General features: G+C 47.5%; 1 protein-coding gene across 2 annotated transcripts; it reads left to right on the forward strand.

Annotated features, from left to right (window-relative positions):
• The first annotated feature begins 52,979 nt into the window (after window positions 1–52,979).
• Window positions 52,980–60,100, forward strand: LOC120678470 (uncharacterized WD repeat-containing protein C2A9.03-like). 2 transcript variants are annotated; one of them, XM_039959667.1, is made up of 10 exons: window positions 52,980–53,159; window positions 53,236–53,489; window positions 53,628–53,795; window positions 56,961–57,047; window positions 58,387–58,521; window positions 58,619–58,723; window positions 58,819–58,910; window positions 58,992–59,097; window positions 59,178–59,264; window positions 59,350–60,070. In XM_039959667.1, the coding sequence occupies exons 2-10, from the start codon at window positions 53,349–53,351 to the stop codon at window positions 59,761–59,763; spliced, it is 1,335 nt and encodes a 444-aa protein (XP_039815601.1). In that variant the 5' UTR covers window positions 52,980–53,159; window positions 53,236–53,348; the 3' UTR covers window positions 59,764–60,070. The 2 variants fall into 2 exon arrangements, with proteins under 2 accessions (XP_039815601.1, XP_039815600.1); XM_039959666.1 differs by having other exon boundaries at window positions 52,992–53,159; window positions 53,302–53,489; window positions 59,350–60,100.
• The last annotated feature ends 4,687 nt before the right edge of the window (window positions 60,101–64,787 follow it).

Raw genomic sequence — 64,787 nt, forward strand, 5'->3', positions numbered from 1 at the left:
TGACGCTTCGAGATAGACGGTGGCGGTGACCTCGTCTTTGTGACTTGGTGTCACTTAGCCTTTGCTTGTCGGGAGCCTTGGAGGCGTGGCAAGACGGTGATCAAGCGAAGAGACTCGGTATCACACTTGTTCTTTGTGAGCAAGTGGCCGTGGACGTAGGGAGGGACTTTGGTGTCCCAACCGAACCACGTTAAATCGTGTGTCTTGGTGTCTTCACAGGAGTTTGCATATCCTCTCCCTTACCGCTTTACTTACCGCATTACGTTTCCGCATTTACTCTTTCTTGCTTACCTTTACTTTCCTAGTTAGTTTGATTAGGATTGACTATAGGTTGCAAGTCTTTTGGGGTAAGTAGAGGGTAGCATAGATAAACCTTAGTCTTAACTAGCATGTGTAGGACGTGTTAGGTTTATCTTATGCAATTAGATTGAGCCCTAGGATAGAAAAGCGATTAGCGACCCTATTCACCCCCTCCCCCTCTAGGGTCGGACACCCCGGTGATCCTTACAGATGTGCATGAATGGGCCTCTAATCATCATGGCCGTCGATCCTTTGTTCGGGCTTTGGCCTTTGTCTTTCTTCGTGTAATCGCGTGATCGTGGGCCTCGCCATTTCATGCTCCAAAATTGGTCAAAAACCTGCAAAAACGAAGTACCTCCAAAATATATGTGCAAACGCGAAAACGACCAATAATTGGGCCGAGGTTAGGATGGTTAGTGATTTTGATATTAAATTCATGCCATTATCAAAGTTAAATAGGGGATAAAATGGATACTTAAGGAGCACCAACATTCCCCCATGCTTAAACCTTGCTCGTCCTTGAGTAAGTCTTTGATAAAAATCAGCGCTGCCTTTCAGTATCCAATCCCTGCACTTGATCATACACGAGAAAACACAATGCTCCCAAAAATATTTAATAGTTCAAGTTGTAACCAGCTTTTTCAATGTGGAAGGTAGATACAAGTTAAATGCTTCCCCACAATTATTAAGCACATGCTCTCAAAATTAAACAAGTCTCAGAATTAAGAAAGTAAGTTCCATAAGTAATGCTAAACCAAGATCAATAATTCAAACCTCATTGCAATTTGCTCATGGAAACTCTCAGCTCATCTTGTCTCTCAATCTTTCTAGAACTCTCTCCTTTCTTTCTCTCATATGTATGTGTGAGGCTTTATCTGGAGCTCTGGAAAGGTTAGTCCTAACAAAATATATTATAATCAAGATATTATCAAAACAATAAATACTTCTTATGGATTTACCGAGACTCGTCAAAAAGACCATTGGAAAATAATTTCTTTGTGGAGAGGGAGAGAATGGAACACACACTTTAGATGGTGGACATGTGCAAATGACAACGGTTGATCCCAAGGCACGACTGAAGTCCTTGTTATCGGATTGCACATGGTTGGAATAATTGAGTATAGAATAATCTTCAAAGTATCTGGAGTTTAATGAAGCAAACGGGACCGAGGAGCTTTTCATCATCATTCATTTTTTTTTCTTTTCTCTATTCCTCTTTTTTTTCTTTCTTTCTCTTCTTTTTTTTTCTTTCTTTTTGCTCCTCAGAACCATTGGCAACACAATGCACTTACTCCACCTCCCCCCATGCTTGAACTTTTGCTTGTCCTCAAGCAATGAAGTGATGATAACTTGATGGAGTGAGTGCACAAAACCTTTATCAATTCTCTGGACTCAACATTGGAATTCAATGGAGCATCTCCTCGTGAAAGATTGAAGCCAACAGAGGAGGAAAAGGGGTAGGCCGGCCGGCCTAGGGGTGTTGAGCCGGCCAGCCTACTGCCTGTAGGCCTCCACTTCTTCGGATTTTTCTTCTGCGAACTCTTTGATGGTTCCCAAGCTTATGTTTTACTGAATTTTGCTCTTGATTCCACTATTTTGCCGTCGAAATAAATATATATACTCAATATATAGGTTGTGGTCAAGGAGGTGTTTCACAAAAAGTTGTTCTTGGTTAGGGGTGGATATCCAGCGAGGTTTGCGATGTTCCCGGTATAGAAACTCACAATGCAAGGATAGAATGGCTAGCAAAAGAGAGGTACGCAAAAATACAGAATGGTCAGCTTCTTAGTCTCGTACCAAAGAAGATAAATCCTAAATTAATTCACCTGAAAATATTTTTTGCTCTATGGGTTGTTATGATATATCATTTAGGCTTGTAGAAGGTTAGAGCAATGGCAAAAGGTATCATTGACAAGGTTATCTCAGAATTAAATCCAAATTAAATTTTCCTTGACAAGCTTAAGTAAAAGAGCAAGAATAAAAGATATGGGTCTTAATTTATCATAACCTCCACAATTGAATTAGCATAAACCAAGCATAAGAAAGTAGACAAAGCGGCAACGATCATCATATTTTAACATGGCACAAACTTTCTATCATCATTACTAACCATAACATTAAAGCGTAGGTGATACATTTATTTATCATGGTGATGAAGACAAAAGAAAACAAATTGCACACATGCTGAAATAAATAAAACAGAAAATTGCTACACACACAAGCTTGCACACATGCTGAAAATAAATGAAAAGAAATAGAAAATCCAAACCACACGTGCGAGCATTTTATTCATGGTCATGCCGTCGATCAATCTCCTTGATTGGCTCTTGCATTGTATCCTTGGTCATAATACTGCTGAAATGCTCCTCCATTAAATTGTTCCGGTGGCGCCAGGCCTAGAAGTCCCATTTGATATGCGATTCCCGCGGTTCCATCTTCTAGTTGGGTTGTGTGCCTCCGGATGACGTCTATATCTTACATGTTTCTTCTTGCATAAGCACCCATAATTCTCATTCCTTGTTCTAGTTGAGGGAGGTCAAAATATTGTGCTCCAAATGACGAGTCAGGCATCTCTCCCTGATATGACGAGGGTGGGTAGCCGTAGTTGCTAAATGGTGGGGGCGCCGCCGCAGCATGCCCCCATGCTTGTTCTTGGCTTCCTTCCCATTGACTCGTCCATCCTTGCGGGTATCCTTGTCCACTTGATGCACCTTGAAATTCATTCCTCCAATAAGCAGAACTTGGCGGTGGAAGGTTTACTTCCAAGTCTTATTGTTATACCGATGCCGATGTTCCTTCAATTAACCTTCCTCTTTTTGATTTCTTCACCTTTTTTCCAATATTTTCAACTCGCCAATCAGTCCTCCCTCTTGCAAATAATTTCAGCTTTCGATCGGGGAGGGAAATATCCATCTCAGAAATAGTGAATCCCTTCTTTTCATCCCCTCCGATATAATGACCTTGCCTCAAATGATCAATCCCAATATCTCTTCCCGGGACATAAAATTTTTGGATCACTCGTAACCTTGGATTCATGGCTCGGGCTATCATTGTAAGATAACACCCTGAACCAACTTCTCCCGTACCGGATGATGCTTCACAAATCCACCTTTCAACCATGATGTAGATGGGATCAATTACTTGCTTCTTCACCAATGCAGCATACATCCAATTTAATTCTTGGTCGGTGACCTTCGATTCTCTCATCCTCCCGAGAATTCTCTTGCTCAACCAAGAGTGGAATATTTGGAGGGTCACATTACTTATATTTTTCCTTTGGCGGTTGACATCTTTTGCTATTTTTGTCCAAAATTCATCAAGCTCTCTATCCTCAACTTGCACCATTTCATATGCATTACTTTTGAATCCGAGCAAGCTTCCTATTTCTCCATAGGTGATTACTTTCTCTTCATTCTTGAGCCGAAATTTCAGACATGGAACTTCTTCATCAGTCCACCACTTCCGTTGATTTTTCTAATGTCATGAACATCTCAAGAGCCACTTCTTCTTGCATATCAACCGTGACACCGTCGGAAAATAACTTCCAACCGATGTTCTCCAAGAGCTCATAGATGTCATGATGAAATCTCAGCTTCACCAATGCTTCATCATCAAAATCATAATTTGCTCGTAGTCTTCCCTTCATGAACTTGAGCCTTTCTTCTTCTTCATTCGACAAGATAATAAACCCATATTCTGAATTCTTGGGCTTGTATGGTGGTGGTGCGGATGACCTTGTCGAACGCCGTGGAGGAGGTGGCATCCCTTCGGTGAATCGCATGGAGGAGCTTCTCGGGTCTCTCATCCCACCAAGGAGCAGCATGTCGCTCCTTGGTGCGGGGTTGTCTTCCTCTATGCTCCACGGAGACTCGTAGACCGAGTGCCTCCGCGAACAACTTGCCGATGCGTCGGATGTTGATGAACGCGTCCTTCTCCTCCCGACGATGAACTTCATGAGGCCACTCAAGGTGACTCCTTGCTGCACACACTCAAAAACAAACACACCGGGGGTTTCTTGCCGGCGGGAGAACAATATATCGAAGAGTGGAATAAACTAGGAATTGTGGTGAATTTTCTGAGATTTTAGGAGTAGTTTTTGGTGGACGAATTTTTTCAGGGCTCTAACTGATGTTTCTGGGCGAAGAACTTGAAGAACATAAGCAAGGAAATGAGTGAGGAGTATACCTGCCAAAGGAGAGCACCAGAGGGCTTAAATAGGCGCCAGGCCGGCCGGCCTAGGGCCTTGGGGCTGGCCGGCCTAGGGGATTTCTGGCTCCTCTCCACTTCAATTTTCTCAGGTGGCTTCCTGGTGCAATTATTTGCTTCTGTCCAGTACATCTTGCATGCTTTGCACCGTCCAAATCCCGTGAACCACTCATTCTTTGCCTTTGATGTCCACTTGCAACATTATTTCTCCACTTTGTGTCATTCACCTTGTCCCATGCTTAATCATTCATCACATGGTGCCATCTTTGCTGAAAATCACATGTCCATCCCATGCATGGCTGCTCCCTCCTTTGAATTATTTGCATGTGGTGGTAGGTAGAGACCACTACTCTTTCCCGTGAACTCACTTTGATCAATGGGTGTTAATCAAGCACATAAACCCTTTCCAAATCACGCTTAGATATTTAATCCTCCTCTAACTTCCAAATTCCAGAATTAACTCAAAGCATGCAATGAGTTTAAATGAATAATTAGAGGGGAATTGAAACATCTTTACATTTGTAAGTTAAAAAATATTTCCCGACTACATTAATTTTGGTTGCACCGGAACCGTTCACTTTCATGAATTGATAGCGAACAATCTCGAATTCAACCGTGGGTCTTGGGTTTAGGTTCTAATTTTTGCCAAAATGAGAGAGAGAATTTTGAAAAAGAGAATAATTAAAGTTAGAAAAATTCTAATCCTATGGTGATGAAACTGAAAATTCTCTCTATGTTTGCACGAACCTACGCATCAAGAATTTAAGTAATATAAACATAGCGCGGCTCTACTCGTGTGTTTTATCTCAACTTGGTCCGGCCGTCATGGACAGGACGGTCGCCAAAAATAGGTATGGAATTTTGTATGTGGCTTTCTCAAGAGGAGGCAAATAAATCATAGGATGGCTCATGTCATTGGTTTAGAATAAGAGATAACATCGGAATGACTGAGCGAATAAAATCCAAATCGAATTGTTTGACCGAACTACCAATTGTTCAAAAGTATATCATGTTCTTGCGTAGCAAAATTCTTGACTCACTTACCTAAACCTTTCGCGGGTTGTCCTCCCGGCAGCTTATTCTTGACTCGATGAATGGGTTGAACTCCCGGCAGCTTTATTCTTGACTCGACGAACGGGTTGCCTCCCGCAAAGCTGCTTCGTTTATAGTCTATAGCTAGACTTTCTTCTTCTTCACTTCGGACCAACGCTCGGTGATGGCGCTGCAGTCTTGGGTACCCACTTCCGCACAATCCTTGGTGTGGGTTTGTCTTCTACGTTAGTCTTCTTTTTGGTCTTCACAGGCGGGCTTTTAGCTTTCTTCTTGACGGGTGCAATGATCTTCTTTGTCACGATAGACGCGACGACTTCTATCTCCTTCTTCGCTTCCTTCTTGTTCGGCTCCTCTTCTTTCTTTGGCTTCTCCTCTGTGACATGGCGGTGAGGCGGAACATATTTGACATTGATCATGTTGCATACCTCGAGGCGTGGACGAAACTTGAATTCGCTTGTGGTGCCATTGATGTCGAACTTTATCTCCCCCTTGCCAACGTCGATGTTCGCCCTTGCGGTCTTGAAGAAAGGCCTCCCAAGTATGAGAGGCGCCTTGCTCCCTTCCCCCATATCGAGAATCACAAAGTCAACGGGGACTAAGTATTCTCCAATCTTCACGGGCACGTCTTCGGCGATTCCCAAAGGATAGCGAACAGAATTGTCAGCTAACTCTAGGCACATGGCGGTGGGCTCCGGCTCCGGTAAACGTAGTTTCTCGAACACATTCTTTGGCATGACACTCACACTTGCACCGAGATCACAAAGTGCTCTTTCGAACATAAGAGATCCAATGGAACACGGGATGGTAGGACATCCGGGGTCCCTCTTCTTTTCAGGAGCTTCATTAGCGATTGCCGCGCTACATTCCTCGGTTAGCTTGACAGTGCTTGGCGGTATCTCGCGCTTGTTTCCCATGATGTCTTTGAAGTAGCGAGAATACGTCGGAACTTGTAGAGCGTCCAAGAGCGGCATATTGATGCTCAACCTGCATACCATGTCAACAAATTTGTTGAATTGCTCATCTTCATGTTTACCTTTGCGGTATCGTGGCCTTGGCGGTAGAATCTTGGTGTCTATATCATCTAGCTCAAACTCCAGACTCTTCGGTGACTATCTCTGGCATAGGAGTAGGTGCCTTCTCCTTGATGATGGTCTCCACTTCAACTCTTGGCTTAGGTTTCCTTGCTCCCGCTGCATGTTCGGGTTCTTCGGTCTCCTTTCCCGAGTGAGTTTGAATTGCCTTAGCCGTCTCCGGACTTTGAGGTTGCCCAGGCAATTTTCCTTCGTTGCTAGATAGGCATCCGGCGAGCTGGGTTACTTGTGTTTCTAGCATCTTCATCATGTTGAGTACTTGAAGGTTAGAGCTCCCGACCTCTGTCACCTTGCCATCAATGTTCTCCAAGATCTTGTCCATAGCCTTGAACTTGGTGACGGTGTCCTTGTTGATCTTGCCTTGCTCCTCCATGAACTCCTTCAATTGTATACGAAGAGGCACCGAGTTTTGAATGGAAGAGCTTGCATTAAATTGGGGTCTACCTTGCCCGTAGCGGAAGTTGGTTGGCGGAATCCATTCTCCCTTCTTCATGTAGTCGAGCATCTTGGCTTCCTCCGGGCAATTCTTTTGCACATGGCCGTACTCTCCACATTCTTCACATGTAGACCTTGCTTCGGCCGCCTTCAAATCAATAGTTTGGGCTTCTCTCTTTTCCACTTCCATCTTCTCCAACATTCTCATGAGCGAGTCGATGTTCCCTTCTAGCACTTCTTCATGTTCCACTTGTAATACACTCTTCGCGGCGCCCATGGCTTGGAGTGGTTGTAGGCGCCCCGATGATGCCCATGCGTCATTGTCCGCCACCTTCTTGAATAGCTTGAAAACTTGAGTAGGCGTGAGCTCAATGATAGATCCTCCGGCCAATGCGTCAATAATCCCCCTTGATGCAGTAGTGAGGCCTTGATAGAACTTCTGGACCACATCTTTCCTCGAGAACTTGTGATGAGGTACGGCGCGGATGTAGTCGTTGAAGCGCTCATAGGCTTCCGCAATAGTCTCTGTCGGGGCTTGCGCGAATGTTGCAATCTTGTTGCGCAGAATCTGGGTCTTGCCCGGCGAGTAGAACTCCGTCATGAATTCTTTCATCAAGGACTCCCAATTTTGCACGGTGTGCGGTGGTAGAGAATGAAACCATTGCAGCGCTCTCCGAGTAGAGAGAACGGAAAGAGCCTCGCTCTTATTTGATCTTGAGTCATCCCTTGCATGTCGAAGGTGCGGCATACTTGGAGGAACGCTTGAAGATGTAGATTAGCGTCTTCTTTTCCAGTGAATGGTGAGCTTTGCACCATCCTTATGATTGAAGTCTTGATCTCGAACGGAACTCCGATGTTGTTGAGATTTTGGATCGGCAAGTCCCGAACGTCCGGAGTGCATAGCTCTCCGATCGTACGCTCCGGCTCAGGTAGCGCCATCCCTTGGTGAAGTGGCGCCTCCTTTGGACTTGTTGGTGGAGTTGCTTGAGGTGAAGACGATGAATTGTCGACTTCAACTTTTGGACCTACTAGTTCCGGCTTCCTTGATCGTGCTTCTCGTCTCCTTTGCCTATAAATTTTTTCTGGATCATCCACAAAATTTTCGGGTTTGTTGGAGAGGCTCCCGTCCATCTCCTGTTAGGGGTTAGTGAAATAGAAAAATATATATGAGATCTAAAAGATGAATATACAAGATCTAAAATATAAAAGAAAAATAAAGCAAAAATAAAGAAAATCTAGATTAGATTGATTTTCGTGGAATAGATCTGTTTTTTTAGTTAGCTTAGAAAAATAAGAGATCTAAAAAAAGGGGTCAAAAAGAAAAATCAAGAAATATTTATGAATGCAAGTAAGATTGGATCTTAAATCGATGGTTCCCCGGCAACGGCGCCAGAAAAGCTTGTTGACGCTCCTTAGCACCCCCGATTTATATACCGCAAGCGCATGGTTTCGTGTAGCTTTTCCCTTAGAGTATTCCCCTAAGGTTTATCAATCCACGGAACTAAAGAGACAAGAAACAATCTACTAGCATAGAGATTCCTTTGTGTTGAGTTGGTGAAAATGAATCTAATCTACTAAAAACACGACAAACACTGAAGGTAGCAAGAGAAAGTTAGAGATAACCAATCTAGATCACCTAGATCATGCATATGTTGTAGTTCCAGCTAGATAAAGTGAAGTAAGGTAGATGTGAATCTCAATGAAAAGCATCTTTAAACTCAAAATCTCCAATCCGATCCCTCGATACCCCACCTACTTAGTGGCAACGGCCTGTCACGACGCCACCCCTTTCAAAAAAGATACCCTGAAGCAAGTCGAACCCCCTTGGTAGTTCCGCCATGAACCTCTAGCCACCATGACTACAAGATCATGCTAAGCGATCTATCTCGATAATAGATCTAGGATGAAGCAAACCCAAAGAAAAGAACGAAATCGAAAGAGAACATGGTCGCTAAACAGTCGGAATCACAAATAACTTCACCATGAATGATAGTACATGACAAGATCACAACCGGGGCCCTACCTTGATCTTGATGATCCTAGCTCCAGAACTCCGACGTGGTCTTCCTTGCAAGGATTCCCACGTAGGCTAGGGCAAACCCTAGACAACTAGCACGACCCTCGGCTCTCCGAGAGGTGTCCCTCTATCTTCTTTGCTCCTTGGCGTCGTCTCCCTGAATTGCTCTCTGTGTGAACCTTGGGGAGGGGTCTTTAAATAGCCTCAGGGAACCCTCGGTCAAAGGGGAGGTCGAACCGACCTAAAAAAAGGCTGGGCCGGACGACCCAATGAGCCTAGGCCGGTCGGCCTGGGTCTTTCCTTCGCCGTCTCGAGTTCATCTTTCTCCCCAAGTCTCCTGGAATCTTCTAGAGTTTATGTCTTTCACGATTGCACCCCTTTAGACGTCGTTATCTTCGAGATTTCATCGAGGAGAAGGATAGGATGGAAAATCTTTCCTTAAATATCTCTTTTCTTTGCTTAGCCCCGAAGTATCTTGATCTTATCTTGTGGGCTTTGTCTTTTGGGCTTCATTGGAGGGTGGATGTGCATGAATGGGCCTCTAATCATCATGGCCTTCGATCCTTTGTTCGGGATTTGGCCTTTGTCTTTCTTCGTGTAATCGCGTGATCGTGGGCCTCGCCATTTCATGCTCCAAAATTGGTCAAAAACCTACAAAAACGAAGTACCTCCAAAATATATGTGCAAACGCGAAAACGACAAATAATTGGGCCGAGGTTAGGATGGTTAGTGATTTTGTATTAAATTCATGCCATTATCAAAGTTAAACCGGGGATAAAATGAATACTTAAGGAGCGCCAACACTCCACAGCCTAGTGTCTGGACTGCCGAGTAGTGTGCAGAGTTCCTCAGGCAGCAGCAGGTTCTGCATCAAATACACCACCCATCAGCTCAGTCCCTCACGTTCGAGTCACCCTCACAGCCTGAGGTGCTCCGTCCGTCCGTTGTTCGCCCCACTCAGCCAGACCTGACTCCTGTCATGCCTGCTCCTCCGATGGACTCCACGGTCATCACCGAGCCTATTGCTACCGCTACTCCAGCTACTTCTGCTGCTCCGACGACTCCGGTCGAGCAGACTACTCGGCAGCTTGGTGGTTTGTGGCGTGATTGGATCTTCTTGGATTTTGTGTATGGACATGTTATTTGAATATTGTGTTTGCTCTGTGTTGACATGTCCCTACATGTGCTTTATTTCTAATAATACATGCTTGCTGATCGTGTTTGAATTTCATATCTTTGTATCTCTATATTGTGTTGTCATCAATCACCAAAAAGGGGGGATTGAAGCGCATCTAGGCCGATAGATGCTAATGGTAAGTTTCAGTGATTAATGACAACCGTATGTGACTAACGTGTGTTTTGAAGAAAAAATTAGTGATTAGTCTAGTCTCATATGAAATGTGAAAGGAGACCCCTCAATTCGGAACAACCATGCGTGCCAAGGACTCAATTTTAAAGATTAAGGACCTTTCTAGTCTCAAGTGTCACAAGGAGATGAAGGACACTTGATTTAGCTAGGGTTTATAGTTTTTAGTTCTTGACCGTTGTAAGGATCACCGGGGTGTCCGACCCTAGAGTGGGAGGGGGTGAATAGGGTCGCTAATCGCTTTCTATCCTAGCTCTCAAACTATTTGCATAAGATAAACCTAACACGTCCTACACATGCTAGTTATGACTAAGGTTTATTTATGCTACTCTCTACTTACCCCTAAAAGACTTGCAACCTAGCCAATCCTAATCAAACCAACTAGGAAAGTAAAGGTACGCAAGATAGAGTAAATGCGGAAACGTAATATGGTAAGTAAAGAGGTAAGTGCAAGAGGGATGCAAACTCCCGAGTAGACACGGTCATGTAACGTGGTTCGGCACAAACACCTACGTCCACGGGACACTGAGGCTCTTCCGATCACCGTCTTGCACTACACCACCAAGGCGTTGCCGGCAAGTAAAGGCGAGTGCCCACAAGACACCAAGTCTTGTGCACCGCCACTGTCTCTCTCGGTCACCCGGCCGAAATCTACTATGGAGCTTCTCCACCAAGGAGGGGGTCTCCTTTTCCCCCGCACAAAGTCTCATTGCCTCTCCACACCAAGTCGGAGGGTCACACGACAGATCACAAGATGCTCGCCGCAGCAAGGCTTTCACTCAAGCTAGTTTTCTCAAGAACTAAGCCTAAACAAGCACTAAGCACTCTCACAAGTGTGCTTAAGCCTATATGATGTACAATGAAGCTCTATGGTGGTTGGAGATGATCTTGAACTCTTGTATGCTTCCTTGGTCTCCAGCAACCTCAAATGAGCCGTGGGGTGGCATATATATAGCCCAACCCTCCAAACTAGCCATTGGGAAAAAGGCTGACGAAATCTCTTAATGCCGGTTGATCCGACACTCAACTTTTTGTTATCACCGGTTTAACCGGAGAGTGTATTTTCCCAGCAACTAGCCGTAACTGCTCCAACGGCTCTTTTGATCAATCGACCGACGCCCTCAAAAATAACATCGGTTTAACCGGTGTGTGTAAGTTCAGAACCCCCCGAAAAATGGAGTCTCTGGACAACTGCACTGACGCTCACATTTTATTTATCGTCAGTTTAACCGGTGTCTCTGGGTCTGGCTTCACTTCAAGTTATTGCACCGACGAGTTGTCTTCAGGCATCGTCGGTTCATCCGGCGCGAAACCCTAGTCTCAGCTTTCTGGATCCATTGCACCGATGAGTACAATTTGCCTAACGTGGGTTTAACCGGTGCCTAACGTCGGTTTAACCGGTGATAGCAAATTGTCTCTGTCTTGTTCGTTTTGACTTGAATTTCTTCACGGTCTCTTCAATTCTTGTCCCTTGGACCGAAGAGGTTTCAGGGCGCTGCCCTGAGACCAGCAAGGGGCGGAACCCCCGTAGGGGCGGCCCTTCGGGCCTAGCTACGCCTATTTTCTCTTTGTCATCACTTGAATCTAAAAGCCTGAGAATGGTCATCTTAACAATCATATTAGTCCAAGTGTTGTGTTGTCTATATCAATCACCAAAACATTATATTGAAATATGGCATGAGAGGCCATTTTCGCTACAACCGTACTATTAAGAGGGGTTCATGAGTTAGTAGCTTTACCAAAATTGAGTTGGCCTTAGAAATCTTGCACACTCGCTCGAAAACAGCCCAGGATGGTCAATAGAAGTTAACACAACGCTTGGAAGAAGAAACAATCAAAGTTACATTCAAATCCAAGTCAATTCAGTTGAAAACGAAGAAAACAGCAGCACCGGTTTAACCGATGCCTTAGCATCGGTGCATCCGAAGCTTGGCGGAAGTTCCGACACCCCTGTCGGTCTATCTCTCTGGATGCAAGGGGAAATCAAGTCAACAATCCCTATAGCACCGGTTGAATCGATGGTCCCAAGAAAAGCACCGGTGCATTAGATGTACTTTTTTCCAGAGAGCATGTTTTGGTGGACCTCAACTCGTCTTCAGCACCGGTTGAACCGACGCTTCAAAATCAACCACCGGTGCATCGGATGTACTATGTTCTAGAGAGCTTGTTTGAATTGAGCAGTGAACCTCTTCAGCACCGGTTGAACCGATGCCTCTACGGAGTATGCACCGGTGCAATGACGCAAGACTGGATACTGTGTCAGAAACCCCAATGGCTACTAATTGGACACAGAGAGACCGGTTGAACTGATGCCTCAAATTTGTCACCCATCGGTTCTTCTGATGGTCACGGTTTTTCTGCAGTGGACTTCCAACGGCTATGTGACCCTCTCCACTCTATATAAGGGCACCCCCTGTCTCATTTGAAGTGCCTTTGACACCTTGAATACCTGAGGCCACCCTTGAGAAGAAGTGTTTTGAGCAAAAGAGTGAAGATCTAGTACATTGATTGTGCATCAACCTTGAAGAATTCAACCTTTGCAAGTGTAGCAAGTGTGCTTGAGCTAGGGCCAACTGAGTGTAGGTCAAGTGAAGGCTTAGGAGCTTGTTACTCTTGGTGTTTGACGGCACCTAGCCGGTCTCGGTGATCGGGACGTTCTTGGTGAGCTCTTGGAGTTTGTGGGAGCCCCAAGACAAGAAGATTGTACACGGTGTGAAGCTCGCCATTTCGGAGACGGAGAAGGAGCATTCTTAGTGATCACTTGCTCCTTGGTGAAGCAAGGGAGCTATACCCTTGTGTGGGTGCTCCAACGTGGATTAGGGGGAGCGTCAACTCCTCGATACCACGGGAAAAAATCCGGTTGTCTCGTGTCTCTTACTTTTATTTCAAGTAATTAAATCCATTTGTTGTTATTCTTGCTTTTGATTGCTTATAGATTGACTAGGACAACTTGCATGGTAGTGTGAACTCTTGCTTAGGTTTTGATCTTGCTAGTGTGCAACCATCTTGACAAAATGATCATGATAGTGTGTTTACCTACCTAAGGATCTTTTGCTAGCGTGCTCTAGTGACTAAGTTTCAAATTTGTAGATTGGGCAATACTAGTCTAGGTTAAGGACTAGGTAGAAATTTGAAAAAGTCCCAATTCAACCCCCCCTCTTGGGCCACGATCCTTACAACATACCCATCGGCCAATGAAGCACCAATTGTTGTTTTATCCACAATTTCTGGAGGGTCTATGCTACCAACACCGGCTGGTGCTTTGGAAGATCCCGCTTTGAACTCAAAGACGTGAATCAGAGGATGGGTGGCGACAAATTTGTTGTGAACCGAGGTGGCTCTAATACCCACTATGCAGAGATCTGCACCTAAGACGCCAACTCACTCTAGAGTTGGTTAGCCTTTTCAATTTCTAGCTACGTAGTGTATAAGGTCAGTTCGACGGCAGAGCCGCCTTCTCGCTTCCGAGTGGCAGAGCCTACTAACATATGAAGCTGGCTTTTGGGAGGCAGAGCCATCTTACGATGAAGCCCAGACCCTTTGTGATCTTAGTTAGCAGAGCCAGGCTACGATAGATCATAACTTATACACTAAGTACTTAGAAACTGGGAGACTAACACTTACAAGAGAACTCAAACATTTATTCATAACTCAACTTGATACAACATGAGATGACACTTATACTCTTTATGTGGCTACCTTACCATGACACCACTACACTACATGGCAACCTTGCCATCTTCTAGTTGAGACCTCTTATGCCATGGTATGGCAAGGGAGGAGGGGGACACCCCTATTTATAGGACTCCATGGTTCATATGGTGTTGTCATGTGTCCTCCTTCTACGCTCTTCTATATTTCAAGAGTTCTCTTCATCTTTATCCTATCATACAAATATATTTCCTCTAGAGAGTTCTATACTTAACCATGAAGCATGATAACTATTACTCATACTTTTTTTTCTCGAACTACACAGGAGAGCTATGTGTCATTTCATTAAGGTAGAAAAAAGGCAAGAGTGCCCACACACACACACACACACACACACTAACTCACAAAGAACACTAACACAAAGCAGAGACTTCACCCAAAAGGAAACAGGAAAAAACGACCAGAGAAGAAGGTCCAATCATCAGACCCTCAATCTTCCCAAATAGGCACCGTGACCAGAAGCTCTTGAAGCTTTTTTGCTCCAGCGCTGCACCAAAGACTACCTTCGTCCCTGACAGCCCTAAGAACATACTGAACGTTGGGCCTGTTATTCTCAAATATGCAAGAATTGCGATGTTTCCAAATCTCCCAGGCAACGAGGATGATCAAGGAATTTAGGCCCTTACACATGTCTTTGGGTACTGCTGAGATTGATGACCACCACCATTTCGAGAAGCGAGCAGCTGCAATGTCTGGTGCCAAGGAAAGGAGGCCCAACTGCTGAAAGATCCGAGCCCAAATTTGTCGGATAAAAACACAGCCAACCAAAATGTGATGGATATTTTCCTCAGCTTGATCACAGAAAGGACACGCCTTAGGATGGGGCAAGCCTCTCCTCGCAAAGCGATCAGCCGTCCAACACCGATTATGAAACACAAGCCAAATGAAGAACTTGCAGCGAGGAGGGGCCCAACTTTTCCATATTCTCCTCCAAGGACCAAATTTCATGGTGCCAATGAAAAATGCATTATATGCTGACTTACTTGTGTAAGTGCCTGATTGTGTAAATTTCCACACAAATTGGTCTTGCACTTCCTGCTGCAGAACCAAACCATCCACTATACGCCATATGTGTAAATATTCATAGAGAACCTAGACAGTAAGAGCTCCCTTGATGTCATCCACCCATCTTCGGTTTTGGAGTGCTTGGGCTATGGTCCGTCTCTTGGCAACGCATGGGGACAGCTCCAAACAAGTTGGGTGCCACTTCGGACAGGGTATGCTCTCCACTCTTCTAGATCCTTCTTATTTTAGCATGATCTTATTTTTATGCATTGCAAAGTTAGTTTCTTGTGATTTTCATAATCTTCTAAAATGTTCTAAGTATGCATTGCATATTTTAACAAAATTCAAGCATAGGAATGAACTTGATGCTCTTGGACACCTTTGCCCTTTTAGATGGCACAACTTCAGTACCTTGAAAGGGTCGCTTCTGGCTTGATGATGGCAACAATAGGTCAGGCTATGGTTGCCGCTGCATTGATGACCCCTGCTGTAGTTGTTGCACTGGGGAAGCGAAAATGCAGCAGCTGCTGGTTTTGATGGGGCGGCGGTTGCTGGTTGTTGTGATCCTCGACACGCAGAGATGGCAAGGTGGGTGCCCATGCCCTGAAATGCGGCGGCTGCAGGTGATGAGGGGGCAGCCCAAAATGTGGCGGCTTAGGCTGTAGTTGCTGTTAACTGATGACCCCTTGTTGACACTCAAAATTGGCATGATGAAGGTTTTCTGGACAATCTGGGCAGGACCGGCCAGACCTCTCCCTTGAACCGGTCAGACCGGTCTAGACAAGTTTGTCAAATTGCAAATTGAACTGACCATTGCGTAGATCTCGTCGAGACGATCGAAATGCATATATAGAACGTCTAATTCGGAGTCCGGATGAGGGAGTTATGCCTCCCGGAAGACCTGCACCCCGGTCAGACCGGTCCAGAGCAGTCAGCCCGGTCCAGAGACCGGTCAGACCAGTTCGAAACGCCCAGTCCGAGTTAGGAGTTGTATTTTGACACGTGATTTGATAGGGTTCCGACTCATAACTGGTACAGACCCCTATATATATGAAGGGCCACGGCCGATTGAGGGTAATCCCAATCGATTCACACATTTATCATTTACTTTTTCCTCCTAACCCTAACTTTTCCAATCTCATCTTCCCTCTCTCCTTCCCCGAGCGCGGCTCAGCCCGGCCTGCCCTGCTCCGCACGCCCGGCCCGACCCGATCCCCTTCGCCTCCCGCGAGCAAGCTGCCCCGCTGCCCCTGTGCTCGCACACCGCCCCCTGGTCCGCACCCCACCACGCCTCGGCCGCCTGCCCCGCTCGCACACCGCCTCCCCTGGCCCGCGCATTCGCCGCACCGCCGAGCGGTGCTGCGCGCGCACAAGCACACGCGTGCTCCACGTGCACGGGCCGCTCGCCGCGCCACCCGCCACGACGCCCGCTGCAACACCGCTCGCCAACGCCGCTGCCCGAGCCGCACGAACCGCCGCGGCACACGCACACGCTCGCCGAGCCGCGCCGCCGCCACGCGCCCGCCGCGCGCACTCCCGAGCTCTCCACGCCGCGACACCAGCCGCTGCACGCCGCGCCGCTGGCGCCCTGCCCCTTCGCTGATCCCACGTGCGGCACCAAAATGCTCGCGCCGCCGCAGAGCCGCCGTCTCGCCGCTCGCGCCAAGCACAGCGCCTGGCTTTCCCCCCCACGTGCCACAGTGCTCGGCCCAGCCGAGCGGTCTTGTCGTCCTCGCCGCCGCACGCCGCTCCACGACAAGCAAACGCGGCGGACGCCATTAAAGCACCCCGCGCCACTCGCCGGCCTCCCCACCGGCCACCACCGCTCCACCGCCTCCCTTGCCCTATAAAGGGACCCCCTCCCGCGCTGTCCTCCGCTCCATAAGCCACCACGGCCACCCCAGCCCCTTGCCGCCTCTTTCCTAGCCCTGCAGCGCCGCCACGCCAAGCTCCAGAGACCGCCGCCGCCCTCTCCCGTCGCCCCGCCTCTGCACGTCACCCCTGCCCAAGGTGAGCGGGGTAATCGACTCCACGGAGTCCCCCGGTGCTTTCCCCCACCTCCATGACCACCACCACGCCTCTGAGCCGCCGACCCAGCGCCACAGCCGCCCGCTGCTGCTGGCCATCGTGGCTAGGCCACCTCGGGCCGCCTCCAGCCGAGCCGCGGCCGGGGACCGGACCCTCTCTCCTCCCTCTCTTTTTCCCCTCACTCCAGAGCCGCTCCCGAGCCCCAGGCCGCCGGCCCTGGCCGCCGCCGACGAGCGCCATCCCCTCCCCTATTTCCCAGCACGAGGGGGAGGAAGAAGAGAGGGCTTTTTGCCCAAAAGCCCCTCCCCTTCTCCTTATTCCTTAAAGAGACCCACCACCTTTTGCCCTTTTGCAAAAGAAACCTTGTCTAAGTTAATATTCCCAAATAAACCATTTTCCCATATAAACATAATTCTAATTTAGTCCTTGACCTTTTATAACCCAAATAGTTTCTAAAATACAAACCAAGCCCCTGCCTTCTCAAATATAATTACAAACAGGTCCTTGGACCCTTGTTTAGACCCTAAACACCCCCATTGACCTATCATTTTATGCGCCAAACAACCTCCGATCAACCTGAAACTTTAACACGCCTATCATAACATAGTTTTGGCTGTGCCATTAAGAAATCACCCAAAAATATCACTCCTATCTCCATATCTTAATTATTTCCGAATCGAGCTAAATGATAAAGCTTTTATTTCTTTTTCTTGATTGTGTGTTTGTTTGTATGCGTCATAGACCACGGTGTGAATGAAGGAGAGCTCGTCGACAAGCAGTACTGCGAGCAAGCGAACGAGGATCAGTTCCGCGACCCCGAGGCCGAAGGACAGGACCTCCCCGAAGGCTTCGAAGATGGCAAGTTCAATCCCACCCTTTGATGCATGTTTTGTCCTAGTTTTTATAAACGCAACCTATTGACCTGTTTTACAAAATTGCATATGTTTTGCTTGTTGAAAATACGATTGGATAGCCACCCCTTGATTTGTTATAACCATTCTTTGACCACCTAGATTAATGTCTGATTTTGTTTGGACGTTAATCGCTGCTAGAACGTTTAGGATCTTATACTCAATACAACATGTTTTATAAAGAAAAGTGTGTGTGTGTGTGTGTGTGTGTGTGTGGGATGGGATAAAAGTGAAATTTTCAAAAGATAAGTCTAGACGGGATGGATGGCATTTCTATGTGAGTTGCCGTTTGGTGTGCTTGTGCCTATGTGGCAGAGCAAGGAAGAGAGATATCCATCTTGTCACCCCTAAGGACCGAGTTGGTGTGTCATCTCACCTAACTCCACTATCGTGCAAACCACTCGACCGTTGTATAGGCAACGACTTAGCATAAACCCCACTAGTTAGTCTGATAGCCATCAGGAGAGCTGAGAGCAACGGGTGATCAAAGAGAAGGGATTAGCTCTGTGTGACTTATGCCCCGGTTAGAACCTCTGTGATAGGTCGATAGCCCCTTGGTGCATCCCGTGATGGCTAGTTAAGTCTAGCTAAGGTGGGTAATGGCTTTGTTGGGATCTGCACCGACACTAAGGTGATTGAGTTACGGTACCCCGCTTGTGGGTAAAGTTGCACACCTCTGCAGAGCTAAAACCTATTCGAATAGCCGTGCCCACGGTATTGGGCGAGTTATGGTGTGGTCACATAACTAGTGTTTCTTCTGGGAATGGATGGGTTGGCGTGAGTTGTTTTGGAAATGTGTCCGGCAGTTGTGCCGTGTGCTACGGCGGATGAGGAGTCCGGTAGCATCTTAAAACTTGGGTCCTGTGCAGGCCAACACCATGTGTTAGTCGGTACAAAGGAAAGATCGCTATGAAAATTCTTTCTTTCAAATGAACCCCTGCATAAAATATTGTTTTTCTGCAAATTAAACCCTAGCCTTATCCTTGTTTTACCCTATGTATTATATACTGCTTATACCCCCTCCGTGGGTGTGGTTGGACTTGCTGAGTACGTTTGTACTCACCCCATTCTTTATTTTTACAGAAGAAGATCCAGACTTTGTACCTGACGACGTTGAGTAGGGGTACCGTCCTGCACCCAGTCTTGCCTGTGGATTAGGGTCACCCGCAGGAGATACCGCATGGCGCAAGACTCTGATGACCTTCTTTTTATATTTAATATCGTTGCGTGTGTGTGGATTGTAATCCTCGCGATAGTGGCGCTTCTCTGCTCACTACCGCGTATAGTTGTACGGTAATGAACCATCTGATGTAATAAATGTGTCATCAGCCTCCTGGGAGTGATGTTTGTAACACATTTAAGTCTTCTCTTATGAGGGGATGCTTCAGGTGGTATCAGAGCCGTAGGTTGGCCGTAGGACGTGACCCTAGGAGCGAAACCCTTTTTCTGGCCCTTTCACATTAGGACTTTTCTTTCCTTAATCCTTCTTTCACACAAACACTCACCACTGGTTCTTGCCCTATTTCAGAAGGCGGACAATGGATGGATTGGCGGAATCTGTCACGCAGAGCCCGGCCTTCTTAAGTTGTTGATACTCAGCCTGGAATGCATCGGAGTTGTGGACCCGCCAGAGTTTGTCTATCGGGAGTATGACTCCAAGGGCACTCTTCGGTGCGACCTGATGATCTTCGTGGGAAAGAACACCCGCTACCCTGATGTGGATCCCTGGTTCATCTCCACCACTGGATTTCGCTTTCCGGACACCTATCAAAAAGCCGCCCGCAAAGCCCTGCGACGTCTACACGTGATCTACAAGCACCACCTTCAGCGGACTGCTATGGGATTTTTCCCGCCGGCTGAAGGAAGAGGACGCACATGGATTGCCCGGATGAGAGGACTTGGAAGGGAAGAAGAAGACCTAGAAGATACGGTCTCCCACCTATCCATCTATTTCACCGGCCTGGATGAGCTCTACCGCGAACAAGCGGTACAACTGAAGCAACAGGTCCATAGAGCAGAAAAGGCAACCCAGGAGTTGGATGAACAACGAACAAGAGCCGCAGGTGCCGAGTATTCCCTAGCCACTCTCCAAGCCCAAATGCAAGAGTGTGAGGCAGAACTGGAAGAACTACAAACAAGAGCCACACACGCCGAGAATTCCCTAGCCGCTCTCCAAGCCCGAATGCAAGAGTACGAGGCTCGCAGAGGAATAGGTGGGTGGATAGAAGAAGAAGAAGAAGAAGAAGAACCCGAAGAAGCCCAATGGGATGTAGGCACTCAGACCGAAGAAGAAGAAACCCACTGGGATAAAGGTACTCAGACCGAAGATGACGCAATGGATTAGTATCTTCCACTGAAGAAGCGCCCTCTTAGGATCAAGGAGGAATCCCCATAGGAGTTGCACCCCAAGCTAGAACCTTTGCCCAAATAATCGTGTATCCATGAAGTCTGTATCCCACCATGTTGCAACAATAAATATCATCTACTCCCTTTGTGTACCCCAAATAATTATGCAAGTTTATTCACCCTATCTTTGTTTTCAGATGGCTGAGGAAGGATGGACCCAGGGCAATTGCCAAGCTGCACCTGGCTTCCCCAGCCTATTGATCAACGCCCTGGAAAGCCTTGGCGTTACGGAATGCCCAAGGTACTATAGCAGAGAGTACGAGCACCATGGTACCCTCCGCTGCAGGGTGATCCTGGTCATCACCAGGACTGATCGCTACCCCGACATCCAGTCTTGGCGAGTGACCGCTACGGGATGTAGGCACCAAGACACCTATCCCTTGGCCATCAGAAAGGCACTCCGCCACCTGTGCCGGATTTTCGAAGAACACCTAGCCCCCACGCCAATGAGGTTCTTTTCGTCGGCCATCAGAACCCCAATTTGGGAAGCACGCATGAGAAGTCTGGAACGGTGCCGACATGAAGAGGACCCTCTGTACCAAGTGGCTACCTACCTAGCCGCCTTGGATTAGCTCTTTGACGAGCAAGCCAACATTCTGAGGGAACAGATCCATCGAGCCGAGCAAGCAGAGCTCACAGTGAGACTGCAACAGGTACGAGCAGCCCAAGCCGAGGCAAGAGCCGCAGCCGTGGTCAGCAGTGAAACAGTCGCGCAGGAGAGCCTCAGGCAAGCCCGAGACCAGCGTATGCTAGAATGGACCAGAAGTGGAACCCCAGTCCCGGCAATTGGGGAAGACCAAGTTCTACTCGGGACACCCGTCATAGGGTGGGGACCACTCGTGATAACCCCACAAGCCCCACCCGAGAACCCTGGAAGGTCTACTGCCGCCAATGAAGGAGAAACTACTACGCAACTCTTGGCAAATGGAAACCTAGAGGACGGTGAACAAGGACTACTCGCACACTCCGCCCCAGAAGAAGGCTCGCCCCGCGAGTAGAATGCCCGATGCCATCCTAGTGTTGTACCCTCCCAGCTTCCCTGGCTTAAGTTGTACCCTGAAGTGTGAACCTGTACCCGGTCGTGTAGTATGCGTTTTATTCTTGCCCTGTGTTGTACCCTCCCTTGCAGTAATAAAGTTGCTTGTGCTTGTTGTTTGTTATGTGTGTGCTTGTTGTTTGTGTGCTTATCGGCAGAAGGTAGATTCTGCCTTTTCAAAAATACGATTTAAACAACTTAAACATCACTTAATCCCAAATCTCACAAAAACCCTACTCAATTTACAGATGGCTTCCCGAAGTGTTACGAGGGCCTCCCGCATTCGGAACCCTGCAGTCGATGGCACGGGAGTGTAGCCGAATGGACAGAACCCTCCCTAGGATGAATAGGAAGTGAGTCAGAACCGAGGAGAAAATCAAGGAGAAGTTCCACTGCCACCACCTCCACCCCTCGGAGATCTGGCCCAGATAATTCACAACCAGACCCTCATCTTGGAAACACTGGCCAATGCTCTCGTAAACAAGCGGCCCCGAGATCAAACCATGAATGACAATCTGACGGCTTTTCTGAGGACCAAGCCGCCCACCTTTGCTGGATCTAGCAACTCCTTGGATGTAGACGATTGGCTGCGTGTGATTCAGAGGAAGCTTGAGCCGTTCGAGTGTCAGGACCGAGACAAAGTCCTGCCGGCAGCACACTAACTCACCGGGACTGCCTTAGCCTGGTGGGAGAATTACTGTGCCGCCGCCGAAGATGCCTCTACCATCACCTGGAAGGAATTTGTGAAGGAATTCCGCCGATACCATATCCCCTCGGCCACCATGAAGCGCAAGGCGGATGAGTTCCGCGGTCTGCAGTAGGGAAGCATGTCGGTGGAAGAGTACACCCATCAGTTCATGGATTTGGCCCGATATGCCCTAGAAGAGGTGAATGACAATGAGAAGAAGCAGGATATGTTCAAGAAATGATTAAACCCAGAACTCCAGACCTTGCTTACTCCACAGATCTACCCGGATTTCAGCACCCTGATGAACAAGGCTATTCTTACAGAGAGGGCCAAAATTGATGAAAGGAAAGATAACAAGCGCAAGTTTCTGGAAAGCAAGTCCCGCCAGCAGGATCGCTTCCAGAAACCAAGAAGTTTCAACTATACTGCACCAAGGTATCAGGCTCCAATGCAGTATAGGACTCAATCTCAAGTGACGGGCCCACAAGCCTCTAACACGCAGTTCCGGAGCCAGAAGACCATGAAGGCCCCGCAGAGCAATGTAAGTCAGGTCACCACCAACAACAGCAATGCTAGGGTCTGTTTCAACTGCCGAGAGACAGGGCATTTCATTGCCAACTGCCCATATGCCAAGAACAAGCCGGCTACTTCAGCCTTCTCCAATACAGTAAATGGACCAAGGCCGGTTTTGTCAGGTGCCAACCGAGTGCCCATCCGCAACAACAGCAATGCCAACAACAACAGTCAGCAGATGAGGCAGCCCCAGCAGTCATTTGGATGAGCCCGCGTCAACCATATCAACGCACAGGAGGCTCAAGGAGCTCAGGGCGTAGTGCTCGGTGAGTACCTAGTTAGCTCAGCTCTTGCAACAGTGTTATTTGATTCTGGAGCATCACACTCATTCATATCCTCGAGTTTTATGGAAAAGCACAAAATACCTACAGTACTACTAAAAACACCCCTAATAACCCGCACGCCTGGAGGCGACATCAAGTGTCAACTAGGTTGTCTATGGGTAAGGATCAATTTAAGTGGGGTAGAATTTTTAGCAGACTTAGTAGTACTAAAGTCCAAGGGAATAGACGTGATCCTTAGAATGGACTGGTTAAGCCGACACAATGGCCTCATAGGTTGTACGGACAAGGTGGTACACCTAACAAACTCGGAAGGAGTACGAGTGACCTGCCATACCCGGATGAGAGGATCAGACCCGATGGTGTTTAACAAGGAAGCCAAGTCCTTAGAAGAAGTTCCAGTGGTAAATGAGTACCCAGATGTTTTCCCGAAAGAACTCCCTGGGATGCCACCAGATAGGGATATAGAGTTTGTCATCGACCTTGTCCCTGGAACCGCCCCTATAGCCAAGAGACCCTACAGGATGGCAGCCTCCGAATTAGCAGAATTAAAGAAGCAGCTAGAAGAATTGCAACGAATTGGCTTCATCAGACCAAGCTAGTCGCCTTGGTGAAGCGTCCCGTCATAAGAGAAGACTTTAATGTGTTACAAACATCAGTCCCAGGAGGCTGATGACACATTTATTACATCAGATGGTTCATTACCGTACAACTCTACGCAGTAGTGAGCAGAGAAGCGCCACTATCGCGAGGATTACAATCCACGCACACATAACGATATTAAAAACAAAGAGAAAATCATCAGAGTCTGGCGCCATGCGGTATCTCCTGCGGGTGACCCTAATTCACAGGCAAGGCTGGGTGCAGGACGGTACCCCTACTAAACGTCGTCGGGTACAAAGTCTGGATCTTCTTCTGTAAGAACAAAGAATGGGGTGAGTACAAACGTACTCAGCAAGTCCAACCACACCCACGGAGGGGTATAAGCAGAATATAATGCACTGGTTAAATCAAGGATAAGGCTAATGGTTTGATTTGCGGAAAGCAATATTTTACGCAGGGGTTCAATTGAAAGAAATCATCTTTAAAACCAGTTTTCTTATACCGAATAACACAAAGAGTTGATCCACGCAGGATCCAAGTATTAGACTGCTACCGGACTCCTCGTCCGCAGTAGCACACGGCACAACTGCCGGACACATTTCTAAAACAACTCACGCTATCCCATCCCAAAGTAAACACTAGTTGTGAGACCACACTGTAACTCGCCCAGTTCCGTGGGCACGGACTATTCAAATAGATTTCAACTCTGTAGAGGTGTGCAACTTTACCCACAAGTGGGGTACCACAACTCGATCACCTTAGTGTCGGTGCAGCTCCCAACAAAGTCATTACCCACCTTAGCTAGACCTGACTAGCCATCATGGGATACACAAAGGGGTCATCGACTGTTCACCTAGGTTTAACAGGGGCATAAGTCACTCGGGCTTATCCCTTCTCCTTAGTCACCCGTTGCTCTCAGCTCTCCTGATGGCTATCAGACTGACTAGTGGGATTTATGCTGAGCCGTTGCCCATACAACGGTCGAGTGGTTTGCACGATAGAGGAGTTAGGTGAGATGTAACACCAACTCGGTCCTTAGGGGTGACAAGGTGGATACCTCCCTTCCTTGCCCTGCCATACCGGCACGAGCACACCAAACGGCAAATCACACTGAAATGCCATCCATCCCGTCTAGACTCATCTTTCAAAAATTCATTTTTATCCCTTCCCACACACACACCTTTTCTTTATAAAACAAGTTGTGTAAAGTAGTAGGTCATAAGCGTTCTAGTATCGATTAACGTCCAAGCAAAATCAGACATTAATCTAGGTGGTCAAAGAATGGTCATAACAAATCAAGGGGTGGCTATCCAACCGTGTTTTCAGAAAGCAAACATATGCATGTTTATAAAACAGGCCAATAGGTTGTGTTTATAAAACTAGGACGAAAACATGCATCAAAGGGCGGGATTGAACTTGCCGTCTTCGAAGCCTTCGGGGAGATCCTGATCGAAGCACTGTCCTTTGGGCTCGGGGTTGCGGAACTGGTCCTCGTTCACCTGCTCACAGTACTGCTCGTTGGCGGGCTCTCCTTTGTTCACACCGCGATCTACGACGCAAGCAAACAAGCACACAATCAAGACACCGAAAATAAAAGATTTATCGTTGAGCTCGAATCGGAAACACCTAAGATATGGAGTACGGGGTAATATTTTTAAGTGGTTTCCTAATGGTATGGCCGAAATTGGGTTAAAAGGGGCGTGGTAAAGTTTCGGGCCGATCAAAGTTCGTCTGGTGCATGAAATAATAAGTTGTGTGAAGGTCTAGGGGTCAAATGATGGTCTAAGGACCTGTTTGTAAATATTTTGGGGAGGACAGGGGCTTGTTTATAAATTTTGGAATCTCTGGACTATCCTGGAAAGATCAAGGGTTTAATTAGAATTATATTTATAGGGGTAAGGGTTTATTTTGGGATTACATCATAAAAAGGGGCATGGTTTGCAAAATGGCCAAAAAGGGGAAGAGCTTTTTCTGGAATAGAAGAACAAAGGGGGTTGTTCGGCAAAATTGCCATCCCCTTCCTCTCCCCACGCAGAACAGGGGAGAGAGGAGGGCGGCGCTCAGCGCCGGCGATTCGGGCGGCTTGGTGGTCCGGCGGCGGCTCGTGGTAGGGGAAAAGGGGCAGCGGGGTGTGGGGGTTCAATCCCCCCGCTCACCTTGCCCTGAGGCGCGGTGAGGAGGCGGGGCAACGGGAGCAAGCGGCGGCGGCACTAGCGGCGTGCGGCGGTGGCTGGAAGCCTTCGGGAGGAGCAGGCTGTGGCGGTCGGGGATGAGGAGCTTGAGGGCGACGCTGTTGGCGCTCCTTAAGTATCCGTTTTATCCCTTGTTTATCCTTGATAATGGCATGAATTCAATATCAAAATCACTAACCGTCCTAACCTCGGCCTAATTATTGGTCATTTTCACAATTGCACATATATTTTGGAGGAACTTCGTTTTTGCAGGTTTTTTGCCTATTTTGAAGCATGAAATGACGAGGCCCGTGATTGAGCACTAACACAGAGAAAGACGAAGGCCAAAGCCCAAAGGGAGGACCAAAGCCCATGTTGATTCGAAGCACATTCATGCACATCCACCCTCCAATGAAGCCCAAAAGACAAAGCCCACAAGATAAGATCGAGATACTTCGGGGCCAAGCAAAGCAAAGAGATATTTAAGGAAGGATTTTCCATCCTATCCTTCTCCTCGAAGAAATCTCGAAGATAACGACGTCTAAAGGGGTGCAATCGTGAAGGACAGAAACTCTAGAAGATGCGAGGAGTCTACACGCCAAAGATGAGACCGAGGCGAGCCCGAAAAGGGGTAGGCCGGCCGGCCTAGGCCCATGGGGCCGGCCGGCCCAGCCCTTTTCTGAGGCGGTTTGCCTTCCCCTTCGACCTGGTGGCTTCCTCGGCTTATAAATAGCTCGCACCTTATTCAACTCGAAGCATCCATCCAACCAGAACTCGACGAAAACCTAGGGCCAAGACCGGAGGGAGACGACGGCCGCCGCAAGTCTTCGAAGTTGTCTAGGAGATGTCTTAGGCCATCCCTAGCCGCCATGGACTCCCTGCGTGGTTGTGTCATGGTGGAGTTCATGAGCTAGTTGGAGTTGTCAATGGTGTATACGCGGTGGTGGCGATCCAAACGAATCTATTATGTGAGTAATGTCTTCATGTCATCCGATCTATTTAGCGATCATGTCTCTCCTCTTTCGATTTCGTTCTTGCTTTGGGTGCGCTTATTCCTAGATCCATTCTCGAGATAGATTGCATGGGGTGTTCTTGTAGCTATGGTGGCTAGGAGTTCATACCGGATCTACCCAAAGGGGGTTCGACTTGCTTCAGGGTATCCCGTTGAAAAGGGGGGCGTCATGACAGGCCGTCTCCACAGAGTAGGTTGGGTATCGAGGGATCGGATTGGAGGTTTTGATTTAAAGAGGCTTTGGATGAGATGCATGTTGAGCTTACTCGTTTAGCTAGAACTACAACAAGAATGCGTGTGATAGGTTTAGTCATGCCTTCGGTCATGCTTTATCCTTACCGATGTTCATGGATGAGATCAACCTTCGTATATCACTCATATCTATCAAAGGTTCACCTTTTATATGCAATTAATGCTTCATGTTAGGATAGATCCGTTAGATTAGATGGAAAACCCTAGTAAGTTCATTGTCGATCCACGGATTGATAAACCTTGGGGGAATACTCTAAGGGAAAAGCTACCACGAACCGTGCGCTTGCGGTATACAAATCGGGGGCGTTAGTGAACGTCAACAAGCTTTTCTGGCGCCGTTGCCGGGGATCGGCAACTCGAACCCTAGGGCGGTCTATCTAATTTTTTGGGCTAACCCTAAATTTTATTATTGCATATACCCTTGTTTTCTTGTTCGTAGTCCTTGAAAGCAGGTGGAAAAAGCTAGACACCAAACTTGGGCTTCGAGAAGTCCACAACCCGCTCCAACAAACTTCGACAATCGACGACAAGACGATCGAGGAGTTCTCGACATCAACATCGAAAACCCTACATCCACTTCGACAAGATGTGAATAACATCAAGTTTCGGTCTTTAGTGGTAGGTGCTAACTTTTGTTAGTGGCCCAGCATCCGCTATCGAGTCCCCACTCCCTAAAGCAAAAGATGATAAATAAGGTACGCCGCCATGTCAATTGATTTTAAATACTAATGTTTTTGGGAAGATTTGTTTGCTCAAGCAATAGGTATGAAGCATGTCCGAAAAGAAAAATCGTGCGATTGGATCATCATCATCTATGAAGTGTCGCTGTTATGATGAGTTTTTCGTCCAAGATCAGAGAAGTACCATTAGCAAATAATAGATTATTATGAAGCTCCATCAAGTCTTCTTTCCAACGCATCAAAAATCGTTAATTTTGGAGATCGGTGTGAAGAGTTATGGAAAGATCTTTCAACGCTGCGCGTTCTGAAATCTCTCGGGACGAAGCGTAGCGCCGGAGTAAAACAAGCATAACTTTTTCATCCGAGGTCCAATTTGGGTAAATGACCACTTGTTGGAAACATGATTTGAAACACCTCACAATGAGCTTAGAGTTTGGTACATGTTCTGCACTGGACAAAGGAGCAATTCAATGAAGAAAGGTGCAGCAGCAAACAACGGAGAAAGTGATGACGATGTCAAAGGATGATTGGAAGGCCGAGTGCACAAAAGATGATGATTTGAAGTTGACCAAAGCTGGAGGCAACAAGATTAGAAGAATCATGACACCACCTATCTTCTCCAGTGGGATGCTCGATATACTTCTAGTCGAGTGATGCTATCAAGGAAGAAAACCGCTCAGATCATCAACACAAAGCACGGGAGCCTCCACTAATCCCGATACCTTGGGTAAAGCAAGAATCATGGAGAAGACACATCATTGAAGCCATGCTATGTGAGGGTAAATCAATGGTGATGACCTTGAAGCCAAGGACATACGACAAGACGCTCCAAAGACCACATGATTGAGATCATTGACATCTTCGGATGAATTCACAAGAAGATACTATTCTCATCAATATTCTGCTCGACCTCAGAAGAAAATTGCAGTATATTTTTGGATATTCAAAAGCTCCACGAAGTTACAATTCCAACGAATCAAGAATGAAGTCAATCGAAGTTTTCTACAAAGAATTATGGCCAAAACATCGAAGGTCGTGCACTCTGAAAATTTCTGGACAGCACGCAGCGCTAAAGTAAAACGGTCATAACTCTCTCGTTTGGACTCCGATTAGAGCGAATGACCACTTGTTGGAAAGGTAATTTCATAAACATTTCAATAGATCTATATTTTGGTATATGTTCTGTTGAGTATACAGGAGAGATTCCACAAAGAAGAGGCAGGAGCAACGCGATGAGAACAAGATAGAGAAGATGACGATGACAACAATGAAGATAAGCTTGTGCGATGTTTTCATCAAGCATACATCATAAAATTCAGAGGCTTGGAGCAGAGGAAGAACCCCAATGACATTGGCAAATGAAGACACAAGCGGTCGACTTTCGACAAACGAAGATGTTGCAAACAAACCACGACGGATTACAAGAGCGCAACAATCAACACATGGAGACGTGAGAAGCAAATCACGACGGACCACGAGGAGTGCATCAAGATGACATCTCGCACAAAGCACCACGACTCCAATGAGTATGATAAAGCTCCGAGGCTAAGGTATACATTGAATTCTCAAGCTTCTATTGGTTTTGTTGATAATCGTTAAAAATCTCATGCTCGAAACCAATAGTCGGAATGAAAGTTTAAATTCTATGCCTTGTTCTTTTCATGATGATAGGCTAGAGTTTCTTGAGAAGGTTGATTTTATGCTTAAAGAACCTCTGCCTAATAATGAGCACCGCGCTATGCAAGAAACACATACTGCATTTAATTACACCATATCTTGTAGATGAAATTTAATTGAGGATTTGATTATGTTGCATATGTTTACAAATAATTGCAAATCTCGATCTTGCTTTGCGCTTGGTCAAGCTCATGACCCTAAAAGAGCACATGTCGGGAGAAGCCCCGAATTTCACTAACCATGCAGGACATGAAACTCAAATGATGAGGAGGGAAACCGTGCCCAAAATTTTGAACACCATCATCAACATCTTCAAGTTTCAAGAACGGACGTCGCTAAGCCTCATCAATTTTGTGCACAAGTCCAGAGGTTTACAATGCAAGAAAGTTGAATATTCAGGATCTCCATCAAGTCCTCGGTTCAACGCATCTATGATCGATACAATTGAAGACCCACGGGAGGAGCTATGTCTCAAACATCGGAGATGCACGTGCTGAGATCAGCACGAGGCAGATTGCAGTAACGGGGAAAAGGGGCATAACTCCCTCAATTGGAATGCGTTTTGGGTAAATGAAGACTTGTTGGAAAGAAGATTTCGTGCACCTTGCATTGGATCAATTGGTTGGTGCAACTCCCAATCTAGACAGAGAGGAAAATTCATGAAATAAAGGTAGCAACAAAGGACAACAAAGAAGGAGGTGACGATGATGTGAGAGACGATTGGGCAAGTTTTCCGTTAAGCGTGATTGATCATGCCCAACATAGGAAGTGGAATAAGAGCTGCATGGAACACCTTCACCTCTTACATGAAGGACCATGGCTTCACATCAATGAGAAGGTATGTAAGAAAGTCGAGCTCTATGACTCTAAATGAAGCGCTTTGCGGGAGGCAACCCGATCTTTTATTTTTTATATATTAATATGGCCGTCTACATTGCACTCTTTAATCGGAATATCAAGTAGCATTGTATCATTGCTCTAATAAAAACCACAACTTCATGTTGTTCATTCTAAATGTTATTGAGGGAGCACTTTGTTATTTGATCTTGGGAAACTTGTAGACCTTTTTGTGTGCCTATTAGTGTTTAGAGTCTTTTTCTTTGTGTCCCTTTTAGAGAGATTTATGAAGCATTGTACCACCCTTTGATTCTAAACTTGTGGCTAGTTAACTTAGGCTAACTTTTTGTTTTGTTTTAGACCACCTCATCATGTCATATCATTTTGTTCACCCACCCCGTGTTGCATTGCATACCATGTTGTTCGTCTCACCCTTGCATTGCATTGCATGTTGCATTTAAAAAAAAAACCTTTTCTAAAAACATTGACTAGCCTCGCTTTTAAGATCCTAAAACCCTTAGGAAAACCACTCATAGAGCAATCTCAAAACCATAGGGTATGTTTTTCATTCAAAAAAATCTAACTTTTGTTTCTCTTTAGTTTTTTTTTTGAAACCACCTTAGATAGAATTTCTATACCCAACACTCTCCCTCTTCAAAATTTTTGTTTTAAGCCAAAAATATAGGAAACCCATAAACCTACTTCTAAAACCTTGTTAGCTCGGTTGCTTGATCCTTTTTCGATAAATAATCTTTTCATTGACAAAAGCCTCACTTCTTATGAAGTGTCGCGAAGGTTTTTTTTTTGTCACTCTTAGCAATTGTTTTTGAATAAGCTAGTTGCGGAACAACATCGAAAGGTCCTTTCAACCTTGCTAACACTTGTTTTTGCTAACTTTGCATTTGCACTTTGCATCCATTCCATTGTTCATGCACTCATTTTGCTAGCTTGGTCTCAACTTTTTTGATGAAAGCATTCATATCCATGTTAATGCTTCACGTGAGCATTTTCCTTTTTGCAATCTTGTGTAAACATGGTGTTTAGACATGATTGAAGACCATCATCATTCAGTTTTATAAATCAAGCTATGAGGTTGCATTTGGTTGGTTTATAAGCTTTGCAATGCGCTTTATTTTTTCTTGTGCTATTAAGGCCTATTGATCTTGGGATTGACATGGTGTTTTGACCTTGGTTAAATAAGTCTTTTTGGCTATGGAGAAGTTCGGCAACCTAGTTGTAAATATGGTGTTTAGAACTAGGTGTAAACATTGTCTTTGTGTATATACCTTCCTCTCATTTGCATTTACACTAGCACACACGTACACTCACTAGTTTCGCTAAGCTAACTTTGCCACAATTTGTGATTTTAGGAATGGTAGGTTTGTTGGCATTTGTTTCTACTCCCGACCGTCACCCCGGGGGTAGTGTGTGTTTAAAATGTTTTGCAGGCATGAAGAAGCGCTCCCATGAGTTCAAGACCAAAAGAATTTCAATCAAGATCATCAACATCGTCGAAACCTGAGAAGGATGCAGCTGTTTTCATCAATTTGAGAACATGTTCAGAGCTATACAAGAAGCAAAAAGTTGATATTTAGAAGCTCCATCAAATTCCCATTCCAACGCATTCAAGATCAATGAATTTGAAGACCCGTACAAGGAGATATGGCAAAAACATTGGACGTTGCGCGTTCTGAAATTCGTCGGGACAGATTGCAGCGCTGGGATAAAATGGACACAACTCTCTTGTTCGGAATCAATTTTGGGCGAATAAGGACTCGTTGGAAAGAAAAATTCGTGCACTTTGCAATGGAGCAATGTTTTAGTATATGTTCTGTTCTGGAAATTGAAAGGAAAAAAACTCGTGAAGATGCGGCAGCAATGAGACAACAAGGAATTGAAGGTGGCGACGACGACGTGAAGCAATGATCGGGACCATGACTTAGTACAAGAAGAAGTTGAAGGAAATTGAGGCAACAAAGGTGAAGACACATTGAAGATGATATTCATACTGCATGAGGGAAGGACTTCAAGAATTTCAAGATGGTCCATCTTCTTCTTCCACGCCTAACATCATGCTAAGCATGGGGGAGGATTTCGTGGACAAGGAAGAAAGATCTCATGGAGTAAGATAATCACGGTTGCCACAAGATGCTCATGATTCTTCTTCCATGCTTAGCACAATGCTTAAGTATGGGGGAGGCCGCGATACACTTCATTACGAGCATCGAGAAGGACGGTAATTCTTCCTCAACTCTCTCTTTTTCTAAATGCTTGTACATATATGCCTTCAACCATAGATGCAACCTTTGTATATATCTCTCAACCTATCACATGGCTTCTAGGAGGACAACCTAGTTTTGTTTTTGTTTTCAATAAGTGTAGGATCACCATCACTTTGTGCTCACCACATTGATACATTTTGGCAATGCCTTATGCTTATGGAAAAATAATGAAAGTTGCTGCTTTGTTTTACCTACGCTATGTTGTATATGACTTGACCATTTGCTCTCAATTAAATGGAATTAAAATGATTAAATACCGGCTCTTTTATTTGTGGAGATTAAATGACTAAATTCTAAACCCACATATTCTATGTTGCTCTTTGATTTAAGTCTACCGATGACCTTACACCTTGTGTTATTTAATTTGAAAACTTAATTCCTATGCTATCTACATTTGTGAATCTCTTGCAAAGTTCTACCTACCAAAGCCTATAGAAGCATATTCTTTCATGATGAAACCTTTAGATTGCAAACTTATATTTTGATGAGTTGGATTAAGATTGATTTCTTTGGTATGAGACTAAGAAGCTGGTCATTCCATTTTTTTTGTGTAACCTTCTTTTTGCTAGCCTATCTATCCATGCATTGTGAGTTTCCACTTCGGGAATTTTGCAAACCTCGCTGGATATCCACCCTAAACCAAAAATATCTTTTTGTGATTACCTCCTTGACCACAACCCAATTTGAGTATGGATTATCATTTCGACGGAATCAAAAGAATCAAGGGCACCATATAAAGAAAAATTTTGGGAGACAAGGCTCTCCGGAGATTCAAGAGGTTCTACGAAGAAGAAGGTGAATTTGAGATACTTACCCTAGCTAGTTGGTTCTCCCACTATTCATACTCGAGGACGAGCATTCGTTCAAGCATGGGGGGATGGCTGGGTAAGTATTCTATGCTATCAAAAGTTCTAAGAAGCAAAAAGAAATAGAAAAGAAAAGAAAAATGAAAGAAAAAAAAGAGAAGAATAAAATGCTCCTTAGTTCTTTTTGGCTTCATTAATTTTCCAAGTTACTTTGAAGAACTATTTCATACTCAAATCTTCCAACCATGTGCAATCCGATAACGAGAACTTCATTTGTGTCTCAGGATCATCCATTTGCCACTTGCACATGTCCACCTATCTAAATGTGTGTGTTTCATCTTTCTTCCTCTCCAACATTATTTTCCAATGGCCTTTTTGACTAGTCTCGGTAATCCCATTAGATCTCTCTCTTAGTTTGACAATATTTCAGATATAATGTTTTGCTAGGATTGTTTTTCCCTACCAAGCTCCACATAAGCCTTCCACTTTTATATATGAGTAGAATAGGTTGAAGACAATCTAATGTAGGCTTGAGCGACTTGATGAGATGAGTATTTCCATGATCTTTTGCAAGAGAACCTCACTTATATTTGATATGCATTCTTTTGAAAACTCTTCACGATGAAACAAGGTAAAGGTTTGAAGTTCGCTTAAGTTTGAGAGCATTGCATTTATTTATTATTGTGGCTTGTTCTTTAATTGCTAGTCTATCTTCCATAATGAAAAAGTAGCCGGTCACAACATGAACTTAAATGCTAAATACTTGAGAGAGCAATATGTCTTGTTATGTATGACTAAGTGCAGAGAGGACATTGAGGGGCAACGCTGATTTCTTTATAAGCAAAGCTCCTGGACTTACTCGAGGACGAGCAAGGTTTAAGCATGGGGCGAATGTTGGCGCTCCTTAAGTATCCGTTTTATCCCTTGTTTATCCTTGATAATGGCATGAATTCAATATCAAAATCACTAACCGTCCTAACCCCGGCCTAATTATTAGTCATTTTCACACTTGCACATATATTTTGGAGGAACTTCGTTTTTGCAGATTTTTTGCCTATTTTGAAGCATGAAATGACGAGGCCCGTGATTGAGCACTAACACAGAGAAAGACGAAGGCCAAAGCCCAAAGGGAGGACCAAAGCCCATGTTGATTCGAAGCACATTCATGCACATCCACCCTCCAATGAAGCCCAAAAGACAAAGCCCACAAGATAAGATCGAGATACTTCGGGGCCAAGCAAAGCAAAGAGATATTTAAGGAAGGATTTTCCATCCTATCCTTCTCCTCGAAGAAATCTCGAAGATAATGACGTCTAAAGGGGTGCAATCGTGAAGGATAGAAACTCTAGAAGATGCGAGGAGTCTACACGCCAAAGATGAGACCGAGGCGAGCCCGAAAAGGGGTAGGCCGGCCGGCCTAGGCCCATGGGGCCGGCCGGCCCAGCCCTTTTCTGAGGCGGTTTGCCTTCCCCTTCGACCTGGTGGCTTCCTCGGCTTATAAATAGCTCGCACCTTATTCAACTCGAAGCATCCATCCAACCAGAACTCGACGAAAACCTAGGGCCAAGACCGGAGGGAGACGACGGCCGCCGCAAGTCTTCGAAGTTGTCTAGGAGATGGCTTAGGCCATCCCTAGCCGCCATGGCCTCCCTGCATGGTTGTGTCATGGTGGAGTTCATGAGCTAGTTGGAGTCGTCAATGGTGTATACGCGGTGGTGGCGATCCAAACGAATCTATTATGTGAGTAATGTCTTCATGTCATCCGATCTATTTAGCGATCTTGTCTCTCCTCTTTCGATTTCGTTCTTGCTTTGGGTGCGCTTATTCCTAGATCCATTCTCGAGATAGATTGCATGGGGTGTTCTTGTAGCTATGGTGGCTAGGAGTTCATACCGGATCTACCCAAAGGGGGTTCGACTTGCTTCAGGGTATCCCGTTGAAAAGGGGGGCGTCGTGACAGGCCGTCTCCACAGAGTAGGTTGGGTATCGAGGGATCGGATTGGAGGTTTTGATTTAAAGAGGCTTTGGATGAGATGCATGTTGAGCTTACTCGTTTAGCTAGAACTACAACAAGAATGCGTGTGATAGGTTTAGTCATGCCTTCGGTCAGTGCTTTATCCTTACCGATGTTCATGGATGAGATCAACCTTCGTATATCACTCATATCTATCAAAGGTTCACCTTTTATATGCAATTAATGCTTCATGTTAGGATAGATCCGTTAGATTAGATGGAAAACCCTAGTAAGTTCATTGTCGATCCACGGATTGATAAACCTTGGGGGAATACTCTAAGGGAAAAGCTACCACGAACCGTGCGCTTGCGGTATACAAATCGGGGGCGTTAGTGAACGTCAACAGACGCCGAGGCCCTCTTATAGCTCGAGTATGGCGGTGGAGCGGGCAGGGTAGGTGAAGGAGGGTGAGGCGGCCGGCGAGCAATGCGGGGCGGAGTAATGGTGCTCCGGCCACGTTCGCTCGTCGCGGGGTGGGGTGCGGCGGTAGCGTGGGCGTCGAGGCGGGGCGAGCAGTGCCGTGTTGTACGGACGGACTGGGTAGCGACGGGCGACGTGCGGCGCGGCCAGGCACGCACGTGGACTCGGCGGAGCTCACGGCATTGCGGCCTGGCACGTTCGCCACGGCTCGGTGCTCCGCGTGCGCATGCGCGTGAGCGTGAGCGAAGCGGGGAGCGCGCGTGGCAGCGGCGGCTCGCGCGGTGATGGCGGGTGCTGTGCGCGGCGGCTTGGCGACGAACGGCGCGGCGGGCGGTGCGGCACGCGCGAGCGGGGAAAGGGCGGTGGCGGTGCGCGCGCGCGGGTGGCGTGCGCGTTCGGGCGGCGGCTCGGCTGCGTGTGCGGGCGGCCGGGGGTGCGGCTCGGCGCACCGCGGCGTGGCGAGCGCGGGCACGCGCACGCGCGCACATGGCTGGGCTGGGCGTGGCGCAGTGCTCGGCCTAGGAAGGAGTTCAGGAGTGGGCCGCGAGGGCAGGCCGGGATCCGAGCGTGCGGGCTGGCAGGGCGCGCGTGGGAGCGGAGCCGGAGGCGAGCGGCATTCGGGACGCACGCGCGAGCGGAGCAGAGGAGAAAAGGGGGGGAAGCGGGAGAAGGAAGGAGGGGAAAAGAAAAAGAAACGAAAAAGAAAATGGAAAATGGGAAATGGAATAAGAAAAGAAAAAGAGAGAGATAGAGAGGGCGGGATTCGCGCCGATCGCAGCGCCGACCGCGACTGCTCGCGCACGTGCGTCGGTCGGGCGCGGCGCGGTGGTCGTTAGTTCGTGACGCGTGGCACAGAAAAATGGAGGGCCGCGTCAGGTATTGGACAACGGGATGTTCGGAACAGGGACAATTCCCGAAATATTAGGGTTAGGGCTCCAGGGAAAAACTTTGAGCTCAACGATGAAAACTTGATTTTGAAATTAATTAGCGCACGATTTAACTCAGCGAATTTTGGGATGTTACAAACCTACACCACTTAAAATGAATCTCGTCCTCGAGATTCGGCTGGTTCCTAAAGAGATGGGGGAACTCCTTCAGAGCGTCTTCGCGTTTCGACGTAGCTTCCTCAACTCTGTGTCTGCTCCACTGAACTCTGCAAATCTGTACTTTAGAATTTCTTGTCCTCCTGGTGATAGTGTCCAGAATCTTGACCGGTATCTCCTGATATTGCGAGTCTGACTGCAGATCTATTGCTTCTATCGGCACGTGTTCTGTCTCGGGTACCTTTAAACACCTTCTTAATTGTGATACGTAAAACACCGGATGTATATCCGACATTTCTTCCGGTAGATCCAGACGGTATGCTACCGCTCCGACTTTCTTCTGAACTCGGTACGGTCCAATGTACCGAGGGGCCAATTTCCCCTGTACCTGGAATCTTCGGGTTCCTCGAATGGGTGACACCTTGAGATACACGAAATCTCCTGGGTTGAAACTTATTTCCCGTCTTTTCTTGTCGGCGTAGCTCTTCTGTCGGGACTGGGCTGCTTTTAGCTTTTCCCTAATCTCAGCAACTCTTTCTTTTGCTTCTTTTATGAGTGCAGGCCCGACTAGGGCACGTTCTCCAACTTCTGACCACATCAGCGGTGTTCTGCACTTCCTTCCATAGAGAGCTTCGAACGGTGACATGCCTAAACTTGCTTGGTACCCGTTGTTGTATAAGAACTCGGCATAGGGTAAACTCTGCTCCCAATCTTTGCCATAAGTGAGGACACACGCTCTCAGCATATCTTCCATAATCTGATTTACCCTTTCTATCTGGCCATTTGTCTATGGGTGATAAGCGGAGCTAAAATCTAACTTGGTGCCCATAGCTTTATGCAAACTTTTCCAAAATCTAGAGGTGAACTGGGTCCCTCTATCTGAAACAATGCGGTTGGGCACACCATGCAACTTCATAATGTTCTCCACATAGAGCTTGGCTAGCTTGTCTCCGCCATAATTGGTTCGTACGGGTATGAAATGGGCTGATTTAGTAAGTCGATCCACTATTACCCATATGGAGTCGTGCCCTTTCTGAGTCCTGGGCAAACCTACTACAAAATCCATTCCTACCTCGTCCCACTTCCAAACCGGAATGGGTAGGGGTTGCAATAGCCCTGCTGGCTTCTGATGCTCGGCCTTGATCCTTTGACAAGTATCACAATGAGCGACAAACCGTGCAATATCCGCCTTCATTCCATTCCACCAGTATTTCTGTTTTAAGTCCATATACATTTTAGTGGATCCTGGGAGAATGGAATATGCCGAGTTGTGAGCTTCATCCATGATTATCTACCTGAAGTCCCCTTTATGGGGCACACAAATTCTATCTTTATACCATAAGGTTCCCTCATTATCTACTCTAAAACCCGGTGCCTTATTTTCTCCAGTCTGCCTCCGGATTTCCATTAGCCCCTTGTCCGAACTTTGTGTCTTTCGGATTCTGTCTTCTAGCGTGGATTGAACGTTCAGCACTTGGCTGGAACCGCGAGGGACAATGTGCACATTTAATCGTGCCATTTCCTCTCGCAGCTGATCTTCCTTGGGTCCATAGGATTTGCGACTTAGGGCATCGGCTACAACGATTGCTTTCCCCTGGTGGTAATGGATTTCCAAGTTATAATCCTTAACCAATTCCAGCCATCTTCTCTGCCTTAGGTTCAGATCTGGTTGGGTGAAGATGTACTTCAGGCTCTTATGGTCGGTATAGATTTAGCACTTATTTCCAATCAAATAATGCCTCCAAATTTTAAGAGCATGCACTACGGCTGCAAGTTCCAAATCATGGGCCAGATAGTTTTGCTCATGAGACCTGAGCTGGCGGGAAGCATATGCAACAACTTTCACGTCTTGCATCAGCACACAACCCAATCCTTGTCGGGACGCGTCACAGTAGATGACAAAATCCCGATGAATATCCGGTAGGGTCAGCACTAGGGCGGTCGTCAGTCTTTGCTTCAATTCCTGGAAACTCCTTTCACACGACTCCGTCCAGGTGAATTTCTTCTCCTTCTTGAGTAGCTCTGTCATGGGCCGGGCTATTTTGGAAAATCCTTCAATGAATCTCTGATAATACCCAGCTAATCCGAGGAAACTTCTGATCTCACTAACGTTGGTCGGTTGCTGCCAGTTGGAGACTGCTTCGACCTTATCTGGGTCCACAGCTACTCCTTCTGTGGTCAGAATATGACCAAGGAAAGCTACTTTCTCCAGCCAGAACTCACACTTGCTGAATTTGCCTACTTTCTCCTGAGTATTGATGTGGTTGACGCGGGCTCGTCCGAATGACTGCTGGGGCTGCCTCATCTGCTGACTGTTGTTGTTGGCGTTGCTGTTGTTGCGGATGGGCACTCGGTTGGCACTGGTCAGGACTGGCTTTGGCCCGTTCTCCGTGTTGGAGAAGGCTTACGTAGCTGGCTTGTTCTTGGCATAGGGGCAGTCGGCGATGAAATGTCCCATCTCACGGCAGTTGATGCAGGCCCTCACATTGCTGTTGTTGGTGGTGACCTGGCTTGCATTACTTTGCGGGGCCCTCATGGTGTTCTGGCTTCTGGGCTGGGTGTTAGGGGCCTGTGGTCCTGTCATTTGAGACTGAGTTCTTTACTACATTGGGGCGTGGGACCTTGGTGCATTGTAGCTGAAGCTTCTGGGCCTCTGGAAACGATCCTGCTGGCGAGACTTGCTCTCCATGAACTTGCGCTTGTTATCCTTTCTTTCATCAGCCTTGGCCTTCTCTATGAGGATTGCCTTGTTCATCAAAGTGTTGAAATCAGGATAGATCTGAGGGGTGAGGAGGGTCCTGAGTTTTGGGTTTAGTCCCTTCTTGAACATATCCTGCTTCTTCTCGTCGTCGTCCACTTCTTCTGGTGCATAGCGAGCTAGCTCCATAAACTGGTGGGTATACTCTTCCACCGACATACTCCCTTGCTGAAGTGCGCGGAATTCATCTGCCTTGCGCTTCATGGTGGCCGAGGGGATATGATAGCGGCGGAACTCCTTCACGAATTCATTCCAAGTGATGGTGGAGGCATCCCTGGCAGCAGCACAGTAATTCTCCCACCAGGCTAAGGCAGACCCGGTGAGTTGATGTGCTGCCAGCAGAACTTTATCTCTATCCTGGCACCCGAATGGCTCAAGCTTCCTCTGGATCACACGCAACCAGTCATCTACATCCAAAGGGTTGCTGGATCCAGCAAAGGTGGGCGGCTTGGTCCTCAGGAAAGCTGTCAGCTTGTCATTCATGGTTTGTCCTTGTGCCTGCCTATTGACAAGGGCATTGGCCAGTGTTTCTAGGATGAGGGTCAGATTGTGGATTATTTGTGCCAAGTCTCCGAGGGGTGGAGGTGGTGGCAGTGGCACTTCTTGATTTTCTCCTCGGCTCTGGCTCACTTCTTATTCATCCTGAGGAGGGTTCTGTCCATTCGGCTGCACTCCCATATCAGCGACTGGAGGGTTCCGAATGCGGGAGGCCCTCGTAACGCTTCGGGAAGCCATCTGTAAATTGGGTAGAGTTTTTGTGAGGTTTGGGATTAAGTGATGTTTAAGTTAATTACATCATATTTTTGAAAAGGCGGAATCTATCTTCTGCCGAAAAAACACACAAGCAACAAGCACACAAACATAGCAAATAACAAGCACAAACAACTTCATTACTGCAAGGGGGGTACAAGGCAAGACTAAACACGTACTACACGTCCGGGTACAGGTTCACACTACAGGTACAACTCAAGCCAGGGGAGCTGGGAGGGTACAACACTAGGAGGGCATCGGGCATTCTACTCGCGGGGCGAGCCTTCTTCTGGGGCGGAGTGCGCCAGTAGTCCTTGCTCGCCATCCTCTAAGTTCCCGTTCTCCTGGGGCTACGTAGCAGCTTCTCCTTCACCGATGGCAGTAGACCCTTCGGGGTTCTCGGGTGGGGCTTGTGGGGTTATCACGAGTGGTCCCCATCCTATGACGGGTGTCCCGAGTAGAATTTGGTCTTCTCCAATTGCTGAGATTGGGGTCCCACTTCTAGTCCATTCTTGCATACGACGGTCTCAGGCTTGCCTGAGGCTCTCCTGAGCAACTGCTTCACTACTGACCGCGGCTGTGGCTCTTGCCTCGGCTTGGGCTGCTCGGACCTGTTGGAATCTCACTGCGAGCTCTGCTTGCTCGGCGCGATGGGCCTGCTCCCTCAGAATGTTGGCTTGCTCGTCAAAGAGCTGATCCAAGGCGGCTAGGTAGGTAGCCACCTGGTACAGAGGGTCCTCTTCATGGCGGCGCTGTTCCAGACTTCTCATGCGTGCTTCCCAAACTGGGGTCCTGATGGCCGGCGGAAAGTACATCATTGGTGTGGGGGTTAGGTGTTCTTCGAAAATTCGGCACAAGTAGCGGAGTGTCTTTCTGATGGCCAAGGGATAGGTGTCTTGGTGCCTAAATCCCGTAGCAGTCACTCGCCACGGCTGGATGTCGGGGTAGCGATCACTCCTAGCGATGACCAGGATCACCCTGCAGCGGAGGGTACCATGGTGCTCGTACTCTCTGCTGTAGTACCTTGGGCGTTCCGTAACGCCAACGCTTTCCAGGGCGTTGATCAAGAGGCTGGGGAAGCCAGGTGCACCTTGGCAGTCGCCCTGGGTCCATCCTTCCTCAGCCATCTGAAAACAAAGATAGGGTGAATAAACTTGCACAATTATTTGGGTCCACAAAAGGGGGTAGATGATATTTATTATTACAACATGGTGGGATACAGTCTTCGTGGATACACGATTATTAGAGCAGAGGTTCTAGCTTAGGGGGCTACTCCTATCATGGGGACTCTTCCTCAATCCTAAGAGGGCGCTTCTTCAGTGGGAGGTACTGATCCAACATGTCATCTTCGGTCTGAGTACCTTTATCCCAGTGGGTTTCTTCGGGTTCTTCCTCTTCGGTCTGAATGCCTACATCCCACTGAGCCTCTTCGGGTTCTTCTTCTTCTTCTTCTTCTTCTTCTTCTATCCATCCACCTATTCCACTGCGAGCCTCGTACTCTCGCATTCGGGCTTGGATGGCGGCTAGGGAATCCTCGGCGTGTGTGGCTCTCGCCTGTTGTTCTTCCAGTTCCGCCTCTTTTTCTTGCATTTGGACTTGGAGAGCGGCTAGGGAATATTCGGCGTGTATGGCTCTTGTCCGTTGTTCATCCAGCTCTTGGGTTGCCTTCTCTGCTCTGTGGACTTGTTGCTTTAGTTGTGGTGCTTGTTCGCGGTAGAGCTCATCCAGGCCGGTGAGATAGATGGATAGGTGAGAGACCGTGTCTTCTAGGTCTTCTTCCTCTCTTCCAAGTCCTCTCATCCGGGCAATCCATGTGCGTCCTCTTCCTTCAGTCGGCGGGAAAAATCCCATAGGAGTCCGCTGAAGGTGATGCCTGTAGATCACGTGGAGGCGTCGCAAGGCTTTCCGGGCGGCTTTTCGATAGGTGTCCGGGAAGCGGAAACCAGTGGTGGAGATGAACCAAGGGTCCACATCAGGGTAGCGGGTGCTCCTTGCCACGAAGATCATCAGGTCGCACCGAAGAGTGCCCTTGGGAGTCGTACTCCCGGTAGAGAAACTCTGGTGGGTCCACAACTCTGATGTGTTCCAAGCTGAGTATCAACAACTTAGGAAGGCCGGGCTCTGCATGACAGATTCCGCCGATCCATCCATTGTCAGCCATCTGGAACAGGGCAAGAACCAGTGGTGAGTGTTTGTGTGAAGAAAGGGTTAAGGAAGGAATAATCCTAGTGTGAAAGGGCCTAAAACAGGGTTTCGCTCCTAGAGTCACGTCCTACGGCCAACCTACGGCTCTGATACCACCTGAAGTGTCCCCTCATAAGAGAAGACTTAAATGTGTTACAAACATGAGTCCCAGGAGGCTGATGATACATTTATTACATCAGATGGTTCATTACCGTACAACTCTACGCGGTAGTGAGCAGAGAAACGCCACTATCGCGAGGATTACAATCCACACACACATAATGATATTAAAAACAAAAAGAAAATCATCAGAGTCTGGCACCATGTGGTATCTCCTGCGGGTGACCCTAATCCACAGGCAAGGCTGGGTGCAGGACGGTACCCCTACTCAACATCGTCGGGTACAAAGTCTGGATCTTCTTCTGTAAGAACAAAGAATGGGGTGAGTACAAACGTACTCAGCAAGTCCAACCACACCCACGGAGGGGTATAAGTAGAATATAATGCACAGGTTAAATCAAGGATAAGGCTAATGGTTTGATTTGCGGAAAGCAATATTTTACGCAGGGGTTCAATTGAAAGAAATCATCTTTAAAACCAGTTTTCTTATACCGGGTAACACAAAGAGTTGATCCATGCGGGATCCAAGTTTTAGACTGCTACCGGACTCCTCGTCCGCAGTAGCACACGGCACAACTACCGGACACATTTCCAAAACAACTCATGCTATCCCATCCCAAAGTAAACACAAGTTGTGAGACCACACCGTAACTCGCCCAGTTCCGTGGGCACGGACTATTCGAATAGATTTCAACTCTGCAGAGGTGTGCAACTTTACCCACAAGTGGGGTACCACAACTCGATCACCTTAGTGTCGGTGCAGCTCCCAACAAAGCCATTACCCACCATAGCTAGACCTGACTAGCCATCATGGGATGCACAAAGGGGTCATCGACCGTTCACCTAGGTTTAACCGGGGCATAAGTCACTCGGGCTTATCCCTTCTCCTTAGTCACCTATTGCTCTCAGCTCTACTGATGGCTATCAGACTGACTAGTGGGATTTATGCTGAGCCGTTGCCCATACAACGGTCGAGTGGTTTGCACGATAGAGGAGTTAGGTGAGATGTAACACCAACTCGGTCCTTAGGGGTGACAAGATGGATACCTCCCTTCCTTGCCCTGCCATACCGGCACGAGCACACCAAACGGCAAATCACACTGAAATGCCATCCATCCCGTCTAGACTCATCTTTCAAAAATTCATTTTTATCCCTTCCCACACACACCTTTTCTTTATAAAACAAGTTGTATAAAGTAGCAGGCCCTAAGCGTTCTAGTATCGATTAACGTCCAAGCAAAATCAGACATTAATCTAGGTGGTCAAGGAATGGTCATAACAAATCAAGGGGTGGCTATCTAACCGTGTTTTCAGAAAGCAAACATATGCAAGTTTATAAAACAGGCCAATAGGTTGTGTTTATAAAACTAGGACGAAAACATGCATCAAAGGGCGGGATTGAACTTGCCATCTTCGAAGCCTTCGGGGAGATCCTGGTCGAAGCACTGTCCTTCGGGCTTGGGGTCGCGGAACTAGTCCTTGTTCACCTGCTCGCAGTACTGCTCGTTGGCGGGCTCTACTTCATTCACACCGTGATCTACGATGCAAGCAAACAAGCACACAATCAAGACACCGAAAATAAAAGATTTATCGTTGAGCTCGAATCGGAAACACCTAAGATATGGAGTACGGGGTAATATTTTCGAGTGGTTTCCTAATGGCATGGCCGAAATTGGGTTAAGAGGGGCGTGGTAAAGTTTCGGGTCGATCAAAGTTTGTCTAGTGCATGAAATAATAAGTTGTGTGAAGGTCTAGTGGTCAAATGAGGGTCTAAGGACCTGTCTGTAAATATTTTGGGGAGGACAGGGGCTTGTTTATAAATTTTGGAAATCTCTGGACTATCCTGGAAACATCAAGGGTTTAATCAGAATTATATTTGTAGGGGTAAGGGTTTATTTTGGGATTACATCATAAAAAGGGGCTTGATTTGCAAAATGGCCAAAATGGGGAAGGGCTTTTTCTGGAATAGAAGAACAAGGGGGGTTCGGCAAAATCGGCATCCCCTTCCTCTCCCCACGCAGAACAGGGGAGAGAGGAGGGCGGCGCTCGGCGCCGGTGATTCGGGCGGCTTGGTGGTCCGGCGGCGGCTCGGGGTAAGGGAAAAGGGGCAGCAGGGTGTGGGGGTTCAATCCCCCTGCTCACCTTGGCCTCAGGCGCGGTGAGGAGGCGGGGCAACGGGAGCAAGCGGTGGCGGCACTAGCGGCGTGCGGCGGCGGCGTTGGAAGCCTTGGGGAGGAGCGGGCTGTGGCGGTCGGGGATGAGGAGCTTGAGGGCGACGCCGAGGCCCTCTTATAGCTCAAGTATGGCGGTGGAGCGGGTGGGGTAGGTGAAGGCGGGTGAGGCGGCCGGCGAGCAATGCGGGGCGGAGTAATGGCGCTCCGGCCGCGTTCGCTCGTCGAGGGTGGGGTGCAGTGGTAGCGTGGGCGTCGAGGCGGGGCGAGCAGTGACGTGTTGTGCGGCCGGACGGGGTAGCGACGGGCGACGCGCGGCGCGGCCAGGCGCGCACGTGGGCTCGGCGGAGCTCACGGCGTTGCGGCTTGGCGCGTTCGCCACAGCTCGGTGCTCCGCGTGCGCATGCGCGTGAGCGAAGCGGGGAGCGCGCATGGCAGCGGCGGCTCGCGCGGTGATGGCGGGTGCGGTGCGCGGCGGCCTGGCGACGAACGGCGCGGCGGGCGGTGCGACACGCGCGAGCGGGTAAAGGGCGGTGGCGGTGCACGCGGGCCGGGGGCGTGCGCGCAGGCGAGCAGTGCGGCGTGCGCGTTCGGGCGGCGGCTCGGCTGCGTGTGCGGGCGGTCGGTGGCGCGGCTCGGCGCACCACGGCGCGGCGAGCGCGTGCACGCGCACGCGCGCGCACGGCCGGGCTGGGCGCGGCGTGGTGCTCGGCCTAGGAAGGAGTTCGGGAATGGGCCGCGCAGGCAGACCGGGAGCCGAGCACGCGGGCTGGCAGGGCGCGCGTGGGAGCAAAGCCGGAGGCGAGCAGCGTTCGGGACACACGCGCGAGCGGAGCAGAGGAGAAAAGGGGGGAAGCGGGAGAAGGAAGGAGGGGAAAAGAAAAAGTAAGGAAAAAGAAAATGGAAAATGGGAAATGGAAAAAGAAAAGAAAAAGAGAGAGAGAGAGAGGGCAGGATTCGCGCCGATCGTGGCGCCGACCGCGACTGCTCGCGCACGCGCGTCGGTCGGGTGCGGCGGCGGTCGGTGGTTCATGACGCGCGGCACAGAAAAAGGGAGGGCCGCGTCAGGTATTGGACAATGGGATGTTCAGAGCAGGGACAGTTCCCGAAATATTAGGGTTAGGGCTTTAGGGAAAAACTTTGAGCTCAACGACGAAAACTCGATTTTGAAATTAATTAGCGCACGATTTAACTCAGCGACTTTTGGGATGTTACACTTGGGGAGCCCCAGTACTGTTTGTCAAGAAGAAAGATGGGAGTATGAGGTTGTGCGTAGACTATCGGGCACTGAACGAAGTAACCATTAAGAATGAGTATCCTCTCCACAGGATCGATGACCTCTTTGATCAGTTAAAGGGGGCCAAGTACTTCTCCAAGATCGATCTGAGGTTAGGGTATTTTCAACTCAAGATTAGAGACAGTGACATCCCAAAGACAGCCTTTGTCACCCGATACGGGCAATTTGAGTTCACTATGATGTCCTTTGGACTCACAAATGCCCCTACTTATTTCATGAGCCTCATGAACAAGATATTTATGGATGAGTTAGATAAGTTTGTCGTAGTCTTCATCGACGACATACTTATTTACTCGAAGAGTGTCCAGGAGCACGAGCAACATCTGAGAGTGGTTCTGGAAAAATTAAGAGTACACAGGCTATATGCTAAATTCAGCAAACGTGAATTCTGGCTGGAGAAAATAGCTTTCCTTGGTCATATTCTGACCGCGGAAGGAGTAGCAGTGGACCCCGAGAAGGTCGAAGCAGTTTCCAACTGGCAGCAACCGACTAACGTCAGTGAGATCAGAAGTTTTCTCGGATTAGCTGGGTATTATCGGAGATTCATTGAAGGATTTTCCAAGATAGCCCGGCCCATGACAGAGTTGCTCAAGAAGGAGAAGAGATTCGCCTAGACGGAATCATGTGAGAGGAGTTTTCAAGAATTGAAGAATAGGTTGACAACCGCCCCAGTGCTGACCTTGCCGGACATTCATCGGGATTTTGTTATCTATTGCGATGCATCCCAATAAGGATTGGGTTGTGTACTCATGCAAGACGGGAAAGTCGTTGCATATGTTACCAGAGGAGATGTCGGATATACACCCAGTGTTTCATGTCTCGCAATTAAGAAGGTGTTTGAAGGTACCCGAGGCAGAACACGTGCCAGTAGAAACGATAGATCTACAGCCAGACCTACGATATCAGGAAGTACCAGTCAAGATTCTGGACATTGTAACCAGGAGGACCAGAAAATCCGAGGTACGGATCTGCAGAGTACAGTGGAGCAGACACGGAGTGGAAAAAGCTACGTGAGAACGCGAAGACTCTCTGAAGAAGGAATTTCCCCATCTCTTTGGGAACCAGCTGAATCTCGAGGACGAGATTCATTTTAAGTGGGGTAGGTTTGTGACATCCCGAAAAATCAACCAAATTAAAACATGCGATAAAAATAATTATTTGCAAAACTTTTCCTCGTTGAGCTCAAAACCCCCATAAACCCCAAACCCTAATTTCCGGAATCTCTCTTTGTTCCAAGTGTCCGATTTCCAACCCCCGACCGTTTCCCTGTGGCCTCATCTGCGCGCGCACGTGACATCGCACGTGGCCGACCGGCGCCGCGATCGCGGCGCGAATCTCTCCATCTCCTTCTCCCTTTCCTTTTTCCCTTTTTCCTTTCCTTTTCTCATTTTTCCTTTTTCTCTTTTCTCTCTCTCTCTTTTCTTTCCCTCTCCTTCCTTCCCTCCCTCTCTCCTTCCCCGAGCGCGGCTCACCCCGGCCTGCCCTGCTCCGCACGCCCGGCCCGGCCCGACCCCCTTCGCCTCCCGCGAGCAAGCTGCCCCTGCGCTCGCACACCGCCCCTTGGCCCGCACCCCACCACGCCTCGGCCGCCTTCCCCGCTCGCACACCGCCCCCTGGCCCGCGCACTCGCCGCACCACTGAGCAGTGCTGCACGCGCACAAGCACACGCATGCTCCACGCGCACGGGCCGCCCGCCGCGCCACCCGCCACGACGCCCACTGCCAAGCCGATGCCAAGCCGCTCGCCAACGCCGTTGCCCGCGCCGCGCGAACGGCGCACGCGCGCGCTCGCCGAGCCGCGATGCCGCCACGCGCACGCCCGCGCGTACACCCGAGCTCGCCACGCTGCGACACCAGCCGCTACACACCGCGTCGCACGCCGCTGGCGCCCTGCCCCGCCGCTGATCCCACGTGCGGCACCCCGCTGCTCGCGCCGCCGCAGAGCCGCCGCCTCGCCGCTCGCGCCAAGCGCAGCGCCCGGCTTTTCCCCCCACGTGCCACAGTGCTCGGCGCAGCCGAGCGGTCTTGTCGTCCTCGCCGTCGCACGCCGCTCCACGACAAGCAAACGCGGCGGACGCCATTAAAGCACCCCCGCCGCTCGCCGGCCTCCCCACCGGCAACCACTGCTCCACGCCTCCCTTGCCCTATAAAGGGACCCCCTCCCGCACCGTCCTCCGCTCCATATGCCACCACGGCCACCCCAGCCCCTCGCCGCCTCTTTCCTAGCCCTGCAGCGCCGCCACGCCAAGCTCTAGAGACCGCCGCCGCCCTCTCCCGTCGCCCCGCCTCTGCGCGTCACCCCTGCCCAAGGTAAGTGGGGTAATCGACTCCACGGAGTCCCCCGGTGCTTTCCCCCACCTCCATGACCGCCACCACGCCTCTGAGCCACCAACCCAGTGCCACCGCCGCACGCTGCCGCCGACCGTCGTGGCTAGGCCACCTCGGGCCGCCTCCAGCCGAGCCGCGGCCGGGGACCGGACCCTCTCTCCTCCCTCTCTTTTTCCCCTCACTCCAAAGCCGCTCCCGAGCCCCAGGCCGCCGGCCCTGGCCGCCGCCAATGAGCGCCATCCCCTCCCCTGTTTCCCAGCATGAGGGGGAGGAAGAAGAGAGGGCTTTTTGCCCAAAAGCCCCTCCCCTTCTCCTTATTCCATAAAGAGACCCACCACCTTTTGCCCTTTTGCAAAAGAAACCTTGTCTAAGTTCCTATTCCCAAATAAACCATTTTCCCATATAAACATAATTCTAATTTAGTCCTTGACCTTTTATAACCCAAATAGTTTCTAAAATACAAACCAAGCCCCAGCCTTCTCAAATACAATTACAAACAGGTCCCTGGACCCTTGTTTAGACCCTAAACACCCCATTGACCTATCATTTTATGCGCCAAACAACCTCCGATCGACCTGAAAATTTAACACGCCTTTCACAACATAGTTTTGGCCGTGCCATTAAGAAACCACCCGAAAATATCACTCCTATATCTTAATTATTTCCGAATCGAGCTCAACGATAAAGCTTTTATTTCTTTTTCTTGATTGTGTGTTTGTTTGTATGCGTCATAGACCACGGTTTGAATGAAGGAGAGCCCGTCGACGAGCAGTACTGTGAGCAAGCGAACGAGGATCAATTCCGCGACCCCGAGCCGGAAGGACAGGACCTCCCCGAAAGCTTCGAAGACGGCAAGTTCAATCCCGCCCTTTGATGCATGTTTTGTCCTAGTTTTTATAAACGCAACCTATTGGCCTATTTTACAAAATTACATATGTTTTGCTTGCTGAAAACACGATTGGATAGCCACCCCTTGATTTGTTATAACCATTCCTTGACCACCTAGATTAATGTCTGATTTTGTTTGGATGTTAATCGCAGCTAGAACGCTTAGGATCTTATACTCAATACAACATGTTTTATAAAAAAAAGATGTGTGTGTGGGAAGGGATAAAAGTGGAATTTTCAAAAGATAAGTCTAGACGGGATGGATAGCATTTCTGTGTGATTTGCCATTTGGTGTGCTTGTGCCTGTGTGGCAGAGCAAGGAAGGGCGATATCCATCTTGTCACCCCTAAGGACCGAGTTGGTGTGTCATCTCACCTAACTCCACTATCGTGCAAACCACTCGACCGTTGTATGTGCAACGGCTTAGCATAAATCCCACTAGTTAGTCTGATAGCCATCAGGAGAGCTGAGAGCAACGGGTGATCAAGGAGAAGGGATTAGCTCTGTGTGACTTATGCCCCGGTTAGAACCTCTATGATAGGTCGATAGCCCCTTGGTGCATCCCGTGATGGCTAGTCAGGTCTAGCTAAGGTGGGTAATGACTTTGTTGGGATCTGCACCGACACTAAGGTGATCGAGTTGCGGTACCCCGCTTGTGGGTAAAGTTGCACACCTCTGCAGAGTTAAAACCTATTCGAATAGTCGTGCCCACGGTATTGGGCGAGTTACAGTGTGGTCACATAACTAATGTTTCTTCTGAGAATGGATGGGTTGGCGAGAGTTGTTTTTGAAATGTGTCCGGCAGTTGTGCCGTGTGCTACGGCGGATGAGGAATCCGGTAGCAGCTTAAAACTTGGGCCCTGTGTGGTCCAACACCATGTGTTAGTCGGTACAAAGGAAAGATCGCTATGAAAATTCTTTCTTTCAAATGAACCCCTGCATTAAATATTATTTTTCCGCAAATTAAATCCTAGCCTTATCCTTGTGTTTACCCCATGCATTATATACTGTTTATACCCCCTCCGTGGGTGTGGTTGGACTTGCTGAGTACATTTGTACTCACCCCATTCTTTATTTTTACAGAAGAAGATCCAGACTTTGTACCTGACGACGTTGAATAGAGGTACCGTCCTGCACCCAGCCTTGCCTGTGGATTAGGGTCACCCGCAGGAGATACCGCATGGCGCAAGACTCTGATGACCTTCTTTTTATATTTAATATTGTTACGTGTGTGTGGATTGTAATCCTCGCAATAGTGGCGCTTCTCTGCTAACTACCGCGTAGAGTTGTACGGTAATGAACCATCTGATATAATAAATGGGTCATCAGCCTCCTGGGACTGATGTTTGTAACACATTTAAGTCTTCTCTTATGAGGGGACGCTTCAAAAACAGGTGTGGTAAACTGGTACTTATAGCCTAGAGTTGCGTGTGTATATATTCATAACAGTAAGTGCGTATGTGTATATGAGTATTTGTACCGTGCTTTGAGAAAAATACTCCTCTTTCCCGTACTTAATCTTGATACATGCTCTGGAGTCTTCATTCTCAATCGTGAAGTAGGTTGGCGGATATCAATCATAAAAAGTAAGTAGGAGTCTTCATTAAGGATTTTTTCTATTTTTGGAAACCTATTTTCTCTAGAAAGTTATAATTTCTAAATGTAATTTTTATGTATAACTTTTTACACACGTCATCCAAGAGATAAATTTGCATCATAATTTTACAATACATACAACTTTCCCGTATAATTATTTCTTAACAACTCTTTGAAAAATAAATTTTTATCATAACTTTTACGATCTATACAATTTTAATGCATAGGTTTTTTTCAGATACTTATGGAGCATAATTTTTTTAGCATAACTTGTAGAATATTATCTTTATTGGTAAGATTTCTCGGACAATTCTTTTACATACAAGTTCATCATACAATTTTTTATGCACGAAATTCATCATACAACTTTTGAGTACAATTCTCAGTATACTTCTTTAGTACGGTTTTTGTAAAAAAAAAGGTTGTCAAGAGAACTTCAACACATAATAGAAACGTAAAAGAGAACACCTGAAAAGGAAAAAAAATATGATAGCACTTGTACCGCGTAGTAGGGTAAATAGAAATGAAAAAAACGAGAAAATAACGGAATACGTGGGTAGTAAGCTGCATCGTGGGCGGCTGTCGCATCGCTCGCTTGGAGGCACTGTAGCGCGGGATCACGGATTTAGCTTCTCGCATAAACAAACTACAGCACCACTGTAGAGCAAGTATTATGAGTGAAAAGTTGACAAGATCTTACGTGGGAGAGAGAGTAAACGGCTTGAAAAATGCTTACTCGAATTGTGCAGAAGCCCTTACTGCCGTCGCTGTTTCGCATTAAATAAATGCTAGCAGAGTTCGCTACCATCTTACGGTGATTTGGCACTCTTTACGGTGATTTGGCACTCTTGCAGCCGGCAGCAAGGTTAACCATTTCGTTTTCGTTGCAAATTCCGGTGTTTAGCGGAAACGAAATTTCGGAACGAAATTCGGTAAATTTCGGCGAATTTCGGTGACTTTTGACCGAAATTTTTTGAATTTTGAATTTTCAAACGAAATTTTCCGAAAAATACCGAAATTTTTTTCCCGGTAATTAGCAAAACCGAAAATTTTTCGCCGGATTTCGGCGAAATTTCGCCGAAATTTCAAACCTTGGCCGGCAGTCGGCGAAAACCATAAACCTTGATCTTATATGAGTAGCTGATTTGTCTGCCCCTCTACAAATTCGTGGAGGTCACACCGATCAAACGGGCGCATGTGAACTCGGATAACCGCCTCACGAGGTCCCGTTCCACCGCAAGCCCCCTCCGCTTCTTCACCTGCCGCTTTCCAAAACCAGGCATCCTTAGCCGTGTCACCAGTAGACCTGGGCAAACGTCGGGTCGGGTCGGGTTCGGGTCGGGTCAAGGTCGGGTCACGGGTCGCATAGGACGGCCCGCGCCCGACCCGTACCTATCACCGGGTCGGGTCGGGTTGGCCCGTGCACCCAGCGCGGGCGTGTCGGGTCGGGTTTTTTTCGGGTTGGGTCGGGTTTTTCGGGTTGGGTCGGGTTTTGGGTCAAAAATCACGGCCCGTGCCCGGCCCGTTGATTGTTGCGGGTCAAAAAATACGGCCCGCGCCCACCCGCCACGTAGCTCGGGTCGGGTCGGGTCGGGTTTTTTTCGGGCGGGTTGGGTCGGGTTGTTCGGGTCGGATGACCCATGCGCAGGTCTAGTCACCAGCGATAGGCCCCCCGGTGACCCGTCGACCGGTCGCCTTCCCGCGTGGCCGGCCGTCTCGTCTCGTCTCGCACCGGCCCGCCCCGCCCCGCCCGACCCAGCGACGTCGAACCGCCGCGCGGCGCGGCGCACCGGATCGGATCCTTACCCCGTACGGCGCCGCCCCGCGCGACAATCCCCCACCAGCCACTGGCGCGTGGGGCCCAGCCCCCACGCCCCGGCCGGTCGGCGGCTCGTTCCCATCCACCCCGTCCCCGCATACAAGACCCGTCACGCGCTCCAGCCCAGGCGTTGATTGGCTCCGCCTCCGCCTTGTTGTGGCCCCCCTTCCCCTCTGCTTCCCCGCGTCGCCTCGCCTCGCCTCACCTGCCGCCGCATCTGCGCTCTCTCCAGCGCGCGGCCCGCCCCCACCAGAAAAAGAAAAGAAAAGAAAACGCAATTCCCCAATTCCCCCGGGGGCATTCACCCTCCCGCCTCAACCCGCCCCTGGATCCCGCTCGATCGAGGTGAGTTCTCGAGGAATTCGGGCCAGATTCGCTCGGTCTCCGCCTTTCACCTCCCGATTCCGCGCGCTTTCCTCAGGTTTTTTTCCCTTCGCGGGGCGAGAGGCGGAATCCGCGCTCACGCCGGGCGGTTTCCGTCCCGCAGGGTGGTGCGATTCGGACCGGGTTGGTCGGGGCGAGGAGGCGGAGGGGATGGACGAGTTCGAGCTGGAGGACAACCTCGAGTTCATCCTCCAGAGCATCCAGGAGCTCATGGAGGACCAGGGGGAGAACCACGCCTTCGGCGACGCCAACCAGAACGAGCTCTTCGCCAGCCTCGTCAACTACGACCACGTACGTCGCGCGCCGTCACGCTCTCGAATCGGTTGCTTGCGCGTGCGGTCCGAATTTTGGGGGATCGCGGTTTCGTTGTTTTTGCTGGGGGGGATTTTGATTTTATTTTGCTATCCTTTTGTTTTGTTTTTCTGGCAGGAGAACATGCTGCCGGATGTGTCCGCCGCGGACGTCGCTGCCGGGAAGGACATGCAGGGGATCCCGTGGGAGAAAATGCTCTTCGGGAGGGATCAGTACCGGGAGATGAAGATGAAGAACTACAGGAATTACCAGAACCTAAGTTACGCCCGGGAGGATGCTTTGCAGGTACTAACTAAGCACTTATCTGTTTTGTACTTTCCAGATCAATGCCTGACTAAAATTACAGTGGATTTCAATGCAAATGGTAGAATGCTGAATTCGCTGATACATAACACAAACATGGCGCAGTGGTACAGATATAGCGTGCACGAACATCATGTTAGCGACAAGGTTATATAGTGTGCGGTTCTTTCGACTCTGTTTGGTTTTACACTGCAAACATTTTAAGTTGTAGGGGGGCATCAAGGTTCTCCTATACCACACTTGTGTTGTCCTTTCATGTAATTCACAAGCTGAAATTATGAATTAAACACATGATGCACGCTAATTTGTATCAACATCTAACCTTTGAATTGCATTTAATTGATAGTAGTATATTTTTCATTAACTAATTCTCTTCTCAACATGACATTTAACACCACATTGAGGCACATCGAGAAGTGTAAAAGTGACGTCCATTTCCGTATGTGGAGAATATGAGATAGATATGACATTGCGGCCCCTTGCATGCGCTGCTTTGCTACATGGGATAGAACACACGTTCATAGTTGAGTACAAAAGACTATAGAAAGATCACCAAATTAGGAATATGACACGATGTCAGATGGTATATCTGTGACTTTGTGATTGCTTGCTGTGGATGTTTCCAGAATAAGAATATTTGCCCAGTAGTTATGCAGAATGTGCTTTGTTATTTCTCTGAAATGTGCGCTATTTAGGTTAACAAAAAGTTCATGAAAACATGCTAACCACCACAACATGACACTAAATAAGCTGCTAATCTCATGTCTCAAATCATATAAAAACACTAACATTCATTGCTTGTCATGCTTCGCGATGCCTGAATGTTCTCTTGCAGTTTCAGGATTTTATTTTTGGTTGGCAGCAGAAGGCATGGATGAACTTTAGATTAGGTAGGTTTGGTTGGGTGCATGTGCTCATGCAGCTCATCGATGAGTATGGGTATTATGCTTTTCATATATGATGGTGGTTTGGTGGGGCATATGTCATGATCCAAAACATGGTTTTTATGGCATCGCCTTGTCGTCCAGGCGATTTTTGAATCGGGGCGTCCAGCCTGCCACGCCCTTCTGGTGTATAGCGTCGCCTCGTGAAGGAAGGCGTCGCCATGGCGTCAGATGGACACCACACATGCGAAAGGTGCGCGCTCGCGGGAAAAAATGCGCTGGCGCCGTGGGGGAAAAGGCGCGCACACGGGAAGGGATAGGGGCAAGGCGTGCGCAGGAAGGGATAGGGGCAAGGCGCACGCAGGAAGGGATAGGGGCAAGGCGCGAGCGCAGGAAATTGCGGTATACCCCTCGTGGGCACGCCGCAAGCCCCTGCAGCACCAATTCAGAGAGGTGGGAACAGAGGAGAGGGGGGAAGAGAGGAGGGTGCTGGCGGGACTTGAAATCCGGCAGGGGGTAGCTGGAATCCGGCGGCGGGAGCTTGAATCCGGCGCGCGGCCCCTCCACCAGCCACTCCCGCTTCCACGACTCACCTCTGCTGCTACTCCATGCATACACAGCCTACAATCTGAGTTCCACCCGTCCGCCGATTGGAGCTACCGCCTGCAAATCGTGGCTGTTTTCCTCTGCTCCACCTCCTCACGTGGGTCCCCTCTGCTTCCTCTCCTTCCTCCGCCTGCAGATATGCACTCCCACGACTCACCTCTGCAGCTCTGCCACTGATTCATGTTTGTGTTTTCCCCTCTCCTTCCTCTGCTGCTCTTCTTTTCCTCCCCCTCTTCCTCTGCTCTGCTTCTTAGTACTCATGCTCTGCTCTGCTTCTTAGTACTCATGCTCTGCTCCTCTCTGCTATTTGTAGTGCTACGCAGGAATAGATAGCTCATAGTTGTGCTCCTTTCTGCTAGTATATGCCCTTGTGGTTACCTAATTAGTCTGAATATGTGCTTGTCTGTCTGAACCTTGCTGCATAAGAGATGGATTTTGCAGCAAAAAGGTATACATCAGTGTATGTTTGTGCTGTCCTATGGAAGGTTATGGTATGTGTATGGCGTCGCCTCGCCACACACCATACTCGCCTAGGCGTCTGGAAGGGGGTGGGTCGCCATGACTCGCCTTACTGCTGTAAAAACGATGATCCAAAATCTGTGGGTTGAGATAGTGTGAACCTGTTTGGTGGGGAATATGTGACGACCCAAAAATGTAAATCCAATGTTGAAGAATGAAGACTATCAGTTACACTTCACTCCAAAGCATTATCCAGTTGGCTTGCCAACCTCGAGTAGCTATTAATTTCTTTTACTTACTAGTATGGTCTCTGTGAATGCACAAAAGGGGGAAGGGAGTACTAACCCCTTTTTGACATTCATGTAATCGTGCACAATATCATGATGAGGAAAGGAGTAGTAACTAGAAGAATTGGATCTTCACTGCAGCACCATTCACCATCTATTTTATGTCATAATAATGTGTTAGACATTTAAGTTGAATATACTATTTTGCATATATGTCAAGGACAGTAATCCCAATTTTCTTGTTGTGAACATTGTGAATCTACTAGGAGCACTGCCAGTCTGTCATTTGTTTGGGCTATGGAGAAGAATCGAGCATAGGAATTTCTCATGATAACATGACAGCTGATCAGGCTATTGTAACTTTGTTTTTGAAAGTCCTTGTTCTCTTGTTTCTTTGCTGTCCTTTTCATCACAATTATACATGCTGCCCAAGCTTGGTGTTGAAGTTTGCATTTTGAGTTACTAGGACTTCTGGTTTTTGCATACTGTTCATAATAGTAAATAAAAATTGGTTTGGTGGTAGAGACTAAGACACAGCTTACCCTGGATTATTGGGTGGAAACACGTACACTGACTCCTGATTATTATCTTACTATACTGTTTACCTTGATCTTGTGGTTAATTAACTGCTAGCAGTCACATGGAGATTGAATTAATATTCTAGTTGCTTTGGCGCTCTCTGGACTATGGTCCTCTGTACAGTTTGTCTTTTTTTATATTTATATACCCTACTGCAGTGGGGGCTTCCCCTGCTGTATAGCTTTAAAAAAAAAACATTCTAGTTTCATAATTTAACCTGAAACTTATGTATACTATCTCACTGGCATTCAATTTTGCAACTCTATCCAGCCTTTATTATTGATTGTAACTTGTCGAGCTCCTCACAAGTTGTTTTCGTTTATGATTTCCAGGAGTGCAAACAAGTGGAGAAGGATAGCCCTTACTATGATTTCCACTACAACACAAGGCATGCTCGGCCATCTATTGTACATTTTCAGGTCTGATTTTCCTCTGTTCAGCATTACAATACAACATTTCGAGCAAAATTATCATCAAGAATGTTGTTTAAGTATCTCTTTGGTTTGAGAAAATATTTTTCCTCGGAAACTTGGTCCATCAGGAGGTTATCCTGTGGTTAAGTGTCCCAGGAGCCTTATGTTTCTGGCTTGACCTCAGTTCATCATTTTTATTTTTGGTGATCTGGAAACCAGAGAAGGTGTTGAATTGATTATAGGCCCAAATCCATTCCTCAAAAGCAAACACAACACAGAAATACTCTAATATTGTTAAGGTTATACACGGATTGAACGATTAGGTCTCTAAGCAAGTAAATAAGTTGTTCCGGTTCTTCTTCACGTACTGACCAAGAAGAAAAAAAGTTTGTCTACCAAATTGCTCTTTGCAGATCTGATGCTACCAAATTTGCAGGTCTTGTATCATTAGCTGTTGCACGATTTTTTTAGTACATATAACGGTATTACCATATTGGCCAATGGCCACGATTTTTTGTACCATATCGCATTTTGCATCTGTAGTGAAAAACAAACTCTCTAGAAGGATATTGTCTTTCGTCATTTTAGAATGACATAGGTAGAAATCGAAGAGAATTGTGGAGTTCAAGTAAAATAGCTATCATGAAACTAGATTTAAAACTGCCAACCTCAATTAACAAAGATGATATTACTTGCAATAATTTTTCCATAGACCCTAATATTTTGGGTTATGACCGAATTAGTGAGAGACTGAGAGTACATTAAAAGAGAATTAATTTGTTGAACTTGTTCTGTTGGAGAATTTTTCTTGCTTTTGCTAAAACCATACCACAAAATTCATTACAGGTAATCCTTGCGTTAATTAGGAGCATGCAGACAAGGTTTTCTTAGATCTGTCCTTTTTATGAAATCTGTTTGAGACCTGAGAAGCTTCTATTATCGATGAGATATTAATAGTTCAAGTTCTTATCGAAAACCAGGAACTTGCATGCACTTGCCCCTTGCTCTTAATAAACTGTTTCCATCATACTATAACCAAGAAACTGCCTCTTTGCATGCAAGGATAAAGCATCTTACGGGAATAATATATTTGATTGTTACAAGACTTTTGCTCTCTATATGGTGTTTACTAATTCTTAGCCAGTCCATCTACTACACTTGCGCATAAAGGGTATTTAAGTTTTGCCGAACTGTTCCTTCGGTGAGGAGATTCTTTCCTTCGGCATGTTTATTGATTGCCGAAGGGAAGAACTGTATGCTATTCAATATATGTGCACAGAAAGTTCAAAGATCAAGTCCACATATTACCTGTTAATAATTATTTGATTGATGTGTTGTTTTACAGCTGAGGAACTTGGTATGGGCAACAACCAAGCATGATGTTTATACAATGCATGACCAATCAGTGACACATTGGTCCTCACTGGACCAGTTAAGCACTGAGCTGATTAATGCCGATGATTGCATCGTTCCGAAACAGGTTTAACTTTTAACATGTTCGGACCTTTAATATTTCTGAGTAGGTTCATTCCTTCTTTGGTTTGATCTAAGGTACTTTTTTTTTTGTTGCTGCACAGAGAGGGCATGGTTCACAGTCAGTTGCAATGGTTCAGGTCACAACAATGGCTGTGGATAGTAATTTATTGGTAGTTGGTGGCTTCCAGGGTGAGGTTATATGCAAGGTATTTCTACTGCACAAAAATTCTCCTACTTTGCCGTCTATGGTCTAGTAACTCATGGCATGACATGTGATGTATTCTTTTGTGTTTTCTATTAGCGTCTGGATGATGATGGAGTTGTTTTCAGCACGAGAGTTACAGATGATGAAAATGCTATCACTAACTCTTTAGAGATATATCAGGATCCCTGGTAAGATTTGATGCATTCTGAGTCGGTATCTGGTTCTTGTAGACTTGGGCTAACAATTTGTGTGCAAAAATGATATTTCAGCGGATCTAGAAGGTTGGTGGCTGCTAACAATGACTGCTCCATCAGGATTTTCGACACCGAGTATTTTGACCTCCTCAAGCATTATGGCTTCCCTTGGTCCGTGAATGTAAGTTGGCCCTTGCTTGTTTATGCCCTGTAAGTTTTATCCTCTGTGTCTGTGTCTGCTAATTTTTCCTTCTCCAACAGAGTGTTTCTGTGAGCCCGAATGGTAAACTCTTTGCTGTCCTTGGAGATCATGAGGATGGCTTGGTAGTGGATCCCAAGTGTGGCAAGGTACGTTTCATGTGTATCTGTCGCCAACTAAATTTGCAGGTTATCAGTATCTGGTGATTCTAACATTGAAGCTACATTCCTTTAGGCAATTGGTTCTCTTAGGGGCCACTTGGATTACTCATTTGCATCTGCCTGGCATCCTGACGGCAATATCGTGGCCACTGGGAGTCAAGACACCACATGCAGGCTGTGGGACATAAGAAACCTATCGCATTCGGTAGCTGTGCTTGGCGGAAGGATGGGCTCGATACGCTGTGTCAAGTTCTCTTCAGATGGGAGGTTCCTTGCGACTGCAGAGCCTGTGGATTTCGTCCACATATATGACTCGTATGCGGACTATGGCAAATCTCACGAGATTGACCTGTTCGGCGAGATTGGTGGTTTGTCGTTCAGCCCGGACACCGAGGCCTTCTATGTTGGCCTCGCGGACCAGACGTATGGTGGCCTGATCGAGTTCACCAAGAGGCACCAACATCATTACTTGAACGCCTTGTGGTGATACCGACCACTCGTTGAGCATACTTTGGTCTCGCAGCTGGTGGATGCTGTTGTCATGACGCACGCTGCGAGAGGTGCATGTCCTGTAGAGGAAGATTTCATGGAAGCGTTTGCTGCTTTTAATTTTTTTAGCTGCAGCACCGGGCGGGGCTTCTCATCTGGAAGTGTATAAAATTCTGGGGGTTTTTGTTTCTTGGTAGCAATCTGGGTTTGCCGTTCGTCCCCAGGGAACTGATGGCGGTAGCATAATGTATAGCCTCTCTTTGTTGTTACACTACTGAATCAATGTACATATAGTTCTATTTGGAGCTTGATCATCTCCGCATTCACAGTCCGAATTTAACTTGGTGGCACATGCGAAGTGTAGTCTATTTTCCTTTTTTTTTCCATGTTCAAGTTGGGAGCTCTGCAAGACTGCGAAGTCCCCTCCTTGCGATCAAGAAGACTTTTTTTTTTCAATTGAGTAAGAAGGTAATGCGCCGAGCAGGCGGCAACAATTTCTGCAGGAACGGCACACCATTCCTGGCTGTCCATCCCTAAACTATCACCGTACCGTAACAAGGAATCTCGCATCTCGGCGGGCGTAGGGCATCTGTGGGCGCATGTGCATGAACCCGCTGCTTAACCAACGTAAACTAGTTTTCCCAGCACGGTTCTGATCGATCAACGACAAACCCGACGCCAAATAAAAGATTGGCGTCGTAGCAGACGAAGGGCCAGAGAGCGGCCGGAGACAACAGAGAATCCGAGACCTCGAACCCCATAAATTTTCCCTCATGGAACCCCCAGCTCCCCGCTGCGGTTGGTTGGTTCATGCACCTGCCTAGAGATGCGCGAATCTTGGCACTAGATTAATGTGGTTCGTGCATGCGATGCGAGCTTCACCAGATGCGGCCTTCAAAACAGAAATGAACTGTTGAACGGAGGAGTACGTTGCGCTCGGGAGCAGCAGAGAGCCAGAGAGGAGACAGACAGGGGCATTGGCATGTGCATGCATCTCCCGTAGCTGGAGAGCCAAGGCGGCGGCGGGCGGCAGTTGCTCGCGTCACATGGCCAGCCGCGGCCGCGGAGTTTGAAGTCCTCGGCCAAGATTCCCAACCGCCCAACTAATCTTTCCAGGAGGAACCAAGGTGCGGCAGGTAGCTCTAGGCCCTAGCTGGTAACCCGGTGGTGTTTGATCGGAATACTTGTCCGGCCGGAACCGCAGCCGGAAGGAAGCCGCCGTTTTAGGCCTCTACTTTAAGAGATAATCTTTCTAATGATCTTGCTCTTATCATATACTAGCTTGTAATATGAATGACCTCACATTTTATCTTCTTATAATAATCTCGAAGTTCGCATACGAGACTATGGCCCCGTTTAGGATGGCTTCACCTCCGACGGCTCCACCTATTGCAGCAGTACTGTAAATTCTTGTAGCATGAAGCCGGAGGAGCCATGTTTTCCCAGCTTCACCAGCTCCTTCGCTCCCACAGTTGCCTGTAGCGTGGAGCTGTATCGTTTGGGTTCCGTACTACAGTGCAACACAGTTCTGCACAGTGCTGAAACACTATAGCAAGGAGCTGGAGCCGCTCCCGCGAAGCCCTTCCAAAGAGCGCCTATATCTCTTGAATAAAAGATAGATCTTCACTTTTGACACTGTTCATCGACTAATAAATTCTATGAACCGGCTAAGAGGCAGCCTTTGGAGGAGGCCTGAGCTCCGCGACCAGGCACTTCTTGAATACAGCCGAGGTACACGTAGCAGCTAGCAACTCAAGCTGCACACTCCGATCCATTTCTTCAGGCAAAAAGGCATGTAGAAGTCTAAAAACCTTTTTTTTTTAAAAAAAGTCATCAAGTAAAAAAGTTTGTAGGCATGAGTGGCAGGAACATGTAATGCAACCCACATGTAAAGAATTTTTCTTTTCTTGTAGGGACAACAATGTGAAAACGTGCATCAACGTTTCCTTTCGTGCGGTACGAGAAACGGGGATGGACAGTTGGTTCACCGTTGCCCATCAGTTTGGGAGTGGGATACATACATACATACATACCCATGCACGCATGGTCTTCGATTCATTGTACATGGAGATCCATGCTGCCTGGTCCATGCTGGGGTCCTGGCTATACCACTACACAATCAATCAAACCACATGTAGCTTCCCGGCAACGCTCCACCCGCGAAGGCTCCGCATCAGGCCGAGAGGGAACGACGAACATATGGGGGAGCAGTGCACACACAGTCACATTTGTTTCCCCATGCAAGGGAATAAGGTCCTGTTTAGTTCTAAAAATTTTTCCTACAGTACTCTATACTCGTCACATCGAATCTTCAAACACATGCATGAAACATTAAATGTAGTTGAAAAAATAACTAATTACATAGTTCAACTGTAAATAACGACACGAATCTTTTTAGCCCAATTAGTCCATGATTGGAAATTAGTTGCCAAATAATAACGACAGTGCTACAATACCTAAATCCAAAAAAATTTACGAACTAAACATGGCCTAATTGACTAGTTTAATAGGGCGATATTGTTTTCTTTGCCTAGATCACGAAGAAAGATATGGTACCTTGTGTTAGAAGTAGAGAGGAAAGAAATGTGAACAATTGAATCTGTGTATTGATTGAATCAAGAACCACAATATTTATATATGCCCAAAAGTCCAAAGGGTGTCAGTTCAACATGTCTCTTCGGAAATGACCCCTTCATATAATTATAACTACATGATGACATCCTAATGATATTATTAATCTAATTAAATTACAGAAATTGATCACAATCGATTTCTTCATAACACTTTGGAGCAAGAACCAGATGTGCCGGCCGAGCTGAGTTTTTTCCTTCTTGTAGGGGCATCGTCGTGTGAATGAATTTGATCATGATTGAGGCGCCTTTTGCAAGGCGATCGAGCTGAGAATTTTATTTCATCAAAGATTTAAAGTGGCCCATCACCGAACCATGCTGCTTCGAGCATCTCCAAGAGTTTATTAAATGAGATTGGCATCCTAGAAAATTTGACAAAACAAGAAAATTTCGTCTCCAACAGTTTGGGAAACAAGGTTGGCATTTTTAGCAACTTGGCATTCCTTGCGTCCGCGCGCGCACGCGCGCGTATTTGGCTACGCATCTGCCGGCGCTCGACTTCCCACGCGCTCATGGAAACTTCCTCGCCTCTTTCCCGCGCCAAGCCTGCGTCCCGCCGCCTCCTTCTTGGTCGCGTTTTTTTTTCGTAGCCGCGACCGTCCACTTCCGTCACCAAGGCCGCCGCCTCCCCAGCAGATCCCGACGCTCTCCTTGCCAAGGCCGCCAAGTCAGGTCCGTTCTTCCTCCTCGATTTTGTTTTTTCCTTGGCCGCTGTTTCTCCGATGGGCTCGAAGCCGACGGAGTCCAAGACGCCGTCACCGGGGTGTCGATTGGCACGCGGCCGTCGATGAAGTAGACGGCCCTGCGGTGGCGCGGCCGGGTACTCATGCTCCCAGGCGGAGGCCACGACGCGCTCCGCCGCCAGGTCAGAGCCGAAGCGCGTGGCCACCTTCATCTGGGTCCCGGCTACCCTTGATCTGGTAGTTAATCTAGGGTTCATATGTTCCAGTGGTGGCGGCCTTGATATGTAATTGATGCTGCTCTGTAAATTGCTGCTCACGCCTTGTGCAGGGATCTGAATTTAGAGTGTCTTGGGTATGATCCATCTTGTTTGGGGGAGATGAACTTTGGACTGAAACTTATTGCATCTTTTCCCTGCGATCATGATGTACATCTGATTGTGTTGTAGTAGAAAATTAGTATGCGATGACTAGTTCAGACTAGATTGAAGCCGTTTTTTGCATCGCACAAAAGTTTAGACTAGTTCAGACTGCGGTGGCGCGGCGCACGAGGGGAGCGTCGGGAAGAAAGGCCACGGGAGGTGAAGCGGCAGGTATTTTTTGTGGGCCTCTTTTTTATTTGGAAAAAGTTCAATTTACTCCCCTCAACTATAGCCAAAATTTGGATAACCCCCTAAACTATGATTTGGTTCAATTTACCCCCTAAACTATGTCATTTAATTTATTTTACCCCATAACACAATTTATCTTTTTTGTTTCTCCTTACACAAGTTGAATTTTAATTTCAAATTTTGCAGGGTAGTAGTGGACATCACAATGCATATTTAGAAAAATTTTTATAATTTTTCCCATTATTTTTCATATAATTTTGAACTCTAACGACTAATTTATTATAAAATATCCTAACCTATCAAAATAATGATAAAAAAATATGATTTAGTTTTCTAATATGTGTGTTATGGTGTGCACTATCATGTTGTAAAATTTTAACTTAAAACTCCACTTATGCATGAAGAAATGAAAAGGACAAATTACAGTAGATGGTAATTTGAACCAAATGTGATAGTTTGAGGAGTAAAATGAATCAAAAAAATAGTTTAGGGGGTTATCCAGACTTTGGCTATAGTTGAAGGGAGTAATTTAGACTTTTTACTTTTTATTTTACCAAGCCCAAATGGCAAACTCTTGGAGATGATCTTCTTTTTAAATTGGCATATATTTTACCAAGTTGCCAAAACACAAGATTTGCCAAGTTAATTTTGGCAAACTCTTGGAGATGCTTATTTGCTTTCCTTTCTGTACTTAGATTCGTGTCAACAACCTTCGCAAAAAAAAAAGATTCGTTTCAACAAAATAAGCACTCCAATATTTTATTAAAAAAAGCAGAGTTCTTTTTTTTCGGGTAAAAAAAAAGAGAGTTCATACAGGCCAAATTAAAGAAACCCTATGACCCACACCGCTGAACATACAGATATACACCTTGAAACAGTGAGTTGTCCATTGTCCAGGTAGTTGGATATTGCACAGAGCTCTAGCAAATTTACAAATGTCCTGGTAGATTCTGATTTAAGCTATGAGTTGTCCGTGCGTTGGACAATCGTCCCGAGTTTTTTTTAATGGCTCGTGGTAGCATTTTTATGTATGAAATTTCATGCATAGAATCTAAGAACAATTCCACGGCTGCGTACAGTACAATAGCTGGAACAGGAAAC

Source organism: Panicum virgatum, chromosome 6N (assembly GCF_016808335.1).
Source record: "Panicum virgatum strain AP13 chromosome 6N, P.virgatum_v5, whole genome shotgun sequence".
NCBI classification, from domain to species: Eukaryota; Viridiplantae; Streptophyta; class Magnoliopsida; order Poales; family Poaceae; genus Panicum; species Panicum virgatum.

Bases quoted from the DNA above. Each gene is read 5' to 3' on its own strand.
- LOC120678470 (XM_039959667.1), top strand. From the start codon at position 53,349: ATGGACGAGTTCGAGCTGGAGGACAACCTCGAGTTCATCCTCCAGAGC. The intron at 58,724-58,818 runs GTATTTCTACTG...GTTTTCTATTAG, and splicing joins AGGGTGAGGTTATATGCAAG to CGTCTGGATGATGATGGAGT. The intron at 58,911-58,991 runs GTAAGATTTGAT...ATGATATTTCAG, and splicing joins GAGATATATCAGGATCCCTG to CGGATCTAGAAGGTTGGTGG.